A 72089-nucleotide genomic window follows, 5' to 3' on the forward strand; every position below is an offset into this window, starting at 1 on the left:
CCTTCTTCTTCTTTAGTTCCTTTCTTGTTGAATTCTGGAGGGGATCTGAGGTGTGGGTGCAGGTCTGCCAGTTTTATCCTTGCTCCTGGGTGAAAAGCAGGGGGGCCCTGGTTCTCCAATCAGGGACAGGGTCGTCCCCCTGTGATGACCACTTCCTGGGAAGTGTGTCAAAAATCCATCCCAGAAGGCAACACTCTCTAAAAATCCAACATGGATGAATCTGATTTTTGGAGGTTACATCTGGCTGAGCCCACCCACTGGTGTGGCTAAAAATCATAAACACACCCCTCTCCTGCCCTCTCCTAATCTAATCAAGGGGGCACCTAATTGTCTGGGGTTGCAGGATGTGGGGGTGTTGCTGGGTGCTCCAAATGTCCTTCTCTGCCTTTGAAGACCAGTTTGGCAGCCCTCCCCCTTCCTGCCTCACCATCTGCTGAGGGGAGATTCTCTCCCCCAAGCACATTCCTTTGTGTGAAGCCAGGCCACTTCACACCTAATCAAGGCAGCCTGGCAGTAGCTGCTGCAGGCTGGCCAATCAGAGCACAGCAGCAAAAACAATGCAGAGCTGAAATTGGCAACTTTTTAGGTAAAGTCTAAACTTTTTACCTGAACAAGTTATATTAAATCCCACAACTGGAAGTTGTGGGATTTATTACAACAATTAATTTGATACCAAATTCTTGGTATGTAACATTTAAGGAGATTTTAAAATTTAAAATAAAGTCTGCCCATTCTAGCCTATGAAGGCCATTTACTTCAATGAGAGAAAAACGAATTTGGCTGTTTTTACCTCACCAGGGCTTATAAATCTATTTTTATAAAGTCCCTGCTTATAGTTACATGGCACCCAGCCCTAGGGGCACATAGGGCACACCTTAGGGGTGACTTATATGTAAAAATAAGGTAGTTTAAGACTTTGGAAGTACTTTTAATTCCAAAGTCGAATTTGCTATAACTTTAATTTAAAAGCAGCCAGCAAGGCAGGCTTGCTTTTAAAATGACACTGGGCACCTCAGCAGTGCACCTAGGTGTGCACCACCTATGCTGTGGTCCCTAAACCTACATGCCCTACCATATACTAGGGACTTATAGGTAGGTTAACTTAGCCAATTATAATTAGCCTAATTTGCATATCCATTTTACACAGAGCACAGGCCCTGGGACTGGTTAGCAGTACCCAGGGCACCTTTAAAGTCAGGAAAACACCAGCAAAAAGTGGAAAATGGGGGCAAAAAGTTATGGGGCCTCTGCAATCAGCCCTGTTTTCTCACAGGTCTTTTATAGTTATTTTATTTAGCCCGCGAAAATCCAGGCAAGGATGAAGATCCTTCGTTTTCTTGTGTACAAAGAAGAGAGGAGCCCCAGCCGGAGAGGACGATGGTACAATAAGACCGCTATGTAAGTTTTCTTGCAGATATTCTTTTAGTACTTCTCTTTCAGGTTCAATGAGTGAATACATCCTCCCAAAGGGAACGATAGCTCCAGGTTCCAAGGGAATAGCACAATCATAATCTCGATGTGGGGGTAACACAGGTCTGGTTGGTTTTTGAAATTCCAGATAGTGATCAGGAACTCCTTGAACTGTATTGCTGGAACAACCAGTAATACTTTCAGTAGTCATCAACCTCTTTGGTGACCAATAAGTGTCTGAAGCAAAGCAGTTCTCATAACAAAACTGGGAGGACAAGGAAATAGTCCGGGTTTCCCAATTTACATAAGGGTTATGTCTTATGAACCACGGAATTCTCAAAATGATAGTATGACTGGGGGATGATATTAGATCAAAAGAGATGTGCTCTTGATGGTTTCCAAATTGTAAACTCAGTGTCATGGTGGTGGTATCAACTGGACCAGAGGATATTAAAGACCCATCCACTGTGTGAACTTTTTCTGGGGTTTCTTTGGGTTGTGTTGGTAATTGTTGAGTCGTGGCCCAAGTCTTATCCATATATATGCCACTGGCACCACAATCAAGTAAAGCCTGTGTTCTCTCTTGACAGCCGTCCGGTAAATGTAACGTGACAGGTAACATAAACCAAGTAGTGGTATTGTCCTTGAATGAACTTTTGGAAGGTATAGCTGATGATCCCGTCCCCTCCCTTCTTACAGAGGACGGGAAGTGGCGTTTTCCGATGGCCTTTGAGGATGAAGGTCCGGAGCATGTGGCCGATAGCACCACAATACAGGCATAATCACCTCCTACATCTGTCTTCCTGCTCGCTAACGGAAAGTGGTCCTCGAGTGGTATCCACCTGCATAGGTTTGCCTTCGGCATCTCTGGCGGGAGGACGAGGTTCCTCGGGACGATGCATAAAGACATGTGAAGTGCTTGGCTGAGATGATCCTCTACTCTTTCTCTTCTCCATACGTCGCTCTTGGAGATGGTATTCGATGGAAAGAGCCTGATCCATCAGACCACGAAGACATTCAACTCGGGTGGAGTGTACTAACTTGCCTTTGATTTCTTCTTTAAGTCCTCTACGGAATAAAGTCACCAGAGTTCGTTCCACTCAAGTGGCCTCAGCCGCTAGCTGTCGAAAGCGGGTAATATATTGGAGGACATCTTGTGAACCTTGTTGGAATGTCACATAAGGCTTCTTCTGCAGAGGCCTCCAATCCTGGACGACTGAACATCTGTTTAAACCGACTCACGAAGGCAGGATAGTCCGATAATACTGGGTCATTGGAGGATACCATCGGGGTTGCCCAGGCCAAGGCAGGACTGGATAAGGCACTGATTAGATATCCCACCTTTGTCTTTTCGTGGGAGAATTGGGTAGGTCGGAAGGCGAAATACACAGTTAATGCATCGAGGAACTCTTGCAGTTTAGTTGGTTCACCGGAGAAACAAGGAGTAGAGGTGGAGACGACTGGAACATCCGCACTGCGAAAGGACAAAGCTTGTCGTAAAGCAGCATTCTCGCTGCGTAATTGTTGCAGTTCCTGAGCCTGTTGCTGAATGGTTGCCAGAGGAGATTGATCAGGATCTGCAGCAGCCGCCACTGAAACATCCATGATGTTAGACGACGTCGGGAGTATTGGGCGCTGCAATCTGTCACGACTTACATGCTGCTTTACCCTGGAGGCCGCAGAGCGAGTGGCGTGGATCCTGTTCTTGAATGTTCGGCCTTGGCCCAAGTAGGGGCAACTTTTTCTGGTAGCCACAGTGCTGCAGGCAATAGGTACGCCAAGAGCAGGCCGTGTCCCTCAGAAGTAGCGCCAGAGAGAAAAAAAACCTGAAAGGGGATAAAACCTCCACAAAGAAATGTTCCTAAAACAGGAACAAAAAAGAAGAGATATCAGCAAGAGCAAATACAGGAAAAAGTAATCTGAACTGACAAGAACCAGCACAGGAATACAAGGCAGCAGGAGTGAAGACACCATCCAAACACTCCCATCCCCACCTCCAACACCATACACACAAACAGATGCAACAACATTACATATACACCCCGTAACCCTCAGGAATAAAGCAAGGACAAAAGGAATTGATTAAATTGAGTATAATAGTACAATATTAGATAAATACGTCCTTCAAGCAATAAACAGTATGTACAATATATACAATGGAGGGACAATGCCCACTCCAAAATGTCCGTGGCTCACGGGGCCATAACACATAGGCAAAGGCCACACTTGACTCCTGCCTCACTACGGAGAGAACACTCCCAGTATGCTTCATCCTGGCAAGGAGGGGGTGAGTGGATGCCTTCTTCCACCTGTTTTGGAAGGGGCTTTTTGCCAAGTGTGCGTCATCTTGGATGGTGCAAGGTCACAATCTCTCACCTGGGTGTCACACCTACAGGTGTTTCTGGGGCCAGGATGCACTGCAGCCCATGTAGTCATGACTACACACTGCTCGCTGGTGGTGACAGCTGCTCAAGGGATGGCAGTTGCAGTGCAGGTGGCTTTAAGCCACTTCTGTGTGCTGATTTGGGCAAATGCAGGTCTGACAGGTGTGCTTGAGATAGGCTGGGGTTGAGGTGATTGGGACTGGGTAGAGGAAGTTGGAGTGGGAAGGCTGGAGACAGGAACAATGGCTGCCATCAGTGAGTTGGCCAGTGCCTGGAATGATCTCTGTTGGGCCACCACACCAGAGTGAATGCCCTCCAGGTATGCATTTGTTTGTTGCAAATCTCCTGCTAGACCCTGGATGCATTCAGTATGGTTCACTGTCCAACAGGGAGGGATCTCAGGAGGTCAATAGTCTCCTCACTCTGAGGGCATCAAGGCTGACTGGGGCAGGGTCAGAGGTGCCTTGGACGAAGGCGAAGGAGGTGCCCACCCTCCTGGGTGAGTGGGCACGGGAAACACGCTGAGGGGCTGCTGGGAGGGTGTTGCTGGTACGAGGTGTGGCGGCTGTACCTGTATTTGGGGTGGCCACAGAGGTGTCCGTCACCACCAGGGAGCTTCCATCGGAGGAGGAGTCCCTCTCGGTTCTGTCCCCTCCTGTCTCCGTCGTGGTGCTCCCCTCGCCCTCCATCCCACTGGTGCCCTCACCATGAGTGGATTGGGCCTCCAGGCCCATGTGGGATGCACCTCCCTCCGTCGAGGGTTCCTCTGCTCCTCCGCCAGATGATGCTGATGCACACAAGGACAGGGTGACAAAACAGAAAAGGGGGGAGACAGAGGATACACTTGGTCAATGTCAGCAACAACACCACCGTTGGAGTACACAACTCACAGGGAACAGCCCTATGCACTAGGCCATGCACTACCAGTTACAATGCCAGTCACCAGGCCATGGGGTACTATGCCTAATGCCATTAGCTGCACACCTGAAACCCACAGGACCCTGCCCAGTAGTAGAGGCCTACTAACGCAATTGGGGTTGGAGTGCATCTGAGCTTGCCCATCATGGGACCTACCCTGCCATGTTTGCCCTAGCCTAGGGGCACCCACAGCCCACATCCCCCACCCAGGCAACACCTTAATGCACGCAAAGTCATGATTCTGAATTTGTACTCACCCCCTTGTGGCTGCTGTGAGGCCTTCAAGTGCCCATCCAACTCTGGATAGGCCACTGCCAGGATGCGGAACATCAGGGGGGTCAGGGTACGACAGGCACCCCTTCCTCATTAGGAGGCCAACCCCAGCTGGGCCTCCGCCGTTTTCCTTGCCCAGCGGCACAGGTCCTCCCACCGTTTGCAGCAGTGGGTGCTCCGCCTGTCAAAGACCCCCAGGGTCCGCACCTCCTTGGCGATGGCACGCCAAATACCCTTTTTCTGATGGGCACTGACCTGCAGAAAAAAATACAGCAGAAAAGGTATTATTCATACAGTTCGGACTGTCATACTCATGGCCCAACATATCCCTCCCATCCCCTTATGCACATACATTGACAACCATACATGCAGCACTCTGTCCAGGACCCCTCAGCCCCCCCAACACGGGGCTTACACACACAGCACTTCATACATTCATGCCCCACGCATCATGCTCACAGTGTACTCATCTGTTGGTCTGGAGGACCATAAAGTAAATGGTACTGGGGTAGGACCCCATCCATCCACCGGTCTCTCCAACTCCTCCGAAGTGAAGGCAGGGGCCCTTTCCCCATACACTCAGGCCATGGTTGCTTCCAGACACAGGTCACAGCAGCATTTGCAGTGTAGGTCCTCTCCTGTTTAAGATCAGGTAGCAAGTGAGTGAACAGATAGAAAATGGTGGTCACGTTCGTACCGTCACCGTCGGCGTACATCACCATTGGCTCCTAGAACCCATAGGCCCCAATGATAACCAATGCTGTGTTGCACGGCGGTCATCAACCGCTACCCGCATTGGTGCACAACGCCAACGGAATTACCCCTGGACCCCTGGCCTGCACCTGGAACCTGCACTCAGAAGGACTGCACCAGCTGCACACTTGGGCTTCACCACAAGAAGGACTTTGCCTGGCTTCAACTGGTTCAAGGAGGGACTCCCTGTTTGCTACAGGTGAAAAATTGCTAACCAGAGTCCCCTGCACCAACTCCTGAAGAAAGCGACCAGCTGACCACTGTCCAGTGGCCAAAAAGGAGTTTGCGCCAGGTGCATTCTGGGAGTTGAAGTCCGCACCCCCAAGGACCATCACAGAACTTCTGGACCCTTGGGGTGAGCTGTGGACCCCAAAAGAACCTTGAAAGAACATCTGGGTGAAGCCCCAGAAGTTTGGAAAAGATTGGAGAATTTTTGAAAAAAAGCTCCATAAAGTGACCGACCCGACGCGGAAATTCTAGCCGGCTTGCCTCAACCGCGACCCGGCCTGACTTCGTGGTTCGTCCCGGTAAAGAAAAACATCCAAAAAAGAGACTAAGTCCGAACGTAAAAAGTTGACCGGGACCTCCCAGCCATCGTATCCGAGAAGGGCTCCATGGACGTCGGATCAAGATCCAGGTTTACCCCGGTCGAAGGATTTTCATCTCGAAAAAACGACTAAGTCCGAAGGTAAAAATCACCACCGAGGAAACCGACTTCGCGTATCCGGACAAGGGCTCCAGGAGGTCGGATTAAACTGGCAGGTTCGTCCCGGTGAAGAAAAACTTCAAAATAAAGACTAAGTCAGAAGGTAACTTTTTAACCGAGGCCTCCCGCGACTTGTAGCCGAGCAGGGCTCCATCGCGGTCGGCCTGAAAGTTTGACTTTGCCCCGGTCCTGGTGCAACCAGATGACCCGATTGGCGCTTTTTGTTTCTAAGCGCTAGAAAATAATAATACTTTAAAAATTCATATCTCCGGTTCCCCTGAACCGATTTTAATCGTTTTTGTGTCATTTTAAAGATAAAAATATAAGCTATTTTTATAAATTGGTTTTGGATTTTTAAACTGTTTCCTGTGTTTTATTTAATTACTGTTTTGTGATATTTGAATGCTTTACACTTTGTCTCCTAAGTTAAGCCTTGACGCTCGATGCCAAGCTACCAAGGGTAGAGCTGGGATTAATTTACTGAGACCTAACTGTACTTTTGTGGAGGTTTGTGGCTTGTTGCTAGGTGTAGGTACCTACCTGCCCTACCAATAACCCATTTTCCAACATAATTGGAAGCAGCGACGGGATCCTGTACTTGTGTTCAATATCACATTAAAGTTTTAGGTAAAACAAATTAAAAATCCTTTAAATTGTCCTAGTGCAAAAAATTTTTTAATTTTTAATTTGGATTAATTTCAATTATTGAATTTTTGTAATTTTTCTAAATTCTTGTTTCCAATTTTTGCAAAAAGTTTTTGTTGACACAAAACTAGGGAACCATGGAGCTTGATCTGGCTAGCCTACCCACACTGACAGTAGTCCAGCTTAGGGGGTTGTGTATTGAAAGAGGGTTGCCTGCAACCACTGATCTCAGGAAGCAAATCCTGATCACATCCCTGACAGCATGGGCTGAGGCCCAAGAGGTAGAGTCAGAAGAAGCTCCAGAGGAGGGAGAAAGAAGGGAGGATGCAAGCTCTAACCACTCAGGGGAGGGAAGGCATCTGAGCCCAAGTGAGGACGAGGAAGAACGGTCCTCAGTAAATACAGTCACTAGGGGCAGATCCAAAGCTAGTGGTGGGAAGGGGGTCCTTTCAGGAGGAGAGAACCCATCCATCAGAGAAAGAGAGCTGGAGGCCCAGCTAGCATACATAGCTTTGGAAGCAGAGAAGCTGGCCCTAGAAAAGAAAAAGTGGGCATACAAAGAGAAAAGAGATGGAGGCAGCGATAAAGAAGCTGAGGTGTCCATGGGTGGGGGAGTTTGCCCCAGATTACCCAAGGGGGTGGTCCCTGCTTATGTAGAGGGGGATGACATAGATAAGTGGCTGGAGGCCTTTGAGAGGGCACTCCAAATGAGAAGGGTTAGGCCTCAATACTGGGGTTCCCTTTTGTGGGAGTTGGTCCCCAACTCAGGGAGGGATAGGCTTCTGACCTTAAGGGGGGAGGAGGCAGATTCATACCCTAGTATGAAGAGGTGCTTAGCCAAGAAGTTTGGTCTGACCCCAGAGCAATATAGAATGAAGTTCAGGGACACCCAGAAGGTCAGTACCCAGTCTTGGGTTGACTTTGTGGACACCTCACTAAAGGCACTAGAGGGCTGGATTATTGGCAACAAAGTAAATACTTATGAGGGGTTATACAATCTGATCATGAGAGAGCACATCTTGACCAATTGTATCCAAGAAAGGTTACGCCAGCATCTAGTGGACTCTAAGCTGACCAACCCTAGAGAGCTAGGGGAGGCAGCTGATGAGTGGTTGAGAACCAGGGTGGTTGTCAAGTCCCAGGGGGGAGACTCCAAGAAGGGGGGGACAGGTCCCCAAAAACCTAAGGAGGGAGGTGGTAAGCCCACCACAGAGACTCCCTCTGTACCCCAGAACCCTAAGAAGGAGGAGAGTAAATCCCACTCCCACTCTGACATGCAGAGACAGGGAGACCCAGGGTTAAAAAAGCTCTTGGACAGTAGGGCTTGCTTTGACTGTCAGCAGACAGGTCACTTCAGAGGAGATGCAGCCTGTCCAAAGAAGGTGGTTAGCACTGGGCTGTCCAGTGTAGCCATAGAGGAGGATTCCTCAGATGATGAAGTCCTCCTAGCATTGTGCTGGGAGACAGGACCAGATGGTAAGCTGGTGATCCCTGAGGGTGGGAGTAGGCACTTCCACCACATTCAAGTGAATGGGATCCCTACCACTGGCCTGAGAGACACCTGTGCCAGTCACACTGTAGTGAGTGACCGGTTAGTGACCCCAGACATGTATGTCCCAGGAAAGACAAAGAAAGTCAGGATAGCCACAGGGGAGGTCACCTCCAAACCTGTAGCCATAGTGCCCCTAGAGAGGGAGGGTATCCTTGACTGGATTAGGGTCGTAGTCAGTGCTGACCTTCCCCTAGATTGTATCCTGGGCAATGACCTCCCAGAGGTGAGTCTGATCACAGATGGGGTGGTCGCCCAGGGCGCCCCCCCAACCCAAAGTCCTGGGGAGTCAGTCCCTACAGTTAGGAGACAGGGGTCCCCAAGAAAAGGAAAGAAGAAAAGGAAGGGTAGGCCACTCTTAAAGAGAGTTCCAGGGAGCCAAAGGCCTTCTGCCCCAGTAAGGGGGGAGCCCAGAGTTGGCACTGGTGAGGCCTCACCTGACCCCAAGGAAGTCCTGAGTAGTCAGGCAGCTGTCCAGATGCAAGGTGTTGCCCCTGCACTGACAGAAGGGAGAGTGGAAGGAGGGTGTCTGCCACAGGAGGTGGTAGCCCCCCACTCTAGACAGCAAGAGGGGTGCCAGGACCCCAAAGATGCCCCTAAAGCAGCTCAACCACCTGTCAGTGGAGAGCTTAGGGTGTGGTTCTGGGTACTGACAGCTGTCAGTAGCCTCTGCTGGGTGCTAGCCTTCCTGGCAGCACTGTACTTGGCCTGGGAGGCAGACCCCAAGGCCAATAGCAAAGTAGGCCCCCTGACCCTGTTGGTCATGGTGGGGTTGCTCAAGTGTTGGGTGACCTCTTTGGGTAAGCTAGGTGTTGCCCTAGCAAAGTTAGGAGTAGGGGAGGTGGGCACCTCACTACCCAAGTTGGCAGAGAGAGAGGAGGAAGACCCCCCTAGAGGGAAGTTTCAGTTTGAAATGGGTCCTTTCATTGTTGGGGTGGGTTCACTACCCAGAGGGAGAGACCTTGACAGGAGGATGTAAGGAGAGTAGGCCCTGCAAAGGGACAGCCAGTTTTCTTCACTGTCTTCCTCGCCTAACAAGCCAGGAAGACTCTCCCAGGGTTGGGCTGAGTCTCCTGGGCGTGTGGGCTGGGGGGGGGTTGTGTGAGAAAATGGGGCTGATTGCAGAGGCCCCATAACTTTTTGCCCCCATTTTCCACTTTATGCTGGTGTTTTCCTGACTCTGATGGTGCCCTGGGTACTGCTAACCAGTCCCAGGGCCTGTGCTCTGTGTAAAATGGATATGCAAATTAGGCTAATTATAATTGGCTAAGTTAACCTACCTATAAGTCCCTAGTATATGGTAGGGCATGTAGGTTTAGGGACCACAGCATAGGTGGTGCACACCTAGGTGCATTGCTGAGGTGCCCAGTGTCATTTTAAAAGCAAGCCTGCCTTGCTGGCTGCTTTTAAATTAAAGTTATATGCAAATTCGACTTTGGAATTAAAGGTACTTCCAAAGTCTTAAACTACCTTATTTTTACATATAAGTCACCCCTAAGGTGTGCCCTATGTGCCCCTAGGGCTGGGTGCCATGTAACTATAAGCAGGGACTTTATACAAATAGATTTATAAGCCCTGGTGAGGTAAAAACAGCCAAATTCGTTTTTCCCTCATTGAAGTAAATGGCCTTCATAGGCTAGAATGGGCAGACTTTATTTTAAATTTTAAAGTCTCCTTAAATGTTACATACCAAGAATTTGGTATCAAATTGATTGTTATAATAAATCCCACAACTTCCAGTTGTTGGATTTAATATAACTAGTGCAGGTAAAAAGTTTAGACTTTACCTAAAAAGTTGCCAATTTCAGCTCTGCATTGTTTTTGCTGCTGTGCTCTGATTGGCCAGCCTGCAGCAGCTTCTGCCAGGCTACTTTAATGAGGTGTGAAGTGGCCTGACTTCACACAAAGGAATGTGCTTGGGGGAGAGAATCTCCCCTCAGCAGATGGTGAGGCAGGAAGGGGGAGGGCTGCCAAACTGGTCTTCAAAGGCAGAGAAGGACATCTGGAGCACCCAGCAACACCCCCACATCCTGCAACCCCAGACAGCTAGGTGCCCCCTTGATTAGATTAGGAGAGGGCAGGAGAGGGGTGTGTTTATGATTTTTAGCCACACCAGTGGGTGGGCTCAGCCAGATCTCTCCTCTAAAAATCAGATTCATCCATTTTGGATTTTTAGAGACTGTTGCCTTCTGGGATGGATTTTTGCCACACTTCCCAGGAAGTGGTCATCACAGGGGGACGACCCTGTCCCTGATTGGAGGACCAGGGCCCCCCTGCTTTTCACCCAGGAGCAAGGATAAAACTGGCAGACCTGCACCCACGCCTCAGATCCCCTCCAGAATTCAACAAGAAAGGAACTTAAGGAGAAGAAGGACTGTCCTGCTGGACCCCTGGCCTGCACCTGGAACCTGCACTCAGAAGGACTGCACCAGCTGCACACTTGGGCTTCACCACAAGAAGGACTTTGCCTGGCTTCAACTGGTTCAAGGAGGGACTCCCTGTTTGCTACAGGTGAAAAATTGCTAACCAGAGTCCCCTGCACCAACTCCTGAAGAAAGCGACCAGCTGACCACTGTCCAGTGGCCAAAAAGGAGTTTGCGCCAGGTGCATTCTGGGAGTTGAAGTCCGCACCCCCAAGGACCATCACAGAACTTCTGGACCCTTGGGGTGAGCTGTGGACCCCAAAAGAACCTTGAAAGAACATCTGGGTGAAGCCCCAGAAGTTTGGAAAAGATTGGAGAATTTTTGAAAAAAAGCTCCATAAAGTGACCGACCCGACGCGGAAATTCTAGCCGGCTTGCCTCAACCGCGACCCGGCCTGACTTCGTGGTTCGTCCCGGTAAAGAAAAACATCCAAAAAAGAGACTAAGTCCGAACGTAAAAAGTTGTCCGGGACCTCCCAGCCATCGTATCCGAGAAGGGCTCCATGGACGTCGGATCAAGATCCAGGTTTACCCCGGTCGAAGGATTTTCATCTCGAAAAAACGACTAAGTCCGAAGGTAAAAATCACCACTGAGGAAACCGACTTCGCGTATCCGGACAAGGGCTCCAGGAGGTCGGATTCAACTGGCAGGTTCGTCCCGGTGAAGAAAAACTTCAAAATAAAGACTAAGTCAGAAGGTAACTTTTTAACCGAGGCCTCCCGCGACTTGTAGCCGAGCAGGGCTCCATCGCGGTCGGCCTGAAAGTTTGACTTTGCCCCGGTCCTGGTGCAACCAGATGACCCGATTGGCGCTTTTTGTTTCTAAGCGCTAGAAAATAATAATACTTTAAAAATTCATATCTCCGGTTCCCCTGAACCGATTTTAATCGTTTTTGTGTCATTTTAAAGATAAAAATATAAGCTATTTTTATAAATTGGTTTTGGATTTTTAAACTGTTTCCTGTGTTTTATTTAATTACTGTTTTGTGATATTTGAATGCTTTACACTTTGTCTCCTAAGTTAAGCCTTGACGCTCGATGCCAAGCTACCAAGGGTAGAGCTGGGATTAATTTACTGAGACCTAACTGTACTTTTGTGGAGGTTTGTGGCTTGTTGCTAGGTGTAGGTACCTACCTGCCCTACCAATAACCCATTTTCCAACAAAGATCATACTCACTTGTGCCATATTACACAATATTTGTGTTAAAAGGAATATTCCCCTTCTTGACCTGGACCCAGACATGCCTGAGGATGACGAAGAGGAGGATGCTGGCCTGCAACAGGAGGGGGAACAACCTAACACGGCAGCAGGAGTGCGTAGGCGCCAACAGCTTGTCAATAATTTTTTTTCTTAATTTAATATAATAACTTGTATTCCACACTTGTAAATAAACACAGATAACCAACACCACATCATGCTTTGGCCTATGCATTTCTGACCACCTTTAGTTTGAAATTGCTGAAGAAGAATGTTCTTCTCATTGAGCAAGAATGCTATAACAGTCATCACACCAAAAATTAACATCACAAATGTATGCACAGAGGGTAGGATGTGACATGATACATTACCATACACAGAGCCCAACAGGAGTACAAATGTGGCAATTACACATGCCGGATCCAAACACCTGAAACAGTCTCTCATCCAGCCCAAAATTTGAGATCATTTGAAAGTCACATCACACGTGTTCAGAGACAGGGTGGGACCATCCATGTGTACGTGACCATGTCATCAATGGCTTCTCTCAAGTGTGTGATATGAGCAATACACAATTGGAACAACATGAGCTGCCACTAACTCAGGAGGAGACCTTGAAGTCACAGTGACAACATACACCCAGACAGGTGATAGTGGATCCACATTCCAACACACATGTACACATATGTCATACAATCAACCTAATATTTGAAAGTAGACCATCACAGTTGTGTCCCAGTTTGAACCTAGCAGGAAGAATGTAACATGCCACTAAACCAGTTTATGCAGAAAGGGACACAGACAACAACAAAATTATTCTCATTATCACATCGGGAACGCTGAGAGTCTTGCAAACATAGTCATTGGAAAATGGTATGCAAGTTTGCTCCAATTCATCATTACAGCAAACGTCAAATGGGCTAATGAGATGAATGAATGGTCAACAGTCATTCATACCATATGGCCTTACATTAGCCTGCTGCTGCAGGTTTGCCATGATATAATAAATATACTCCATGGACACAGTAGCTATTCTGGATGGTCAAATCCTAGGGTGCTGGGGGCGTAAGTCCACCTCTACCGCCCCCAAAACATACAAGAATCTTGTACTTGTGAACTAAACACATGCATAAGGCACATGTGTGGGCTACATGTCAAAAGTCCAACACAAATCTGAAACACAAAATCATAATGGGACATGGTTAGCCCCATAAAAACTGTAAGTGACTATTGCACTCCCTGTTAGGACTACAGATAAAAGCATCACCATCATAATTGTGGACACATTTTGGAGAAGGAATACATCATGGTATCCCATCCATCATTTCAAAATAGCCATCAGCAATTACCCCAAATATGTTGACAAATATGGTCAATACATTAGTTAACGTATCCAAAACATGACAGTGTGAATGACCATGACAAATCACCTTTCCAAAGTTAAAAACATGAAGACATAAGGAAAAATTTGCTCCAAATTCTAGCAATACAGCATGGGCGTCATAATTTGTTCACGTACATGAGTGCACAGAATGCAGAGTCAAATAGAAATGTATCCAAAAGTGTCACATATTTAGCCATCAAAGTATAATTTACATCACACATTTTTTTGACTCAGCATCATGTGCACTACTGTACGTGGAAAAAAATGACGCCCATGATGTATGCGTGGTAAAATTGACGCTACATGGACAATATGTTGGTCATCTCATGTACATTTAAAATTATTAATATTCATATCATATTTTTTGACTCAGCATCATGTGCACTACTGTACGTGGAAAAAAATGACGCCCATGATGTATGCGTGGTCAAATTGACGCTACATGGACAATATGTTGGTCATCTCATGTACATTAAAATTTATTAATATTCATATAATATTTTTGGACTCAGCATCATGTGCACTACTGTACGTGGAAAAAAATGACGCCCATGATGTATGCGTGGCAAAATTGACACTACATGGACAATATGTTGGTCATCTCATGTACATTTAAAATTATTAATATTCATATCATATTTTTTGACTCGGCATCATGTGCAATGTAATGCGTCAAAAAAAAATGACGCACAATTGTGTATGCGTGAAAATATGACGCATAACGGGAAAATAAAAACAGCGGCCATTTTATGCAGGAAGTGATGTAATAGGATATCCTGTTTACAAAATCTGTACTGGGAGTTAACTTTCACTTTGCAGTCTCAGATTTATCTAGACTGTGTGGTCGTGTGAAAGGTGTTGTCCTGTGTTTTACTGCTTTAGTGTCCTGTGTCCCTTGTATTTTGTCTTTTTGTCAATCTATTCTTGTTGTATAACATTGTCTCAGTCTGTTTAGTCTTGTTTTGTCTATTCCTGTGATTGTTTGTATTGTCTGTGGGAGTCTGTTGTGGGTAGCATAGTTTGGGGGGTTATTTGGGCTATTTTTCTCCTTTTTCATTTTCTTTCACACCTCTACCTTTCCCCATTTCCCACTTTTACTTTCTTATTTCATTTGTCCATTTTTCTAGCTGTCAATATGTCAGGTAGGCCTCGCCTGTCCAGGATGGGTGAAGATGAACTGGGGGGGGTTCATATGGCTAGTTAGCCATTTCCTCCCACTGATGCTGGAGGCTGGGGGCCGTGTGATACAGGGGTATCACACGGAGGCTAGGAAAATCCGGTGGGAGAAGGTGCGCCATCACCTGGTCCGGGTCTACGGGAGCATGCGAAATGTCCATCAATTGAAGCACCGCTGGGCAGATCTGATCACCAGGGAACAGGACCTGCTGGACCACCTGGGACTCAGGATTGGTGGCCATGTTGGTGAGTACAAATCAATTACATGGAAATAATAGAAATCTGTGTGGGAACATGTGATGATTGTTAGCCAATCTGCTAAATAAGTAGCTGACTGTGTGTAATGCTAGGGAAACCTAGGCCCATGTTTATACACATATATCCCCATTTTTGCAACACATTTTCACGCAATAACAGCAGCAAATTGCAACATCTATCTGTATTTTGCTAATTAGCCCCCTCTCTGCATCACAAAATGATGCAAATGATGCGCTACAAAGGTATCCATATGTGCCCTAATGTGTATTTGTTGCAGAATGTGTAGGAAGACCAATGCTACCAGTCCGATGGCTCATTTTTGCAACACATACCAGATGGCTATAGCTGTATGTAATGTAGTGTTGCATTTGTGTCAGACAAGCAACACGTGAACGGCTCTATTTGTACTCTAGTGGTCATAATGGCCAGTGAGTAAGTCATGTAGAAACAACATACCTACATATGTAGACGCCATAGCTAGACAGAAAATTAGAAACACATGATGATGCTATACATGTGTGTTGCCTTCACGTCACATGAAGTTAGTTATGTTGTCCACACATATGTCACATGTGTGTGTGGTTGCTGTGTGTTGAACATGTCCACCTAGCCTGTTTGATTGTGAGTGGTCATGCAGTCCTCATGGAACCAGTTTTGGAATGTCTCTCTGGGATGCACATGCTGAGATGTATGGATAACATTATTGTTGGGGCATACTAATGGAGGGTTAACTTGGACGACACATGACTGTCCTGGCCACTGCATGTGTGTAGTAGGGTGTGTCACTGTAGCAGGAGACTCATCCAATGATAATGTTGAATACAAAGTCATCCATGCAGTATGAGCATGTGGGAAAGTCTATCATTACCATGTCATATTCACACAGTGTCATTGTAACTGAAATTTTTTGTCAGTTCACCCAGTCTGAGTATATTCTTCCTTTCATGCTTTACAGGTGGACCAGCCCGTACACCGTGGGAGAGGTGGCACATTTTGACGACCCCGATACCTACAGTGAGTGTCGCCTGAGTGCTATTTTCATTGTTTGGTAATGAAGCATGATGGATTACTGTGTGTTCAAGAGAATTCATGATTTGATGCGCTCGCCGTTCATTGGCATTGTTGTTTTAGTGTGATATCAAATAGGACTTCTGTTTCTGTAAAGCAATACCTAGCCATCTCTCAGATTGAGGGGCTGTAGGTCATTCCAGTTGTGCGGCAATGGGGAATGGGATGACTCATTTGGAATACACTGGTCAATGTTAGACTTGGTCAGGGACTTGCCATGAACTGAATCTGCATATCAGACTGACAGTCTCCCAGATAGCTTAGGCACATGGCTCTGATGACAAGTGCTTCTTCCTAGTTGAGGATGGACTGTGTACACTGTAGGTCGGATCTTCCGGGGGCATGTACTTCCACAAGGTGAACTAGAAGTGTGTGTGACTTGAGTGCAATGGCCTAGGTGTTCTGTCGAATCATGAGAATGGGTGTTCTACCTCCTCTGTGTGTGTTGTAAAACATGCCTCACTGATAGTATGTCATGTTGGCCTAAGTCATATCATTTTGACATGTGTGGACCTGGGATGTGACAATGTTTGGCTGACTACAACGTGTTGCTAGCCCTTCATAGGTGTTGTGTGTGAAGGCACATACTTGTTGAACTTTCTATACACTCCTGGGTGTGCATTGAACATGGGATTGTTGGTTGTTCTTCCCACACCACCCACAAAGACTGGGATGTTACTGTGAAACAGGGTACCTAGGACTGTAGCAACCAGTATGTTACACGTACTTGACACCTTTTGTGACTTGAGTTAGTACCTAGGGCCAGATGTAGCAAACTGTGTACACGTTGCAAATGGCATAAATTTCTGTTTGTGAGTTGCAAACGTCTGTTTCCTATTCCGAAATGTATTTGGTGGTCATGAACATATTAGCTAAATGCTTTTCAAAATGTAAAATATAAAGGGGTTTTCCAGACCTACTTGCAACTCACAGTGGTAGGCAATCCCATTTGCAACCGAGTACGTGGTTGCAAAGTGAGTCGCAGTTATCATCCACTTGAAGTGGATGGTAACCCACTTGCTAACTGGAAGGGGTCCCCATTGTAACCCTTCACCTTTGTGAGTGGACCGAAATAATCCTGTACAAAACAGCCAGTGGTCTAAGGGACCACTAATTACCGTGAAATATTCCAAGATTGAAGTTGTTGTGATTTTTTACTCATTGCAGCTCTTTTTCCTTTCAGGTAAACGGCCTATACTTGGGGATAAATAACCTGCTTTATTTAAAAGCAGTCACGTCCATGGAGGTCTGCTGTTCCCAGCAGGCCTCCATCCCCGTGAGTGCCCATAGTCGCTAAGGTGGCGCAACTTGGAACCCACATCATTGATGTTAATGAGGTGGGTCTTAGCGACCGCATAGCGACTCGCAGACGGTGTCAGAGACACCGTTCTGTATTGCAAATTGCTAGTTGCATTTTCCAAATTCCTACATCTGGCCCCTAGTGCTGACATTTGATTCTGGCCCATGGGTTCAATCTTAGCACACAACTAATTCCAAATGTCATTGAGTGAGGAGTGTGATTGTTATCACATAGAATGACATATGTAGTGAAGTCAGTATGCAGAAGAGGTGCTGCCATGATGTCAAATGCCTTAGGTATGATTTGGATGAGTAGTTTAGGGTGATGCCATCCATCATGTAGAGACATGGATATGCTAGGTGTGATATGCCCTTATGTATGCATGTTTCACATGTACTTCCTCTGAGCCTTTCCGTGAACTATGTTGTGACAATTGCTGCAACCAATACATTTCTAGTAATGGACAAATGACCCATTGTGGTATTCCACCCAATGCAAATCCAAAGCTAAATATTTGCCTTTTCTCTTCACAGCTGCAAACCTGAGTGCCGCAGATCGCAACCATTTTGAGCGCCGTGCGATGAGATACAGGCACATCCTGCAGGTGCAGTGTGGGTATCGGAGGATGGCCCGCAAGTACCATTCAGATCGGGCCTCCGGGGCGTGGTGGGCCACACCACAGGCTCCCCCTACAGTGCCACCAACAACCACCGACACCACATCCACCAGGTCTGCCCAAGTGGACCCAGCAACGGACCAAGCATCTTCCTCCAGACCTGGACCCAGCCGTGTGGTGGTAGCAGGACTGTCCCGTGGCCACACAACTCCTGCCACATCATCCACCTCCGCCGGCACGCAAACCAGCACAGACCCTCCTGTCGACCCAGCTGCCTTCCTGGCATTGTCCCGAAAATTGGACAAGTTGGTTAAAAATGTGGACAACCTGAGGGAGGACATGAGTTATGTGAAAAAGAAGGTCCACTCCATCAGGCGCACACTACGGAGGGCAAATCTGTAGTACTTTTGCCCTCCTGAACTTTTACCCCTCCCCTCTCACCTCTTTCCTATTTTATACTGTTAGTTGGGTTTTGGGGGTTAGTTATAGGATAAGTATAGGTAATTAGCTTAGTTAGTGTTAGGGAAGAGGGTGGGGGGTCCTTATTCTTTCTATCTTATATTTTTGTGTGGGTGGGTGGGTGGGGGGCAATGTTTGGATTCCTGTTTTAAAAAACAAAAAAACAAACAAAAAAAAAAAAATGATTAACAAAATATTACCAAAAAAATATATGTTTGTTTAGGATAGTATGGTATGTGTGTAGGTTAGTAAGTGTTGTCCTGCATGTGTCTTGTCTCATAATGGTGGGTGGGGGGTTGATGTTTAGATCGTTTCGTTACATGTGTAGAGTAAGTTTAGCTTAGGTTAGTTAGGGACAGTTGAGGGTTAGTAGTAGTCAGGTTAGAGTAGTGTAGGTTTACCTTTCCCTTAGTTGCCTCTTTTATTACTTCATTGAAATATAAATTTAGTTAACCCTTTACATGATGCATTAGGTGCTACATTATCATGGCCTTGACATCAGTGTAGCAGAATGTTTTAGTATGACATTTGTGTCCTATGCTCGCTATCCCCAGGATATTAAGGTTTAACATGCCAGCTACCCGTGTGCTAACTTGGTAAGTATCCACCATGTGGGAGACCCACCATTGGTAGTGTGCATTGATCATCAAGGTTTTGGGTTGGCATGTATCCTACTTCACAAAGAGTGCTTCCAGACTTGTTATTGTGGGTAAATAGATAGGTCGGACAGCAGTGTGAAGTTCAGGGAGATCTTGTAGATGAGGAATTGTTCACACTCTTGTCTTGTTGCTGTCATTGCTGACCTACATCATGTGTGTACTGATTCAGCATGACTTTCCTTCATGGAAGTATACTCCGTAAGGGTGATTGATGCAGTGTAATTTGTTAATGATTCCTTACATTTTACAGCATTATTTCTTATTTAAGTATTGCATGCTGCCTACATTTCTCAGCCACCATTAGTTGTCTAGAATAGCTATAGATGGTGCATCATTCTGTCCAACACAGCATGATTGTGTGTGCTTAGTCCCTTCATCAGTTATTTTCCTCAGTATAGTAAGGCTATGATGCATTCCTGGCCACTGCACAGATGTTTCAGTATACATGAAATCAGGACAGTAGTATAGAGAATCGACATGGTTGCCACACAGCCACTTTGGAGTTATATACTGCACAGTTGGAGTGTGAAATAACACAGAGACACAATAGGTGTGCAAGTGATATTTATTTATAGGTGCTGTAGTGCAAAATGTCCATTCACAATGTTAGCTGAGTCCGTTCTGGTGCCTTCTTACATGGTGATCCTACAGACGGGGTGTGGATGATGCTCCTGACATGCTGGGGTGATGTCACAGACAGTGCAGAGGAACAGGAATTGCCAAATAGTAGGAGAGAGACATTCACTGGCAATGGGGACAAGTCATACAGTGGATTGCCAAACAGTCATTGAGTGTAGTTGTAGTGAGACTGGCATTTGTCAAAACATAGGACCTTGGTCAGAGTAGGCCATGGTGCAGGGACTAGGACTTCCGGGTACTCTTGCATGTGAATGTTATCTGTTCCATGTCTTCTTCTTCTGATGTGTGTGTTGCCTGGTGTGTCCTTGTTGTTGTTGGTTGGGAAGGGGCAACACACACCTCAGTGTTAGAAGACATGGAGGCAGACATCCCGGGGGCTGCTCCCTGTCGAGTTATGAAGGGCAGTACTGCAGCAAGGAGGGCCTGCTGGTTTTTCAGAATGGCAGCCACATCACGATGGTAGGCAGCCAGGTCGGCCCTGAGGGGTTCTATGTTGCATTCGTACACACGTTGACTGGCTTGCAGTTGGAGTTGTTGTGTCAACTGGATGACAGCTGTGTAGATTTCCTTCTGTGTTTTTAAAAGTTCCTCCAAGAGCGATGTTCGGGCTTGCATTGCAGCTGCCTGATCAGCAGTTGACAACATGCACGAACGCACCCCCTCAAGGCTGGCTGCCATAGTTTGCATCCCCACTCGCACCTCCTTGGCCAGCTCCCGCTGGACCCCAACGACAGTTCTTTCAAAGCTGGTGCCAGTGACGTCAGAGTCCTCAACTGTGTTGGAGCTGGCAGGTCTTACAATTGGGGTGGCGGGTGGTTCTCCTGTGGTGGCTGCTTCTTCTGTGCTCCTCCTTGTGACTGAAGGTGGGGTTTGGAGGCTTTCAAGGACCATTTGAATGGTCTCTTGTGGGAGGTTTATGGGCTCGTCATCCATGTCATCAGGGAACTCATGGACAGGCATATCGGCAGGAGATCCGTGTTCCTCTGCAATGAAACAGGGTACAATTAGTGTGTCTGTGTTGTGACAATTTTGCACTAAGATACAAGCCTTGGTATGCCTTAACTTTGTGCTCTGTGTTTGTCTTGGTATCTGCTGTCCGTCATAGGGCATTGTTGTAGGCCTATGGCCCACCTGTGTGTCACATGTATGATATGGAGCTATCAGACATGTCTGCCAGATCGCCTCTAGGTGTTGCTTTGTAATTATTTAGGAATAGGCGTCTTTTGGTCCTACTCCTCCCTCGGTGTTTAACTATTGTTATGGAGGGACATTTTGTTGGGTGGGCTCTCATTATCCTACATGTGATTACTGGCTTTCTAGGCAGCAGGATAGCTAATGGTGTGGGGGACTAAGTCTGACCCACTTGTAAATAACTCTGTCACCCTGATATTTCATTTTGCTCAGACTAACTAGCAGTGCCTCTGGTCTCCCACATCAAAGGAATGTTTAGACATCCGAGCGCATGACATCTTTGGAACTTCTCAGGCAAGTCGTGGTCACTCAGATCCTACACTATTATGTCTTTTCCGGTATGTTACCATACACAAATGACAAAGACAGTATTTGTTTAATATGAGGTTTCATTGTACAACTGACTTGTAGAAATTTAGGTGTGAGCCACAATAACCCAAACAATACACACTATTAGAATTGAAATAGTCCGCAGGAGAGTAATACATTAGTACACAGCTATCATGGTGCCTAACAGTTTCTACTCTCCCTCTGCTTGTTCTATGTATAGCACAGCATGTTAAGTTTGGAGCTTGCCTGTCTGAATCACAGGGGAGACATCATCCCTCATATCAGAGGAATGGGCTGTGATCTGGTTGTGCATCAGCAGCAAGGCAGGCAGCATCTAGTTGTGTTTCTCTGTTTGGAAACTCCCTCTTGCATATCTTGGGGTAAGGAAGTGATTTTATAAGTCATATGTCATTGTGATGACAAAGTTTCCCTACGCAGGAATGCCAAACCTTAAACCCTACCACATATATCAGCAACATACCAGACTGTATCCTTGACTGGGGCACAGAGTGAATATGTTCTGGCAAACTCCAGTGCAGAAGTAGGCAAAACAGTGTGATTTGACTAATTGACAACACCTTAGGACTGGCTTTTTGCTAAATTAACTGATAGGAAGGGCAATGAGAATCATTTAGTGCAAAGTGCTCTGAGGCTCTTAGATGTGAGCAAATGAGTATAAGTACATTCAGGGTAAGATGCACAAAGGCCTCCAGCCTGAGGCTAATGCGCAAAGTATACGTTACACTTGCCACAATACACTTTGACTGACTGTGGGTGTTGTGACTGCCCTGCCAGCACACTTGCCTCTCAGGCCCTGCCCCATACACTTTTTATTCACATTGCATGAAATGTACATGTTACGTGGCATTACCTATGCATGTCAATGTTAGGATGTGGTATGGATGTAAACATTGTTGATGTTTGAAGATGATGTTGGGTCATGTGTGTCTTACTGGATTGGCCTGTTTATTGTATGAATGTCCTATTTGTTTGTCAGACTTTGCAGGTGTGTTTCAGTGACCAGTTGCCTGTGTCCCCTCCTCAATGTTGTTGTCTGAGCAGTATGACATTAGTGATGTAGCCTTGTTAGCCAGGCACGCGAGGGACCGTGACGTATGCAGCATGTGTGTGTCGTTAGTGCTGTGTGGCTCCTATTGCTGTTTAGTAAGGCTTATGTATGTGTCAGGTATGGACATTCGGCATTTGAGTGTACTGGTGCCTTTGTCTTATTTCTATGAATAGTTGCGGATGTCATCCTCACCCCCAAATTTTGGTATGTATGTTCCATGGGGAGGTTCCTGCCATTTGGTACTATAGCTGCACAGAGATGAGAGGTGTTATTGTCAACTGTTGTGGCAGTTACATTGCAGTTGTTGTTTTGCCTACTGCATTACTGATAGGGACCTAGGTGATGTAGGATAGATTTTGCAATACAAGTGCCTGGATGTGGATTTGAGGTAGTGGCCTTCCCACCTGTCACTGCTTTCCCTTGGCTCTATTGTTGTCATTACAGGATGTCCCCATGGGACTGTTGTTGTTGCTGTATTTTGTCGTGCCCCAGCTTCGGTCTGTGCTGGGCATGCCACTTCATATATGTGCTGACTTACATGCATTGTGTAGTAGGTATCCCCCCCCTGCTTACAGTCCCCATTATTGCATTTGAATTCCCCATGCGACTTACCCTGCATGTGCGTTGTGTCGTGGTAGTCTGCGCTGTCCAGTCCTTGAATCCCTGTGACGATCTCCTCCGGGATGACGGCTGCGACCATCTCCTCCATGTGGTCCAGGGCCTCCTGTTGTGCTGGACTCCCCCCTCCAGTCTGCATTGCTGCCTTCCTGTTCCTGGCCATTTTCTCTTTTGTCCTACGTTTGCAGTCATGCCAGCGTTTCTTACACTCAGTGACTGTGCGGCGTTCTTCAGCCACACTGTTGATCTTGTCCACTATTTGTTTCCATATGGCCTCTCTCCTACTGAGTGGCAATTTAGAGGAGATGAAAAGTTGGTGCTGGTGTTCCGTCACCTCTTTCACCAGGATTTCCTGCTCCTCTTCACTGAAGCGACACTTTCTTTTTTTTTTTTTAAATGTCCTGGTTCCTGTATGGATCCTCCTGGCTGGTTCCTGGTCTGCTCTCATCCTCCTGGGGTCTGTTGTGGCATCTGGGATCCATTTTGGGTCTCCTCTGCTGACAGGGCAGTTTTCGCGCAAAAATGTAACGCAATAGCGTGAAGAAAACCAGCGCTTTCCGGATTGCGCTGTCGTAAATCGACCCACAGTGATGTGCGTCGCCTTTACGTTGGTTTCCTTTACGACAGACCGACGCTGTGTGCGTCACGAAATAATGACTCCCACCTGTTGGTTGCGCTGCCGTACGTCAAAGTATAAATTTGACGCCCGCACGGCGTTTCAAAATGGCGTTAGACGGCGCTAATTTTTTTGACGCAAAACTGCGTTGGCGCAGTTTTGCGTCAAAAAGTATAAATATGGCCCTTACTGACTCTTCATGAAGTTTCCAAAAAACAAGCTTATCCACCTCAGCTTCTTCCTGGAAAGGTTTGGAGTGATACATCAACTAGGGGATAAGAAAATGGGGGTCCCAAAATGTGTTTTCCCATGCAATTTTTCAAAGGGACATTGAAACTCAATACTGCTAAAAAAGCTGAACTAAATTACATTAATTTTGGCCTGGAAAGTACGTTTTAATGGTTTGGTGTAAATCTATTCCATGGTTTTGTGATAAAATAAAGGTAAAAATGTATATGTATATAAAAACACAGAGGGTCTGCAGATCCAACAGATTAAAATATATGACCTGATTGGCTCCCACTACAGCAAAAAAAATATGGTGGTGGTCCTTTTAGGACTTGGGGACTCAGTCCCCAGTCCTGTAAAAAGGACTTAGTCCCCTGTCCTGCAAAAAGTAAAAAAACAAGCAAACCAAAAATTGGTTGCAGGGCAGGGATACCCTACCTCTGTATGCCTGGTTGGCAGAGGGACCCTATGGGGCCACAAAAGGTATATTTTTTTACAGGATCTGTAGATCTGTCGTGCCATGGGAAAAAAAGGGTGGGCCCTGTCCCTTTAAAAAATAAACCACCCTGGTGTACCAGGGCCATGGGGTGGCAGTGAAATCATTTTTATGCTTCAGAGGGAGTATGCAGACCCACTCCTGAGCTTAGAGGAGACCCTAGGAACCCCATCCCCTGGGGCCGTTTGCAAATGTAGTGGAGGGGTCGTGCATCCCCACTACCCAAGTCATTAGTTTCGGGTACCCCATCTCCTGGAGCTGACATTGTAAATTTGGGGAGGGGCTTGATGCAGGCCTCTCTCCCCTAGTCTTGCGTGGCCCTCAGGAATCCCATCCCCTGTGACCCAAACAGAGCAGAGTTCCCTGTCTGCACTCTCCCAGGCAGGGAACACAGCAATGTGCCTACCTGGCATGAGCAGAGAAACAAATATAAAAATATTCTACCACAAGCTCTTGCAACATCCAGGATGGTTGCTGCTGACTGGAAGCCAGCAGAAGCCACAGAGACCTCAGAGCTCCTCCTGTAGCCCCCAATGATAGTCATGTTGTGGATGGCCTGGAGGGCACTGGGGTATCGACTGTAACATATTGGCCTGCGCCCACTGGCACTCAGTATGGGTCATGACTGGAGAGCTGACGGGGTCCCCAGGGGCCTTGAACTTTCCCCCATGGCCCCACTATATGACACAGATGTGGGTGCCACTATAAAAGACAAAAAGCCAGTTTCCACTTGCACTCACAATGGGTGCTAGCAGAGAAGTTGACAGAGACTACAGGGTCTTGGGGCTTCCTTTGTGGTCCCCAAGTTAACTTAAAGTGCAGGTGTCCCAGGTGGGGAAGGGCCGCCCACACAAAAAAAAAGAAAAAAGAGTGATAAATGAGGGACAGGGGCCATTCATTTATTGTTCATTGTTCCAAGCAATGCACCATAATGCCCTGCAAGACCGTTTTATTTATATGCACAGATCCAGGTGGAGCCCCTAGAAGGGTCAAGAGCACAACTAAGCATTTTTGTTAATGTTTTGGAGGGCTGCAAAGAGCACAGTTACTACTCAGCAACATTAATTTTTAAAAAAACAGTAAGTCATCTTGATCATTGAATCCATGACCCAAGGAGAGTGTATCCATATAATTTAAAGCACTTTGAGCTGAAGCTGTATGTTCTTCAGCTGAAGTGTGGATCATTCTATGGATGAACTTTAAAGTCTGAAAAATGTTTTAAAACGGTCATAGACAGGTTCATGATGCAACAGCTTTAATGGAAGTCACTTGTGACAATCATCATTATTAAATAAATGTGCACTTGAGTCTAGTTATTGGTTCCTTTTTTACAAAGCCAATAGATCTTCTATAAATATGCTGATGTGCTGAGCCCTTGATAAGGCCAATAGGCTTTCTGCTTTTTATATTTTAGGGTTCTGACCCATTGACAATGCCAGTAGGTCTGCCTTACTTAAACAGACATCCTTTCTATTGTCACATGACTTAACTGTGTATGGTGGTGGGCAGTTGAATGCTCACGGAGATTGGGTGCAGCACCTAGAAAATGGGCAAGCCCTGTGCCCTATCTCACATCAAATGCAGTGATGAACATCTTACTTTACTTTGGAACAAAACATAGAAATTTTCTGAAAAAATTGTTAAAGTGATGTTCTAGGTAGGAATTGCAATAATATGTCACTTTACATTAAAAAATACTTATAAGTTCACTGAACAAAAAAAACAAGGGTTATTGGAACATTATAGTTTGGTGAAAATGTCAGTTAAACGTAGCATTTTAAACTAACAACACTACTAAAATTCACTAGTTATAGTTATCTCAATTATGTAGAACTTATGCCCTGAAACAAGTATAACTTGCATCTCCTTCCAGTCCATGAAAATAGATTTATCCAAATTTCAATGTTCTACCCCAGATGTAATGCCAGTTCCTCATCCAAATTCATTTGGTGTTCAAATCAATAATAAGGTGAGATTTGGGCCCTCATTATGACTTTGGGGGTCTTTTTGTATGACTGCCAAAGCCAAATCCAGACCGCCATTGCTGGCAGTCTGCAGACCACCATATTACGACTGCTAGCAGCTTTCTGCCATTCTTTAGGTGGAAAGTCACCAGCAGTCGTACTGGCACTCAGCAGTGCAGAGGCAGTTTCACTGCCAGCCCCATTCCGCCAAAGGGACTCTGCCAGCCATATTATGACCTGTAATATGGTCTGCCGGTGTCCTGATGGTGGGGCATTATGGGCGGCGGGAGCGCTGGGTTCCCTCAGAGAGGAGCACCTCGTTGGACAAGGTAAGTGTCCTCCGCAAGGGGAGGGAGGTGGGGCGTGTCAATGGATGTGTGTGAGTGTGTGTCTGCGTGTCATGAATGGGGGAGGGAGGAGGAGTGTTTCTGCTTGCGTACATGCATGTGAGCATGTATGTCTGGGTGTAAATGTGGTGATGGTGATACGTGTGTGTGCGTGTGACTGTAAGAGTGCTGTGTGTGTGTCTGTGTGCATGACTGTGATTGTGAGTGAGTGTCTGTGGGTGAGTGAGTGTGGGTTCGTGCATGTATGTGGGAGTTGGGGGTTAGTACGGGGATCGGGGTGGAGGTTGTAACTGGGATCGGGAGATGGGGTTAGTAATGGGAGCAGTGTGTGGGGCGCTTACTTGGGGTGGGGTTTGGAACGTTGTAAGGGAAGGGGGTGGGGGCACTTGTGTAGATGGGGGAGTGGGTCAGTTGTCTACCAGCAACAGGAATGCAACTTCCTGTTGCCGGTAGCCTTTCTGCCTGGGATTTTGTGGTGGTGCTACCACCACGAAATACTTGGCGGGAAGGGGTCTCGTAATACCGCCAGAAGTCTTTGGTTGGCCGCCGGATCAGAGATGTTTCCTTCTTGGTGGTAGGAATAGGAAAGTAGTGGTTTGGCACAGGCCAAACCGCCACACTCGTAATCTGGTGGTCTTCACCACCAGCCCATTGGCGCTGGGACCACCACCGCGTGCCTGGCGGTCAGTAGACCCCGAGTCTTGTAATGAGGGCCTTGGTGATTAAGTTTGAAACAACAAGTGAAAAGCTTATTTTCCCCTCTTTCAATTCAGATTTGTGGGCTGAAGGCCAATTCTGCACACTCAAAGGTATCCTATTGACTGGCTGCAACTTGAAGAAAAATGCTGCAGCTGCCATTACACTGTAGAAGAGGTCTCTTCACTGCAGTCCAAAAAACTGAAATGAAGGAGCCATAAAAGGGCGGGGACAGCATCCTCTGGACCCTTTGGTCAACTCGGCGGACTAAAGGGAGCTCAATTGCTTATAAAATAAAAAAAAATGATTTTGCTGTGGGTTCTTTAAGGTAGAGTTTGTGGACCACAATACAGCCACCAAGATCCATATACTCTATCTTTAAGTCTGCATTGTTGTATGACCAGTTCTAATGTGAACTACAACCAGTTCCGCAAATCCTGCAGATGGCCCTTCCATTATGGACTCACAATGCTTTCTGAGGTTACAAACCTAAACCTGGTTTTAAACCCCCCCCCAAAAAAAAAAAAAAGACTTTGCTTGCTGCCAGTGTGCTGTGATGGGTATGGCAACAAGTTCAAGGCTTTGGCAAAGACCAGGCCCTGTGTCCACCACGTGCTGTGCATAGTGAAGAACAGCAGGTATTGCCCAGCCCTGAAGAACTGAGAGCAGGCCTGGCCAATGGCAAACACCTCAGTCTATCAGAGGTCACAATGTAACGTAGCTACTCCTTTTCTTGTGCCTCATAAGGATATGTCAATGGTTTGCCACTTTTCTTGTTGATGCTATGCATAGAATGGTTACAGACAGGCCTGTGACTATGCAACCATTTGCACACTTAAGGCTGTTTCTGAGGAACAGTTTTCACTGTGTGAGTGATAGGTGCAGTGATTGAAGTGAGGTGGCAATGGTTCTGCAGACCACTGCCACCCCTAGGGCGACCCTGGGTCCCTTTCTCAAAGTGTGGCCTCGTGAATCCTTATGAGGGAGGGTTTTTACCAATTTCTGAGGACAATGTTTTTGTTTTAGATTTAAAGAACAAGGACAGAACAAGCACTTGCCTAGATGTAGTTAAATTTGCGCAAACAGAGCACAACACTGAACATTGGCAAGTAATAACTCTGCATGCACCATCCTTACCATTATTATTGAATTAATGTAAAGTAATGTACTGCCTTGTTTATGTAGTTCAGAGAAACTTGTTGCAACGGTCTGCCTTTAGGCACGTTAAAAATGTCACTGCCCAGCTCTATCCCAGAATAATGAAGGGTGGCCCAACCCATTTGCATACATGTATCCCTTTACATTCCAACCTGTTTGGCTATATTCCTTTACATCTTCTCACTCATTTTGATTTCTGAATGAATTAAAGTTCAAATCCCTGGGCACAGCAGCAAGGGATCAAAATCTGCACCTAACTGCCCTATTCGAGTCGAGTCAAAAATATCATTTTAATATGTATTTAACTAGGATGTGCCCGTAAGAAAAGGGTCAGTTATATGGCTATCGCTCCAGAGTTTCCCCAAAAGAAGCATTATTACAAACATTGCTAGGCTACCTTCAATCTATTTGAGGTAACAGGCAACTCAAGTCAGCAAGGTCTAAGTTGGCTTCTTAAACAAAGTGTCCACGTCTGGTGAGACCAATTCCAGGTGGACGCAGTAAAGAACACATGTCGCAAATGTCAAGAATGGAAGTTCTTAAGCAAGCACAGCATTTCCTACCATCAAGTATCATTCTTTTTTTTGCCCCAAAAAGTTAATTCAATCATGTTAGCATAGTTTCGAGTTAAATAAGCAACCATCCATGAAAAACGATTAATCCATTCGCAAGAGGAGAAGAATGGCCAGGAGGGCGTTGTGTCATTCGCCACTTTATGTGAAACAGGAAGACAGAGTTGACATGATTAGTCTCTTCGGATTTCAGTAGTGCAGGCTAAATCCCTACTCAAAGCAAACAATAGCCCCTCCACTCACAGGTATCTAATTGATATGTCAGGTATCCAGGTCAGGAAGTACCAAGGCAATTAGAAGTTCCAGCTTCTAATCGTGCCAATCAGGTTCTTCCAATGCATCAATTAGCCTCCCTTATATGAGCTGTCATACTAAGCACAATTTAAAGGACTTGGCGCTCGAGATAACAAAGCAGAGCAAATCTAAATTATCTCACGGAGGTGGTGTGGGCTAGACACTCAGAACTTTGCCATGTACACCTTAACCCTCAATAAAATGTTATCAGTGATTTTTTTTAATAAAGGATGACGGCATTTATTATAAACACAAGTAAATCCTATGCACAAAATTACAATTCTTTACAACATTAAAGGCGAAATTACAGATGGGAACTCTTCCTCGCTGAATAACCAGAGTGCAAATCGCATTCAATAAAGACACAGCATTTTGGCAATAAGCCCCTTAACACTAGTCTGCACCCATTATCTTTGTTACTATTTGATAATTAGCTCTCCAGAAAGCTGTAGCCATAAATACAATAATACTTTTAATTATGCCTTTTGCTAAATATCTAAGTGTTTTCACTACTAAAAAGATATGCCTACTGGCTTTGTTAGAGGTACTCTCAATTAGAACATCAAGACTTCAGCAATACATGTTTTATTCATGAAATCCATGGTGGTAAGCACTATCAGTGCCAGGGAATTCCTTCCCTGGCACTGATAGGGGTCTCCCCCAGCCCGACTCCCTCTCCTACACACCCTACCACCGCTGCCACCCCCCAAGGGTGGCAAGACCCCCCTCCCCACCGACCCCCAACATTACCTTACACATACACACCCGACACGCACACAGGCACCACCAACACACATACACGCACACACACCGAAACACATGCCAACATCAACACACACAGTCAGACACGCACACCCACATTCACACATACATGCACACATCCATACAGACATACCTACAGACATACACGTACTCATTCCCAAAACACGCAACACCCCCGCAAGCATACACGCACTTACACACCCCCTCAACATCCACCCACGCACCCCCCCATGCACGCACACAACACCCCCCTTCCCCCCTCCCCTAACCGACGATCGACTTACCTGTTCCGTCGATCCTCCGGGAGGGGACGGGAGCCATGGGGGCAGCTTCGCCAACACCACACTGACAACAGAACACCGCCATGCAGAATCACAGGACGTGATTCGCTGGGCGGTGTTCTGTTGGCGTGGCAGTGGAGGTGGAGCAACCTCCACTTCCCCGCTGCCCGGCACTATGGCTGTTGGCGGCTCTCGGTCGGGAAAATGATGTAGAGCTGCCAAGAGTCATAATACGCCGAGCGGAAAACCGCCACCACAGGCGGTCTTGTAAAAAGACCGCGAGGTTGTAATGACCCCCAAAGTGACATAAATTCTTAGTAAATTACCCCCTTAATGTTTTTGTTTTGTTGTAGTTTTATATAGCAAAGACTTGACCCAAAAGTATTGGAGTGCTTAGTTATATTACACAAGAACACATTAATTTGGTTTTAGGCATGTGGAGATTAAGGGCCTTATTATGAGTTTGGTGAATGGAAAAGCCCGTCTGCCGAAGTCCCGACGGGTAGGTTGCCGCCAGTGTGGCAGCCTTCTCACTGGGCCCATTACGAGTTTTAGCGCCGACCCAGCAGCCGGAAACTCAGTTTCCATCTGCTGGGCCAGCGGGAAACGGCCTACAGCATTGTCTCCTGTTCATAATAGAGCCTGTGAGAATGCTGTAGTGCTTAGGGTGCACCATGCCAAGTTCATGGGCAGTGGTGGGCCCCCCCTGGGGCCTCCTGCACCCTATCGCCACCAGCCTTTTAATGGTGATGTTACCGCCATGAAATCGCTGGCGGAGAAGGGGGTCTTTCAATAAGTTATCCTGCAGAGTAGTTTTATCTGCCACCCAGAGTATCTAAGCTGATGCAGCAGAATCTACATTGCCTTTGAGGTATTTCTTTATGTCCATTTAGCTGTCCTTTTTTATTTAGGGGTCTGTATTGCGTTGCATTCAAATGCCATGAAGGTGGAGGGGAGTTTTATCAGATTAAAGTCCAGTGTCAAATAAACAGGGCAATGGTCTGTAACCTGACCCCCTGAATTGTCACATCCCTCTATGGCCAAAAGAACCAAGACTGAACCAGGAAACAATTGATCCCGGAGGATGTGCCATACGTAATCTAGAAAAAGGATATAGACTAGGACTGTGGGATGGGTCAAGTGCCACAATATTGTGGTCAGTCAGGAGAAACTGTTGAAGTGCTCTATCATCTCTGTTAGCCTTTTGTAGAGGGCCTTTCTTTTCAAGAAGAGGGTCGGGTGTCTAATGTGTCCCAATTTATGACATAGTTTGGAGATTTGGAACAAAAAGTTTTGACTGTTCTAATTGGGGACATAAATGGAGCCCACAATAAAGGTCTTACTTCAATAGATAGTCACAAAAACAGATCACCTGTCCACATCAGTGCAGGTTTCCAGTATTTTAATGGTCCAGAACATTGGCTGAGGATAGCCAGACTACACTTCTTTGCTCCAGATGGTGTGGAGGTCTTCATCCTCTGCAATGTTGTCTGTCCACTGCTACCCATGAATGAACCCATCTAGTTACATTTCAGTTTGGAGGACTCTACGTCAGAAACGTGTGTCTCTTCAATTAGGGCAATATCTGCACTTTTAATTTGCAGCTGGAGCAGGCTTTTGTTTTTGCTTTATGGAAAATGGGTTGGTGCAGTCTTTCAGTGATACTCAGGTGTACCAATCTGTGGTAGGTATCTAAACTCTCAATGATCCCATAGGAGTAAAAATGCCAGCACATGTTAACAAGCGATCGTTATAATGCCCAATAGTTTTGGAAACATACTCAAAATAACCACCTCTATTCAGGGAGAAAGAGGAGGAAGTAGTGATCCAGAAGAGACAGGCCAGAAGGTTCAGTGAAAATGTGAATCATGGGGCAGGAGAAAAAGAAGGGGGGCTATGGGGAGACGGTAGGATGAAAAGGAAACTAAATAGGACAATGATAGAGTAAAAGGTTGAAGGCAATGAAAGTCCTCATGGAGGGATTACTGGACCTCTGTAATAAATGAAGACTTGGAGCTATACTATAGCAAACAATGAAACCCACTTTTGCAGGCTCAGTAAATAACATAACAGAAGTTAAATATAAATGTATGTATGTTAAGAAAGTAAATGCTAAGTCAAACACTTATTAACTATCAGAGCTATGCACTTTATTTATAAGGAGTGCCATTCCTTATTTCAGGAGTAATTTCTTTGGCAAAAGAACAGTTTGGTCTGGACTCCAAACCTCTAACTTCAAATATCTTCTAAGTCTCTAAAATCATTCTGCATGAGAGAGTGCAACAGCTCTGATATGTTTCTTCTTCTTTTGCCTATGTCAGTGTGTATATGTAGCAGTAGCCGGGCGGAAGAGATTACGTCGTGCACATCTCCACTTAAATTTGGAAACTTATGATGCCAATGCATTGCAGCTTCTCATTTTGCATTTATAATTCTTACAAGAATGGTATATCTGTATAAACACTTGTTTATTATTTTCTTATCTAGATGTCAAAACTACCTTATAACATGAAATGGCATGATTAATCCCCTTTAACGATTCTTTCGATTGGAGCAGTAACATCACAATAGTTCTGCTTCTGCAAGCCAAACAAATATGTAATGGATGGAGCAGGGACTATAAGGCTCCACATGCTAATGTAATGATGTATCTGGAAACATGAAGTTCCCGCACCCCAGTGGCCTAAGAGGTGAGATCTTGGAGGCGAGGTGAAAAGGGTGTAGAACTATTAACTCAATTGGTTATCAACATTTTAACTATCATTTGGTTTGAGGGAAGTCAAAAATTAAATTGCTGGTGTAGTTTAAATTCTTTATTCATTCTTTTAGTAGTTGAGTTCTTTATTAGCTTCTCATAATATTTTCAAAGCAAATTACAGAACAAAACATTAAGGGAGTTCCATAAGTTTATCAATATTGTAGGCTAAAGAATGTGAAATAGAATATCAATAAAAATCCATAATTATTGCTAAGATTCGAGAGGTAGAGCAAAGAAGATGTAATAGAGCTTCCCATAAAAAGGAATTCAAGAAACTCAGTAGAGCATAATATTAAAGTATAAAATAGAAGTCTTTCTCAGAATGAATCAGAGTAATAATAGCAAAGAGTCTTAGTCAGAATGTATCTGAGTCATAGTGCTCTCAGGAAATTCTGCGAAAGGGAGTCTCAAGCACTCTAGGAGAAAAAGGCTCTCCCTAAATGCTCTTCTCTTCTTCCAAATGTCTAGTCTAGGAACACACATTAATACATTTTAAATAAGTAACATTTTGCAAGTCTCGTGGAGATAGCTTATGGTTCCAACCTATGCAATGATGATGACTTCATGGGAACAGGACAGTTTCTATCCATTGAGCAAGTTTAACAAAGACTGCCAAAACAAAAGCTACATTAAACTGCCATTTGCAACAAGGCAATCAAATTGGTTTCATGCTTTATGAGTTTCCTTCTATAAGACAAAACAAGGTTTTTCTCTACACAAGGAGTTGCTGGGGGAACAGGACTCTCTCCCCGGCCCGCCCACCAAACCTCAGCTGCATTTCTAGAGGCGCGCCCCTCGCCGGATGCGTTTCTCTACACAAGGAGTTGCCAGGGGGAACAGGACTCTCTCCCCGGCCCGCCCACCAAGCCTCAGCTGCATTAATAGAGGTGCACCCCTCATGGGATGCGTTTCTCTACACAAGGAGTTGCCAGGGGAAAAGGACTCTCTCTCCGGCCCACCCACCAAGCCTCAGCTGCATTATTAGAGGCGCGCCCCTCGCAGGACACGTTTCTCTACACAAGGAGTTGCCGGGGGAACAGGACTCTCTCCCCGGCCCAACCACCAAACCTCAGCTGCATTACTAGAGGCACGCCCCTCAAGGGATGCGGGACGCGCGCAGGACATGCCCGGGTGAAGACCAGGCCAAGACGGGCCCGTCTACGCCCGTCTTCGTCAGACTAAGGCCAGCCCAGGCCCCATTCCTTTATTGCTGCATTCTGGAAACAAGTAAGATTTAAACACTTTTTTATTGGGTTGCTAGCACCCTTATCGGCTCCATGGCAAAGAGGAAAGCTGTTGATTTGTTGGAACCCAGGATTGACTGTAAAAAACAGAAAAAGCGCACGTGAAGCCACTTAACAAGCCCAAAGGTAGTGGCTCTAAACCATTTGAGGAAATAGACCAGTTATTTGAGGAGGTAGAGGCTATTTTAAACTGCACAGTGGGTACTAATGGAATTATGCCCCCTAAGAAGGCCTCATTACAACCAAGGAGGATTCAAGAGTTTTTCAGTCACAAGAAGAACAGGGTCCAAGATCTAGACCCTGACACTCTGTCCAATGGAGGAGGGAATTTATCTAATGCAACTAATATTACCCCCCCACCCCATGGATTAATGGTCGCTGCTACAGATTATTTACCTAATCAAGGGCTATCTCATGCAGAAGACGAAGGAAGTATACTCATTCCACCTATCCCACTAAGTCCCGTGATAAAATTGATCCCAAATATACCTTGGAAAAATCGGTTTGAGCCCTTAGCTGAGGAGGTAGTTCCACTTAGGATTTATGAACATTCTACAGTAGAGCCAGATATCGAGGCCACCATTCTTCCTCCTATTTCTATTTCCTCACCCGCCTTGGTGCAACCCCCTTCCGAGATCAATGTGTCCCTTATTCTGCAGAGCGTAGATGAAGTCAAGATCATGGTACAGCAATTGACCAAACTCTTGCAGGAAAGACCAGTAAATCCGTGTGGATGTAAATGTCTCTTAAGAGAGGAAGGGGGAAAGGGTGGACCCATATTAACAGACTTGACCTTATATCCAAAGATGGCACACAAGCTAATAACCACTTAAGGAGAAAGGTATATAGAGACGACCCAGATGCGAAGTCAATACGTCCTGTAGGCAATTCTACATATGAGCAGCCGGGTAACAAATATATTTTTTCTGAGGGGGCCACTATGACAAACTGCGTTGCCCCTATTGATTGACATCCCCTCCACCCAAACCCTCTGAAACCTAGAAGGTGCAACGAGTCTGATAACCTTACATGTATAGGGGGTCGTTCTTTTCTGAATACCAGCAGGCTACCAGTACTCCTTTCCACTTCTGAACCCATTTGTATTTCTTCCCCTTAGAGAGTCCCTAGTGGTCCAACTATGCTGACAAAAAATCAAGGTAGGAAGCATGGGTCCAATACTCTTTTTCTAAACAATGTCCCAAAGTTGTCGCCAGGGCTCAACGAGGATTATGAGTCCAGGGTTAACAAGGTTATTCATTGGCTTCGGTACCAACGGGGCTGTTTATCGGTTATACGATATTTCTAAAGTTAAACGGTGGAGCCCCCGGAGATGAATAATTATATAATTTCCATCGAGTTTTATGACAAGATCTTGGTCGAGCATCTTATTGCTTTTGATGTACGCACTCGCTTTCTCAGGGACCAAAAAAAAAAGGGAGGTATTACCATAGAGTCGGAAATAGACAATGTACACCAGGTTTCAGCCAACGGTTATTTGGCCCCTAATACTACTACAAATCAATGTGGGTGCGCTGAGCCCATCCAGACCAAGTCTGTATGACTGCCCATAGCTCAGGAAGTTTTCTGCGGGGGTAGCCTAGAGGAGCCACCTACGATTAGCCCCAACAGTTCTACTATCAACGAGTTAATTTTAGAGGATGCCCCACAGACACACAGTGCATTGCCTGTTATTAATGGGTTATCAATAATGTCATGGAACCTAGCTGGCATTGGGAGGAAACTCGACGATTTGGATTGGTGCTCATATGTAAATACCCAAGACATATGCCTCTTTCAAGAAACCTGGATTGAGGACAGAAACATTATAGATGGGTTTCTTTCTTTCAATATACCTGCTCAACCATCTGAAAAGGCGACAGGTCGTGCAAAAGAGGGGCTGCTAATTCTACTGAACAAGAGATTACAATGTGAATGTAAGATCTTACAATTTGACTGTGCTGATTTGATGGGGTTGCAAATTTCATTTCAACAGTCCTTTAATATAACCCTTATCATTGTTTATGCTAGATCTGTTTCACGCGGTGCAGAATCTCAGACCTTAATCCAGCTCCTCAACTTTTTAGACACCATACAATTAACATCCTATTTGATTATAGCAGGGGATGTAAACTGTACTTTTGAACCATCGGTGTTACTTAGTGGTCTAACGGAAGAGGAGAATCAAATATGGGGGATTGCACAGTGGAATTCCGATCGTCTTTGCCCTCGCTCCCGCGTAGTGGCCCAGCTGGCTTCCCTCTGTCTGAAGCATGGCCTTAGGGCCTGCGATGGTCGTATGCCCTCCGACCCGGATATTGCACCTACATTTAAGCGAGGCAAAATTACAAGTGTAATTGATTATTTCTTAGTTGATGTAAGATTGTGTCCCCAGCTGAGAGATATGAAGGTGGATCTTAGATATGAGAGTGATGATTATCCGCTGGTACTGTCCATCTCTGGGGACGTATTCTGTAGGACTACTAATAATCAATCTACTATGGTCCCTACTCCCACTGTGAAGAATTTATCCATGAAGGTCAGGTGGTCGAAGGTGGCGTCGAACCCCTATTTGTTACATGAGATTTACTCATCCTTCTTAGACAATCTGGCACCTTACCAAGATTATGATCTTAAGGATATCCCTTTTCTTCACATACATGAAACCATGGTTGTCAAACTCCAAAATATCTTTTATAGGAAGGTTGGGGCAATACTACATGGAGGGATCACGGCAAACAATATCTGGTTTCATGAATCATGCTCCAGGGCTAAGTCAGGGCTAAAAAAACACTATTATGAAAGGGACCACAGGGGAAATTCAGCAAGCTAGACGTACATATAAGGAGTCCATTTCAAGAGCAAAAAAATCCTGGAGGACTCAATTTGGCAGGAGCTGTTAGATGCGACAGAATCCAACAATAATACGTTGTTCTGGGAATTGCTGTCTAAGAGAGAGGAAGGGGGTAGGACCAGTTTAAGGAACCATATACAACCCGAAAGATGGGTGGAACATTTTTTATGCCTCTATGACAAAATTTATACTCCTGTGGCCCTTGTTAATCATGATGTGGGGCAAGATCCTGGCTCCCTGCAAGACATGAAACTTTCTTCTGCTTTTCTAGGAGGGGGTCTATTAGATACCGAGGTCCAGATCACTTTCTCTATAGAAGAAACAGCTGAGGCAATTTGTTCGTTAAAATCTGGCAAAGAACCAGGACCCGACAGGATCCCAGGGGATCTTTACAGATCCAAGCCATCAATATGGACCTGGTACATTAACACACTTTCCAACAAAATTGCTGAAGGGGGGCAGATTCCTATGATTTGGAAGGGTGCCGAAATCATTCCTATTTACAAAAAGGGTAATGCAAATCTTCCAGTAAATTACAGGCCGATTAGTCTTATAGACAATCTGCAAAACATTTTTGCGAAGCAACTTTTAGGTAGACTAATGAGATGGGCTAAGGAACACAAGATTCTCTCGCCCCTTCAGGCAGGGTTTCGACCCAGAATCAGTACAGTGGATCAGGTCTTTAGGCTGGCCGTGCTGTATTGGAAATACACTGCTCTTTAAAACAGCCCTTATACGTTGCTTTCGTTGATTTGAGATCAGCCTTTGACCTGGTTCCAAGAGAGAAGCTGTGGGCAGTTTTACATAGAATAGGGCTCCCAACCAATTTAATCCTATTATTAAAGCACCTGCACGAAGACACATATTCACAAGTAAGATGGGGTAATCAAGGCGAATTGACAGACAATATCCCCATAAACAGGGGTGTTCAACAGGGATGTGTGCTGGCACCGCTTTTGTTTTCCATTTTTATCAATGAGGTGGTACAGGTTATGGTGGCAAGTCGGACGACGCCCCCACCCTAGGTGCCCAAAAAATTCCAATTCTTCTTTTCGCAGATGACTCGCTTCTTATCTCCAAGACCCCTATGGGCTTACAAATACTTATTGACAGATTCAATGTATTTTGTTGGGATTCTGGTTTAGAGCTAAATTCCAAGAAAACGAAGCTGATGGCTCTGCGTTCCAAGACGCGGAAGAAGTGTACTATTAATTTAGATGGCGATCCCTTGGAAAAGGTCAGCTCTATTGATTATTTAGGTGTAAGGCTCACTGATGACCTCCACTGGGAAGAACAAGTCAATGAAAGTACTGGACTTTTACAGCACAGTGCAGCATCCATTCTGCGCTTCTATAGGGGCACGATGGTTAAAACAGTCTCCCCAGCTATTAAGATCTATGTTGCCAAGGCAGAGGGAGCTGCTGTCTATGGTGCGGAGGTATGGGGCTTTTCTGACAGTAATAGGTTAACCATCGGAGAGAACAGCTTTGCGAGGGCCCTCATAGCACCCCACTGATTCCACTGTTTCTTGATCTGGGACTAAAATAGATAGCCAACCTAATCATTTTAAGACCTCTCTTATATTGGGTAAGGCTATGGACCGTCCCTGAATTAGATGTTTATAAGGCCGCAATTCTAGACCTGTTAAAATGCCCAAATTCAGCCTTTACTCCATGGGTCAAGCATGTTTCTAGTTGGTTCAAGAATTTGGGGTTGGGAGATTATTGGGCGAACCCCCATAAACTTGAGAAAGTCCATTTAAAAGTGTTGAAGCGTGTCTATTGGTCTCACGTGAGGAATGATACCATTAATTGTAAATCCTGTGGTCTCTTAACCAATCTTTTTATTGACATCAAGTGGTACCCACAGTTTGAATTATATCTAGATATTATACCCGATACCTTAGGTAAAAGCCTATACACTAGATTCCGCTTTGGGACTTTGCCATTGAAGACATTGATGTGCAGATGGGATGCAAACATAACAAATGATATATGTCCTGTGTGTGGTACCACCTCTGAAACAGTTTGAAAATTTTATGTTTTTTTGTCCCGCGTATTCATTCATTAGGTCCAAGTGGATCCGCAATTTGTGTTGGGAAATGGGAATAAGGAAATGTGCATTCGCCTTGAGGATTTTAAAAAGTCATTGTTCCAATGTTTTAATATATGCTGTTAGCAAATATTTATTGTCAGCATAGCGCATAAGCAATTTTTATATTAGCAATGGATTTTAAGAATGACTGGATGAGTTTTTTTAGATGAGCCAGTGGAGGTGGCCCTCTTATTTGTTATTATGATTTCAAAATGAAATTGTATTTTATATTTTTATGATGATATTTATTGTGTATTGCTTCGATGATCTGTTGATCAAATAAAGCTTGTGTTTGACTGACTAACTGGCTGACAAAACAAGTCAAGGTGAGGACAACACAAAGCACCCTGAAATCACCTCCTTTCCCATTCATGTTTATTAACAAGCTATATCATAATGAAATAACTTTATAAGATTGAACTATTGTCTTAATATATCATAAATGTTTTTGCACGTCAAAAAGAAATGCAAGCTGAGTGTCCATCATGGTCCCAATTCATGTTGTAACTCAAGGAATGTATTTGTTTCATGAAAAGTTATACACTTAAGACCTTGACTCAGATCGGATCAAAACAAGACTGGAAAGAAAGAACGAAAGAAAGAAAGAAAGAAAAAGAATTCCATCAGCCAGTGTTTTAAACTAAATACACATCATCATGAGAGCTCTGTGCACAAAGCAACTTTAAAAGGAAATAAAATAATTTTCACATCACATCTCATACAGCTTAATTGTGCCAGTCTTTAATTAGTAATATAATGCTTTCACAACCTCCTGCATCTGATGGTTTGTAACCATCACAAACTTTCATTTACAGATAAATTCAGAGTTTGCTCTCACCCTCAGTTGACTCTTTTATGTTCTTTTCAAGTGCTCTCTTCCATTTAGTCTATTATATTCTTTATTAATACGATCGCTTAATTAGAAATCTTTCTTCATCCTTTTTTGCATGTCTCCGTTTTTCTTTTTCAGCAACAAAACCTTTATAGTTTTATAGACTGATAGTGTAGATAAGAAACAGAACACTACCATTAAGGATTTTAGGTTTCCTCCTCCTTTCTGTTTTAATCCAGTTGCTATTGCAGAAACTCATTTAGTGAAGCTTTAACCTATACTAGTGGATTCTAAAGGTTCTAGGTCAAGTTTAGATCTGAAATATTTTTAACATATTCAAATTTAAGTACAATTTTCAATCTCCAGCACCTTGCTGACACCACCCTTTTCTATGAGTAAAATGTCTAACACATATATGTCTTGCAGAAGCATTGATCTGTGTTTTTAACTAGCAAAGCTCCAGATGCTAGCTTGTCCACTACTGTTGAAAATGTTCTAATATTTTCGTCATTGAGCATCACTACTATGCTGCTATGTCTTCCACCAATTGTATTCCCTCATGTTCATTGCGTGAGTCTCTGTGTGCAGGTGTTAGTTGCAGTACATCTAAGCTTTGTTTGTGATACATTTTTGGAAAAAGAAAGCCTAAATAGCAAGTTCCCTTCATATCAGCGGGCAATCTGAAATAAGCACTCTTTCAACAAATAAAGTAAACTCCAGGTATAGTGGGATCATCTTCTTGCTCCCCCTGACAATTCAAACACTTGCCCACAATTGCAATTTCCTACAGGTCTTTTCCGGCCTTGAATTTGTCTTTTAAACATGCACACTTCATCCATTGTCTCTTTTTTCTAACATTAACCTGTGAGCAGACATTTTCTTTCTATACTCTATTTCTTCTTTTCACCATAAACTCTTCAAAACATCTTGATTTTTGTTAGCAGTCCATGGAAAAGGTGTTCTTTGCTCCTCTAGCATCATGATAAATATTTTCTCTAATGGATTCATTAAGTAAGTCAAGTTATTTTCATAAGCCTTAACAGTGTTTATGGGAGGAAAAGGTCTAAAACAATGCCAAGCTGTTTCATGTTCTTTCACTTGTGGATATACAGTACATTCATGGTTTCCATTAATGGTACTTTAGAAAGAATCACAACAATGTTAGAATAATAGTATTTAAAATGTGTCTCGCTAGATAAATGTCAGGCAATGGGTGTACTATATACTAGGATTGGGGTCTTGTCGTACAGTACACTTGCATTTGTGTTCTTGGGTCCAGTCAGAGTTGTTTACTGATCGGTGGCACAGAGTAGCAAGGCCTAGCAAAAGAAAAATGTCTAAAGCATTTAAAAGCACCAAACAATGAAATAAGAAAGTCACCAAACAAGAGAGAGACACAAAACCAATATATAAGAAATAGAGCATATTTTTATGAATTTTTAGAGTCCTTGGTGACTAAAATCCACTACACTTTCCGGGGCGGATTTAACGCGAACAAAAACACAGCAGAAGCAGGACTTGGAAGGGGAAACACTCACCTCTACACAACCCACGAGAAACCAGGACACCATGGAGCCAGAACTCCAAACACTGCCTGCGATAGTATTCCTGCACCTCTACCAGGAGCACGAAAGACGGCGGCGACGACCACGGTGAGTACTGCACCTACAACACAGGGGAGGGGGGAGAGAAAAGAGAGTGACACACACAAGCAACACACAACACGCCCACCCCCACCCTCACCCACAACAACGCACACACTAATACATGCTGCAACATTACATTTACACCCCCAAGCCCCCCTGGAAGAACGCAATGACAAAAGGAAATAATTGTAACGATTGTAATAATGAAAAATCCATTAGTCAAAACTCCAAATACAGTATAAACAATTATGTACACCAACTATGCAAGTCTGGGTAGTGCACCATTCATAGTCCGTGGACCACTGGGCCCAAAATGCATGGGCGAGGCCCACACTAGATACCAGACTCGAAACGGAGAGAACACTGCTGGGGCATCAGATCCAAATGAAACAGGCACATCAGGGGGAAAGGAAGGTGGGGCACCTCAGCCGGATGAGTGCACAACGCCATCTTCACGAGGGGCCTCCATGCCCATTGATGTATCCTGGGGAGTGCAAAGCCACAGTCTCTCAAGTCTCTCCAGTGGGTGGTTTGCCCACTGCTTTATCCTGGGGAGTGCAAAGCCACAGTCTCTCAAGTATCTCCAGTGGGTGGGTTGCCCACTGCTTTATCCTGGGGAGTGCCAAGTCACAGTCTCTCAAGTGGATGCCTTTCTCCACTGGTTCTGGAGGGGGCTTTGTGCCCAGAGTGCTTCATCCTGCCAAGGACTGAGGTAGTGGATGTCTTTCTTTTCTGGTTCTGGAGGGGGCTTTGTGCCCAGAGTGCTTCATCCTGCCAAGGACAGAGGTAGTGGATGTCTTTCTCCACTGGTTCTGGAGGGGGCTTTGTGCCCAGAGTGCTTCATCCTGCCAAGGACAGAGGTAGTGGATGTATTTCTCCACTGGTTCTGGAGGGGGCACGGTGCCCAGAGTGCTTCATCTTGCAAAGGACAGAGGTAGTGGATGTCTTTCTTCACTGGTTCTGAAGGGGGCTTTGTGCCCAGAGTGCTTCATCCTGCTAAGGACAGAGGAAGTGGATGTATCTCTCCACTGGTTCTGGAGGGGGCTTTGTGCCCAGAGTGCTTCATCCTGCCAAGGACAGAGGTAGTGGATGTCTTTCTCCACTGGTTCTGGAGGGGGCTTTGTGCCCAGAGTGCTTCATCCTGCCAAGGACAGAGGTAGTGGATGTGATACTCCACTGGTTCTGGAGGGGGCTTTGTGCCCAGAATGCTTCATCCTGCCAAGGACAGAGGTTGTGGATGTCTTTCCCCACTGCTTCTGGAGGGGGCTTTGTGCAAAGAGTGCTTCATCCTGCCAAGGACTGAGGTAGTGGATGTGACACTCCACTGACGGTGGTGCAACATGAAAGCTGCCCATGCTCCTGCAACTGACCACCAGCCTCGTGCGACTGACCACTGGGGATGGCAGCCATATATGCGGTGGTGCCACTGGCACAGGATGTTGCGGGGCCGCTGACGGTGCTGGCGGTGGTGTCAGTATCGGCGGTGCTGGTGGCGGGCTCACTGACTGCTGTGCTGGCGGTGGTATCAGTAGCGACAGTGCTGGTGGCGGGCTCACTGACGGCAGTGCTGGTGAAGGGCTCAGTGTCTGGGGTGCTTCCGGCAGTGTCTGTGGCGGCGGTGCAGGTGGTGGTGCCGGTCTTTTCCGCCATGCAGGTTGGCATCGACGTGGATCTGCCTTTGATTTTCAGGCCCTTCCCCACCTTGGATGGTGGCGCAGCTGTCTTGCCACTTTTAATTTTTGTCTTGACTGAGCCCTTGGTGGCAGGTGTTTTGTCCTTCTCCGTCTGGGATGTGGGCAACTTTTTCTGTTTTTGAGGTGGCGGAATGTTCTTTGCCCTTGCTCCTTGGGACTCTGGCAGCCCTTTTGCTTGACGCACTCCAAAATCCTGTTATTGCTGGCACCACTGTGCCCAGTGATGTGGTGGCTGAGGTGCTGGGTTGGGACCTGGAAAAGCAGGCCCTAGGGGACAGACGGGGGGTGTAGGGAAGAGGTCAACATTTGATAGGAAAAGCTTTTTAGACACACTGGGATGGGTAGATGGAGGGGGGTATGGGAGGGGAGGAAGAGATAGTGGTTGTAGGAGGTGTTCGTTTGGTGACTTTGGGTGAAGGTGCATAGGCTGTAGGCTGTTGTGAGGTGGATGACTGTTGGGTGAGTGTGTGACTGCGTTTGTGTACTTTGGGAGGAGGGCTCACAGACATACTGGGAGAGGACACAGGGGATGTGTGAATGGTAGTAGGGGTGGTGAGTGCACTTGAGCGGTGTGTGGGGATGGGAGTGCTGGTGATGGAGGTAGTGGCTGAGGATGTAGTGCATGCAGGTGTGAGTGGAGACGAGACTAGGAGGGAGGAGGGAGACGTGGAGGAGGGGGACACAGTGGAGGCAGTGGATGTTTGTATGTGTGCATAGGTATGATGCTTGTGTGAGTGCCTGTGGGATCGGTGGGGCTTATGTTTGCCTGAGCCACCCTTGTGTGTTGAGGTGTGTGCATGCTGGTCTGATGGTGTGCTTGGGATAGGCTGAGGTACAGGGGATTGGGTCTGGTTGGAGGAAGTTGGAGGGGGGAGGCTGGACACAGGGACAATGGCTGCCATCTGTGCTGAGGCCAGAGCCTCAAATGCTGTCTGTTGGGCTGGTTGGCCAGAATGAATGCCCTCCAGGAATGCATTTGTTTGCTGCAACTGCCTCTCTACACCCTGGATGGCATTCACAATGGTAGACTGCCCAACAGTGAGGGATCTCAGGAGGTCAATGGTCTCCTCACTGAGGGCAGCAGGGCTGACTGGGGCAGGGCCTGAGGTGCCTGGGGCGAAGGAGATTCCAACCCTCCTTGGTGAGCGGCAACGGGACACACGCTGAGGGGCTGCTGGGAGGGCGGTGCTGGCAGGGGGTGTGGCGGCTGTACCTGTTGATGCGGTGGGCACAGAGGGGCCCGCCACCGCAAGGGAGCTTCCATCAGAGGAGGAGTCGGTGTCGCTGGTCTCTGCTCCTGTCCCCGCCGTGGAGCTCCCCTCACCCTCCGTCCCACTGGTGACTTCAGACTCCATTGTCTCGCCCTCCAGGGCCATGTGGGATGCAGCTCCCTCCTGCTACAGTGGCACTGCTCCTCCACCTGATGATGCTAAAGCACACAAGAACTGGGAGACCACAAAAAGGGGGGGGAGAAGAAAGGCATGTTCAGTGCATGCAATACCCCTACCGTTGGCGGACACTACAGACACAGCAGCCATCTGCACTACGCCATGCACTTAGAGTTCCCTAATTAATCACTGGGACTTGGGGTACAAGGCCTATGCCCGATTGCTGCACACATGGAAGTCACAGGAGCCCGACTAGGTGTAGTTGGCTCTGAACATAGGTGGGGAGGGGTGCCACAGTGCCTGCCTTAAGAAGGGACCTTGCCTACAAAGCTCACCCTGGCCTAGGGGAACCCACTGCTTACCTCCCCCAACCAGACACCTCCTAATGCACGCAGAGTCAGCTGAATGAGAGTGTACTCTCTTCTTTGTGGCTGCTGTGATGCCCTCAAGCGCCCATCCAACTCCGGATACGCCACCGCCAGAATCCGGAACATCAGGGGGTCATGGTGCGACGGGCACCACTCCCACGTTGCAAGACCATCCCCACCTGGGCCTCTGCCGTCTTCTTGCTCCAGCGGCGAATGTCCTCCCATTTTTTCCAGCAGTGGGTGCTCCGTCTGTGGTGGAAGCATAGGGTCCGGACATCCTTGGCGATGGCACGCCAAATACACTTCTTCTGGTGGGACGCTGACCTAGAGGAATAGTACAGTGGAAAAGGAAAAACTTTAACCGTCCGGACCGTCACAGTCATTGGCCCACCTTCCCACCCTTGCCCTGACGAACATACACTCACCCTCCGCTCATGCAGGCCTCAGTCCCCCCCATATCTTCCATCCAAACCACTCCAAACAGGCATTGCCCATACAGCATGATCACAGTGTACTCACCTGTTTGTCTGGAGGACCGTAGAGTAGAGTGTACTCGGGGAGGCCCGCATCAACTAAATTGTCCAACTTCTCCGAAGTGAAGGCAGGGGCCCTTTCCCCAGACACATGAGCCATCGTCGCTTCCAGACTGAGGTCGCAGCAGCACTTGCAGTTTAGGTCCTCTCCTGTCGAAGGTCAGGTAGCAAGTGAGTGAACAGAGAGAAAATGACGGTCACGTCTGTGGCGGTGCATACCGTCACCGCCGGCGTACATCGTCATTGGCTCCTGGGACTCATAGGGCCCAATGTTAACCAATACAGGACTGCGCTGCAGTCTTCGACCGCCTACTGTGACAGTGTACAACAACAGCGCAGTTACCTCATATCCCCTTGTCCCACATTACAGGTCAGGCAGCCGCCATTTCAGGGAGCCACATGGCATTATTTTTTAATGCGTCACACATATCCAGGCCTTGCATACACACAGAGACAGGCACATAGCGGATTGCCAAATGTGTGCAATAAATTATTTTTTTACTACCTCAGTGTTGGCTGACTCTGTGCTCATCCATAGGGCACGTCTGCTGGGGCAGGTGAGGAGATGGCGGCATCCTCCGGTGTACAGACCGCTGGAGGACCTGTCGACAATGGAAGAGAGACATGTAATAGTCACCTACAGACTTGATCGTGCAACAATCCATGAACTGTGTGCCCAATTGGAACCAGACCTGATTTCAGCTATCCACCATCCCAAAGGTATCCCCCCCTCTAGTGCAGGTCCTGTCAGTACTCCATTTCCTGGCCAGTGGGTCCTTTCAAACAACAGTGACTATTGCATCAGGGATGTCCCAGCCTATGATCTCAAACGTGTTGTCCAGAGTGTTGTCTGCCCAGCTGAAACACATGCGCAGCTACATAGTTTTCCCTCAGGTGGAGGATTTGCCAACAGTGAAAGGTGACTTCTATGCCCTGGGACATATTCACAACATCATAGGTGCCATTGATGGGACATATGTGGTCTTGGTACCCCCATGCAGGAGTGAACAGGTATACAGAAACAGGAAGAGCTATCATTCAATGAATGTGCAGATGGTGTGTTTGGCCAACCAGTACATCTCCCATGTGAACGCCAAGTTTCCTGGCTCAGTGCATGACGCTTACATTTTCAGGAATAGCAGCATCCCTTATGTGATGGGGCAACTCCAGAAGAACCATGTGTGGCTAATAGGTGAAGACAAGGACCCTATACCCTGTGAACAGTTGTCTGAGTCTGGGGTTGTCCCTAAGGGTTAGTGTGTGTCTAACAGCTGTCCCTCAATATTTTCAGGTGACTCTGGGTACCCCAACCTGTCATGGCTACTGACCCCAGTGAGAAATCCCAGGACAAGGGCAGAGGAACGCTACAATGAGGCACATGGGCGAACTAGGAGGATTATAGAAAGAACCTTTGGCCTCCTGAAGGCCAGATTCCGTTGCCTCCATATGACAGGTGGTTCTCTGTACTACTCACCAATGAAGGTGTGCCAGATCATCGTGGCCTGCTGTATGCTGCACAACTTGGCTTTGCAACGCCAAATGCCTTTTTTGCAGGAGGATGGTCCAGAAGGAGGTCTTGTGGCAGCTGTGAAGCCTATGGGCAGTGAAGAAGAGGAGGCAGAAGAAGAGGATATCGACAACAGAAACAACATGATCCAGCAATACTTCCAGTGAGACACAGGTAAGAAGACATCACTGCCTCCTACATCTCAAACAATTGTTAGACCTATCAAATGTCTGTCACTTTAACCAAGTGTATGGACCCTGACCTGTCACTTTGCCTTTCCCTTTCACAGATGTGGGTCCCACTGTGTGACCTCTGCTATGTTACCTCATGGACTAGAGCTGTGTGACATAGGTATGTTGGCAATACAATGGACATTGCTATTTTCCTTAGTTATTGCAAATACACATTTGTGAAAGCACAGACTGACTCCAGATTGTTTTGTGATTCAAGGGTGTTTATTTAAGTGCAAATTTGTGGAGGGGGGTGTAAAATGGTCAGGGGTGATGGTGGAGGAAGTCCAGTCTATTTGTTTCGCATGTGCATTGTCCAAAGGGGCATAGGAAGTGGAGCTAGGGCAGTTTAATGATGGACAGGGGGATGAAGTGGGACAGAAGGATGATATTCAGGGTGGTCAGATTTCCTGGCGGGGTCTTGGCATTGTTCTCTGTCTTTGTCCTGGATCTCAGGGACCGTTTGCGGGGTGGTTCTCCATCTGCAGGGGCTGGGGTGCTGGTGTCGTGGTCCTGTGGCAGTGCCTCCTGTCCACTAGTGCCGGCGGAGGTGCTGGGCAGTTCATCATTGAGGCTAGTGTCAGGGGCCCCTTGTTGTGCCACAGTGTCCCTCCTGATGTTCTCAAGGACTTGAGTTACTCCCTGATCCCCAAATACTGTTCCTCCTGCAGCCGCTGGGTCTCCTGAAACTTGGCCAGTACTGTTGCCATTGTCTCCTGGGAATGATGATACGCTCCCAAGATGTTGGAGAGGGCCTTGTGGAGAGTGGGTTCCCTGGGCCTGTCCTCCCCCTGTTGCACAGCAGCCCTCCCAGTTCCCCTGTGTTCCTGTGCCTCTCTCCCCTGAACCGTGTGCCCACTACCACTGCCCCCAGGTCCCTGCTGTTCTTGGGGTGGTGGGTTAGCCTGGATTCCTTGTAGTGGTGGACACACTGCTGCTTGACGTGTCCTGGGGAGAGAGGTATGGGCCTGCTGGGTGGGTGCTGTGCTGGTGTTTCCAGAGGGGGGAGGCTCTGTTGTGGCTTGTGCCAGTGTAAGGGGAACCGACTGTCCCGAGGTCCCAGATGGGCCGGGCTGGTCATCTAGATCCAGTTGGACAGAGCTGCTGTCATCACTGTGGGCCTCTTCTGTGGGGGGAGTGGACACATCTGGAACCTCCTGTCCGGTGATGTTGGCTAGGGGTCTTGCAGTGGTGTAAAGGCATGATTATTGCATCTGTGTGTGACATTGTGTGCAATGGGTGGGTGACCCTGTACCCCAGTGCTTACATTCTTGTCTAGGACCTTGTGTGATATTTGGTTTGGGGATGTGTGTGGGTATCTGTAGTGGACATGCTTTGGTGATGAGTATCCATGCTTTGGTGTTGCTTGCAGGGCTTGGTGTTGGGATGGGTGGTTTGTGATGGCGGGACATTTGTGAGGTGTTGGAGTGTTGGGGGTGAGGGTGAGGGTGAAGGTGGGGGTATGTGATAGCATGCAGGTAGGGTGGGGGATGTAATAGTTAAGATTTGACTTACCAGAGTCCATTCCTCCTGCTACTCCTGTGAGGCCCTCAGGATGCAGTATGGCTAAGACCTGCTCCTCCCATGTTGTTAGTTGTGGGTGGAGGAGGTGGGTGTCTGCCGCCAGTCCCCTGAACTGCAATCTGGTGTCTTGAGACCACAGAACGTACCTTCCCCCGTATGTCGTTCCACCTCTTCCTGATGTCATCCCGTGTTCTTGGATGCTGTCCCACTGTGTTGACCCTGTCTACGATTCTGCGCCATATCTCCATCTTCCTAGCTATGGAGGTGTGCTGCACCTGTGATCTGAATAGCTGTGGCTCTACTCGGACGATTTCCTCCTCCATGACCCTGAGCTCCTTCTCAGAGAACCTGGGGTATCTTTGTGGTGCCATGGTGTGGTGTGAGTGATGTGTGAGGTGGTGTGTGTTGTGATGTGTGAGGGGATGTGTTTGTGTGTGTTGTGTGAGGTGCGTGGATGTTGTGTGAGTGATGGTGTTGTGTGCCAGTGGATGCTAGTTTGTTGATGGTGGTATCTCTCTCTGTGCTTCATTCTCATTTTTTGGAAGTAAGGGTTTGTGGGTGATATGGGTGTGTGTTTTATATTGGATTGGGTGTATGGGAGTGGTGTGTGTATCAGGTGTGTGTATTTTGAATTGTCCATTGTGGTTGTGTTTTGTAAATGTGTGTGTATTTTGAGCGCGGCAGTGTGTACCGCCAATGGAATACCGCGGTTGAAAGGCCGCCGCATGGATTAGTGGGTCGTGATAGTGTGGGCATATTCCTGTTGGCGTGACGGTGGAGGTTAAGTTATCGCCAGTTTATCACTGACCTTTCGTGTGGCAGACTTGTGTGGGTGTCTAGATTTTGGCAGATTCCGAGCTGTAGGTCGTAATAGCTGTAGCGGAATTCTGCCGCCGCAGAGGTGTGTTGGCAGTCTTCGGCACAGCGGTAAGCGGGATTTACCGCCAATGTTGTAATAAGGGCCTTAGGCCATTATTTATATTTTTTGACGCAAAACTGCGCCGGCGCAGCGCAAACAACAGGTGGGAGTCATTATTTTTGTCGCACACTGGGGCGTCAAGTCGTAAAGGAAAACAACGTTAACGCGGCGGAAATGACTGTGGGTTGATTTACGACACCGCAAACCGGATATGCGCCGTTTTTTTTTTACGCAATAGCGTCAAAAAACACAGCGAACACAGCCATTTCACCAGAGGAGAGCCAAAATGGATCCCAGATGCCACTACAGACCCCAGGAAGATGACAGCAGACCAGGAACCAGCCAGGAGGACCCACACAAGAACCAGGACACTTTTAAGAAGAAAAGAAAGTGTCGCTTCAGTGCAGAGGAGCAGGAAATTCTGGTTAAAGAGGTGACGGAACACCAGCACCAACTGTTTGTCTCATCAAAGTTGCCAATCAGTAGGAGAGAGGCTATATGGCAACAAATTGTTGACAAGATAAACAGTGTGGCAGAAGTACGCAGAACAGTCATCGAGTGCAAGAAACGCTGGCATGACTGCAAACGCAGGACCAAGGAAAAGATGGCCAGGAACAGGAAGGCAGCACTGCAGACTGGAGGGGGGATTCCAGCACACCAGGAGGCCCTGGACCACATGGAGGAGATGGTCGCAGCCGTCATCCCTGAGGAGATCGTCACAGGGATTCAAGGACAGGACAACGCAGACTACCAGGACACAACGCACATGCAGGGTAAGTCGCATGGGGAATTATAATGCAATAATGTCAACTGTGAGCATGGGGGGGGATACCGACCACTAAATGCATGGAAGTCATCTAATACATGGAGTGGCATGGGAAAAGGGGCACGGCATGGGAGTATGGCCCGTTCTGAGAAGACCTTGAGCACACCATTACACAACACCAACAAAAGTCCCATGGGGGCATGCTGTCATGCCAACGATGGAGCAAAGGGAAAGCCACGACAGGAGGGAAGGCCACTACGTCAAACTGACATCCTGGCACTCGTCATCCAACGTACCTCCTACATTAACTAGGGCCCTATTAGCAATCCTCTAGCCAAACCGACAACTGCAATGTAACTGCGACAACAGTTGCCACTACCACCTCTGATCTGTGTGCAGCTCAAGTAGCCAATGGCAGTAACCTCCCCATGGAACATAAACACCTAAATTAGGGGGTGAGGATGACATCTGCAACAATCCCCTGAAACAAGACAAAGGCCCCAGTACACTCAAATGTCAATGCCCATAGTTGTCACAAGCATCAGCCAAAGTAAACAACAATAGGAGCGACACAGCACTAAGGACACACCCATGCTGCATATGTCAGGGTCCATCCTGTGCTTGGGTAACAAGGCAACATCACAAATGTCATACTGCTCAGACAACAGCATTGAGGAGGGGACACATGTAACTGGTCACTGAAATACACCTGCATAGTCAGAGGACGAAATAGGACACTGATACGACTATCAGGGCAATCCAATGTAACACACATTACAAACATTAGCAGGACCCATTAACAATGTCAACATCCATATCAGATCATAACATTGCCATGCATAGGATATGCAACATGTCAATTACACTTAAGTCGATGTGAACGATCAGAGATTGGGGCAGGTCCTGATAGTTAAGTGTGCTGCCAGGGCCATCAGAACACCCACAGCCAGTGAAAGGTCTCACCATGAGAATGGATATACACGGAGGGTCGAGTAGGACAAGAAGGTGGCAATTCTCTATTTGGCAGAAACCAACACCTAGAGGTGATGATGCTGACAAGTCTGATAACTCAATAACATACATGTGACAAACAGGTGGGCCATAGGCCTGAAACAATGCCCATCTGAAGGACTGCAGATATTAATACAAAACAAGATCACAAAGTGAATTCATCAAAAGGCAGGCACGTCACGTCAAAATTGTCACAACACAGACACTAATTGTACCCTGTTTCATTGCAGAGGAAGATGGATCTCCTGCTGATATGCCTGTCCTAGATTTCCCTGATGACATGGATGACGAGCCGATAAATATTCCCCAGGAGACTATCCAAAAGGTCCTTGAAACCCTCCAGACCCCACCTTCAGTCACAAGGAGGAGCACAGAACAAGCAGCCATCGCAGAGGAACCACCCACCACCCCAATTGTAAGACCTGCCAGCTCCAATACAGCTGAGGACTCAGACGACACTGGCACCAGCTTTGAGAGAACTGTAGTTGGAGTACAGCGGGAGCTGGCCAAGGAGGTGCGGGTGGGGATGCAAACAATGGCAGCCAGCCTTGAGGGGGTGCGTTCGTGCATGATGTCATCTGCAGATCAGGCAGCAGCTATGCAAGCCCTAGCATCTATCTTGCAAGAACTGCAGAAAACCCAGAAGGAAATCAGCACAGCTGTAATACAGTTGACCCAACACCTACAACAGCAATCCTGTCAACGCGTGCACGAATGCAACATTGAACCCTTCATGGCCGACCTGGCTGCCTACCATCATGATGTGGCTGCTATTCTCAAGAACCAGCAGGCCCTCCTTGCAGCAGTACTGCCCTTAAGACCTTCACAGGGAGCAGCCACTGGGATGTTTGACTCCACGTCTTCTAACACTGAGGTGTGTGTTGGACCTTCACAACCAACAACAACAAGGACAAAGCAGGCAACACACACATTAGAAGAAGAAGACATGGAAAAGATCACATTCACAAGGAAAATGACCTGGAAGCACTAGTCCCTGCCACATGGCCAACTATTACCAAAGTCCTGCGTTTTGAAACATGACAGTCTTACAACAACTGTACTCAAGCACTGTTCTGCTAACCACTGTATAACTTGTCACCCAGCCCAGTGATTGTCTCTCTCCTACTCATTGGCTAAGTCTGTCCCTCTGCACTGTCTGAAAAAGCAACCCCAGCATGACAAAAGCATTTTGGTAAACCCTTGTGTTGGATCACACTGGAAGATATCACTATAATGGACTCACAATCATGGACAATGTACATATAGCACTACAGCACTTTTCAATAAATAGCACTTACACAACAAATCTGTCTCTGGGTAATGTGACATATCAACTGCGCCGTAGATAATTGAAATGTGCCTACTGTCAAATAACGTAGCTTGTCAATACAACTGTCCAGATATTATGTAGTTAGAGAAATCTGCACAGTGACCATGATTACATCATACTCTGCCCATCCTGAGGGAATAATCTGATGAAGTGAGAAACCATACACCACCATGCTGTGTTGGACAGAAGAATGCTTCCTCAGAGGATAACTAAGTCATCAAATGTTGTCAACATACAAAAATAACACAATAAACATGCCACACTAATCTAAGTAAATACAACAACAAAAAATGAACAAATGAAGGTGTCTGAGTTAACATACAAATAAGTAATCATGCCGAACTGTGTCACAAATGATGTATGAGGGTCATGAAGACAAGAATACAAGATTGTCAATGAGAACTCATCTTATAAGGGTGTGCATGATCATCACACTGCAGTCAGACCTAAAACTGTTTCCCCAATATCAAGTCTGGAAGCACTGCTAGGGACTTTGAAAACACACTTATCAACAGAAACACATTGTCATCCATATTAACTGTGATTGGTGGTTGCAACAAAGGGTAGACACTTTGCAAGGTAGCTCTCGGTTAGCTGCCAATCGTACAGCTCAGATGGGATTTGTTTGTAGCATTGGACACAGATGTTATAGTACAAAAGAGATGTACACGGAATCCAAACCCACGATCAAGTACCATTCAACACATACTATTAAGGGGTAACCAAATATTCATTAAAAGCTAACCATAGATGAGGAAACTGAAGGAAAAATCTTACCTACCCTAATCTACCCTGACTACTCATTACCCACAACTGTCCCTAACTAACCTAAGCTACACTTACTTATCACATGTAACAAAACGTTCTAAACATCTACCCCCCTTATGAGACGGGACACATTGAGGACAACACATACTAACCTTAACACATACTATACTATCCTAAACAAATGTATATATATTTTGTTAAAAAAAATTTTGTTGCTTTTTTTGGTATTTTTTTTTTTTACACACAAGCACCCCAACATAGCCTCCCACCCACCCACCCACACATGTAATAAGTCAAAAAAGAAACAAGCAGGACCCCCTACCACCCACCCACTAACACTGACTAAACTAACAGCCTCTACTAACCTAACACTAAGCCCCCTAAGCCCACTAATATAAGAACTAGGAAAGAGGAGGGAGGGTATCATGTCCATCTATTCAACTGTCTAGAGGTTGGTCCTCCGGAGGATCCTCTTGATATCCTTGACCCGCCATTTAATGTGCCGCACGTCCCGGCTCAGGTGGCTCACCTTGCGCAGCACTTTGTCCATCTTGTGTTCAAGTCTATTGAAGGCTGCAGGGTCAACAGCTGGAGCAGTGGCAGTCTAGGTACCGGTGGAGGAGGTCTGTGTGGGCTGTCCTGCACCGGTGGCAATGTTGGGGCCAGGAACTCCAGCAGATGTAGATTCAACAGAGGCAGCTGTGGGTGGGGCCACCAGGCTCTGATTGGTGGTTGTTTCTGTGGTGGCTGGTGGTGGGCACTGTAGGCTCACCCTGTGGGAAGGCTCGCCATGCCCCGGGGACACGTTCATGGCGATATCGCCGGGCCATCCTCCGGAACCCCGACTCCACCAGCAGCATGTGCTGGTATAGCATGGCCCGACGCTGAAATTCACGGACCTGGTCTGGAGTCATGTTAGCTGCTGTGAAGACAAATGCAGATATGCCACATTAGTAACTGCATTGTGTGAAACGGCACAGCAAGTTAATCATACATTACATCTACTGTACTTCTAACAGCTCATATCACGATACAGAGCATCAAATGTCCCTGAGGAAGTACATCTCAGGCCAGACAACAAGGGTCACATCACACAAAGCACATTCATAACCCACAAGATGGGTAACAACTGGCCTTGACTTGCAATCTGAGTTCTGACAGTTAACATCTAAGAATCATGCTGCATATCCTCCACCAAGAGCTGGGCTACAAATGTCAGTGTACGGAAAGCAAAACTAAAGCCACATGGTCTGCAAGTTGTAACTGGACTTTCCAGTATGGTAGCAAGTGCCAAACCTGAGTGTGTATACTACTATGCAACCAAACCGTCACTTATTCACAGGTATGTGTAACATACTGGTAGCATCAATACTAGGTACCCCATTCACAAACCCATGGCCGTGTTCAAGGGGGGGCGGTGGATACACAACTATAATTTGCCAACAACATGTACACCGAGGAGTGTATAGGCTAATCCACACATGTTTTTCTCTACAGACACACCACAGGTAAGGTATATCTACAATTTGGAGTCAGCAAACCCTAGAGCACTCATAGGGTCAGACATGTCAGGAAAATCAGAACTTAGTACACAACATATACTTCCAGTGAGGCCTGACTTACATCAGACACAGAGTTGCTAGAACACCCATGATCATGAATTGCATGCACCCCTAGGCCATTACACTCAAGTTCCACAGACTTGATGCACTACATGTGGAAGTACATGCTGCTAGGAGGTTCTACCTACTGTTTCAAAAATACGAAGGTAAATAGTGAAGCAGATGCCTATTGGGAAGCTATTAGCTCCACCAATCTTAGAGAATGTGGGTCTGACACGCTGACTAAATAGGGGCTGACTTCCATTGCGACTCTTGGTGATACAAGTGTCAGAGACATGACTAACCCCTGTACTCACAGTGGGGACTACAGGGATGTCCTACAGTCCCTACATGATACCATTGGATACGCATTGGCTAACTCAAAACATGTGAGAACTGCATTTCCACTCATGGAACAAGTGAAAAACTTGCCCAGAGCATCACACCTTGCTATGCGTCCAACTCACACGAGTCCATAACCAGCAAACACAACACATAACAGACATATCAACACTTACTGTAATGGTCGTGGTCCTCAAATGTCACCACCTCTCCCACAGTGTAGGGCGCTGGTCCACCTGTAAGGTATGGAAGGAAGAAATGTGCTCAAAATCTGTGCACAGTGCAACATTTTCAGTATCATTTACAATGTGTAGGCTGAATAAGTAAATGGCAGCTATTCAGACATGATGGTACTGCATCTGATATTTCACTGCCAACTTGTACATAGCATGGGTCTCCTGTGACAGTTACACACATATCTGCACACATACATTGGCCCTAACTATCATGTGGTTGCAAACTTGCCCCATAATTGGTGAGCACTAAAAAATATGGAGTGTAATCGTCTCATCATGTGCATCCAAGAGAAACATCCAACGCCTGGTTACTTGAGGACTGCATTACCAGTCAAACATGCCTTGTGGCCATGACACATTTAGTGCACATAGGCCCAATGTACAGAGGGAGGGGCAGGGACTCCTGTAAGCCATCCTGTATTTACAGTATAGTCAATTGATGTGGCCCAGCTATGGTGATTTTCACCAACCATGGAGATGTAAAGCCATGTGCATACACTTGGACTGCCATCCATATTTGGATTGTGGCTCAACCAATTCCAACAAACATCTTAAGATGTTAGCTGAGGGCACCTTACACCTTTTCACAATGTTTTCAAATCATGAACTGACATATATCCAAAAAGATCAAGAAACACAATAATCCCACACATTCATAGTACTTCTGTGAACGCTTTCCTTCCACACTCACCAGACTAACATGAGACCAATGTTTGAGCCACTTTGCTTTTATCAATTGACGTGAAGGCAGCACTCATTTTCTGCATCATGTAGTGATTCTAAAGTCAGTCTAGCAATTGCGTCAAAGTAGTTGGCCTAAATGTTGGTACATCTGTACTTCTCTGTCAATAATACCCTATATAGACATGATTGGCTCCTATTTTGTTAGCTGTGCTGACAAAAAGGCCGCTCCAATTTCCTTCATGGTAAAGTTACCTGTAAGTTTGCTGAGCACGTGCTACCTGACAGCTAGCAATTGTGATCCTTGCCATAGTGCATCAATGATCCCCTTATATTTCCCCAAAATTACACACAGTCATCAAGTTAGCTGGCAGACATTGCACTAATCCACTGATGTCACTACAGAGCATTTAATTGTGCACAATAACAATAGTCGTTCTCACCAACAGTGCCACCAATCATGATTCCCAGGTGGTCCAAGAGATCCTGCTCCCTGGTGATGAGGTCAGCCCACTGGTGCTTCAGCTGGTGGTCACTCCTCTGGCTGGCATACACACGCTGCAGGTGATGCAGCACCTTTCCCCACCGGATTCTGTCGGGTACCCCTGTATGACCCTGCCCCCTGCCTGGATCATGAGCGGCAAGAAATGTGTCACCAGCCAGATGGAGCCCCCCAACTCCTCTTCCCCCATCCTGCCAAGACGTGGCCTACCAGACATACTTATAATTGAAGAGAAGGAATAGGGGTAAAAGAAATAGAAAGGGGAAATGGGTGAAAGTAGGGGTAAAAAGACAGAAAAAAAGTAAACCTAAACACTAAAAGAGCCCAACTATCCCCAAACTAACACTACCCACAACAGACTCCCACAAACAAGAAATACACAAGATAAATGGACAAATGTAGACAAAACACAGTACTACAGTATAGACAAACAAAATGTATTTCACAAAAGGACTTTACAGATAGCACACAGAACAAATACAGCACAAAATCTCTGGACAACACTCTCTACACAGCCACACAGTCTAGAAGGATCATAGACTGCAAAGTGAAAGTGAAAGTACACCCACTGTACATGATCTGTAAACAGGATATCCTATTACATCACTTCCTGTATGAAAAGTCCCGCCTTTTTCGCGTTATGCATCATTTTTTGTTGCACAAAACTGTATTTGCTTCATTGTTTTGGACACACAGACATTAATATTAACCTGCATCCATGGACTGTACAAATATCTGGATGCAGGCTAAATTTCACACCTGTGCGTCAAAACAAAATGACGCAAATACAGATTTGGTAAACAAAAAATTATGCACACCGCTAGGGACGTCAAAATTACAGTGCATTAACTGGTTTGGGGCATTTTTACTTCTTTTTTGGTTATTTTACATTTGGAACACATCAGAGATTGGCTAATTGAAGACAGTATGGTGTTGATGTTGTATGTTCACATGTGTGACATCATACTGCAGCGGAACATCATCCACTACACCCTTCACAGTATGTTTACAGTTGGCTGACGTCATAGATGGTCATAAGTGTGCCCTACATATATGTGTGGCACAAATTGTGCATGTTTGCCATAAGGAGAGGATAGCAATGTGACGCACATATGTAAAATACCTAATTCCCTTTGGCTCAAAGTGTGTGCTTCGACAACTAATTTGTTGGTTGACCAGGTGTGTGTGTACATCACATGAAGCATTATTGTACATTTGGTTGTATGAATGTGACGTCCATGTGTCCAACCCTAAGATGCAAGTAAAAATTGGAATGAGCAAGGGCATGTGTTAGTCATACATGTAACAACACCCGCAAAGTATACTTCCAGGTTTTAGGGTCACGTAGACACCAGATGTGACATAGCATGCACCAGATGGATGGCAGACGCATTTTCATGTCAAAGGTCCACAATTTCTACATCCTAAGTCCTAGAGTATTGGTAAGAGCTTCCTAGGCACTAGTTGATGAATCCCACAGTGAGTCATACACATGCATTGAGGAAGTGGGTACCATGTTGTTTGCACAGACAGACAAGGGTCAATCTCATATGTATGATGACACCACAGTTGAGGCCATAGAAGTAAGGCCCAACTATCAAGTGGCTGTGGTGGACCAGCATACAAGACAGCACGTGTCCACATATTTCCAGTGATCAATTGCACATAGGTGTCTTGTTCATGTGTGTGGTCCAATGATGATCCTGTAGATTTTTTGGGGTGTAATTTGTCACAGTTCGGACCAGGACTCATCATGAGTCAGTGACAGCTATTCCTGTAACTACTGAGTATCCTTTGTTGATCAATGTGAGTAAAGTAGATGTGGACATGTGAACCAACATGTGGGTGGTCCCACCCTGTCACTAAAGACGTGTAATGAGACAGTCAACAGGGCAACCTTGGTGTGCTGAGTGAGATAATGTCTCAGTTGTCATGTTCCGGTAGGTGTCATTACAACATTTGTACACAGGTTGGCCTCTGCACTTCCCACTGCATCTGGGAACATCATAGCCTCTGTGCTGTTTATTCTCGCAGATATTCACCACACACGGCCCATCACTATGTTGTGCGCACTGTGATGCTGTGTGTGAACTGTCATGGTTCTGACATTTGTGCATTAGTCATGTACATTATCAGAAGTTGCTGGTTGTGCTGAAAGCCCCGTACCCAATCCCTGCCTATGACCCTGGGACACTGTCACACTTTGTCATTCATTCATAAATGCAACCCAAACAAGGGATGGGCCATGAATTTTGCATTTCCAAGAGGATTTAACTAAAATGGTACAGTTAAAAGGCAGATTATGCTATATAATGTATTCGTGTATGCATGGTAGAAGCCCATGCCCAATGCCCCCTGATGAATGGCAGGTTTGCTAACGCAAGTGTGGCACATATGTAGACACAGGGATACTTTAGTGTGACGCACAGACAGTTGCCAGTCAGGCTGACAGAATGCAAGATGATTCAGGAGCCAGCTACTGGACAAGTTACATAATCAGTGGTCTGACTGAGACTGTTTGGAGGACAAACTAGACAGTTGACATGCCAATCTGTGTACGTCCTGTGTTTTTGAAGGTGACAAATGAACCCAAGGGCTGTGCTACACGGCTTAATTACTATCAATGGTTAACGGTGTATTTGACATAATGGCGACTCCTATGCTGTTCCAGGCATCATCAGGGGCAGTGCTTTTTGTAATGGGTGGTGTGCATGGAGGTGATCACAGGTGTGGGCTGCATCTGTTTCTCACCAGTCCTGTAGGTGAGACTTGCATTCTAAGGGCCAACAGACATTTTCACAAGGGGAAGCAATCTACATGTGCTAACAGGGCTTTGAAACTAGAAGACAGTGTATAAATTGACCTGACGTCCATGCAGTCAGATGTTCTATGACAATGGCATACCTTAGGAAAGGGTGTAGCACACTGGTTTGCTAATGTTGGTCTGTGTTTGTAGAGGAGGTATTATCAGGGTACACATCTTAGTATTCCAGAGACCTCTTCCGACAGGTGGGTTGTGACCAGGTGCATGGGTGTGTCAGGAGTTAGGAAATGGGCTGACATGTGCATGGAATGTCATGTGCGCACTGCATGTCAAATGTGTGGCACTTGTGCTGTCTATGTTCTGCTTCTATGGAACTCTAGGCACAGATATTCCTTGCAAATAATGGATGCAGTTGGACTAACTGCTGTCAAGGGTTTTGTCAGACATTCATGTTAGTGATGCCAAAGCACATTGACTGCCTCATGTATGAGGCTTGTTTTCCCCTTATTGAGTGATGGTGTCATAGTTGTGTGCCATATGCTGCGTTGGACCTTGCTTTCAACATGTATGTGTGAAATAGTTGTGGTCCTCTGCGATAGGCCTTCAAAGGAGATATGTACATGATATATGTCATTAAGAGTGTGTGTGTATGTGACCATTGTATGTTAGGCATCACATAAACTCTGGGATGTTCCGTGTCCTACTCAGTATCTCAGCAATGCTCCATGAGGCAACACTCTTATTCTGATAAGTAGAGATGAAGGTGTGTAAAAAGGAATAGCCAGACCATGATATGATGATTATAATAGGTGTTTATTTAAATTAGTTAACTAAAGTGGTGAAGATGATAATATTCAGAAGAAATTATTTACAATCTGTTGCCGCCTGCGTATACAAGCAGCTGTGTTCTGTAGTTCCCCCTCCTGTTGCAGGCCAGCATCCTCCTCTTCCTCCTCTTCAGGCATGTGTGGCTCTGGTTCCAGGAGGGGAATGTTTCTTCTGATGCAAATGTTGTGCAATATTGCACATGTGAGGATGATCCTACAGACCATCTCGGGGGAATATAGGAGGCTACCACCAGTGATGTCGAGGCAGCGGAACCTTGAATTGAGGATGCGGAAGGTCCGCTCGACAATGCTGCGTGTCCTCCTATGGGCCTCGTTGTATGCACGCTCTGCAGCAGTACGTGGGTTGCCAAATGGTGTCATAATCCATGGCTGAATGCCATACCCCTGATCAGCTGCAAGAGCAAATGATTGGGATCATGTTGATGTAGATGGCACTATTGAAAAGACCTTTAATGGCAGTAGTTGTCTTGTGTTGTCTGTGACTCTTTTGTGTACTAATTTGACATCCTATGCTTGTAGGCTATACCATCTGCATTGTGTTGTTTCCTTGGCTGAACAAGTGTTTGTCTGCTAACCGTTTGTCAGCAGTATGTTTTGGGATTTGCAGTACAGTGTGCCCCCCCTAGCATTGTGACTTGTGATACAGGTGTCCGTGTGTCTTCACTGGGGGTGAGATGATAGTTCCATGCACAGTTAAAATTGAAAGTGTAGTTAACACGTTCATATCAAAGTACCCTGGACATCCCATACCTTTAGACTTAGGCAATGTATTAATGTAAAGGTCATTGGGACTCTTACAATTTGCAAGGTGACATTTAGGCAACCACACTCATTGACATCTTCACATTAGGCTGTACAGTAAATTTTGATGTGTGACAGGTTCAATGGTGTCTTAAGAAACATGGCTAGCGATGTCACGACCTCAGTGAGTTCCTGTCGACATGTTGCTGTTGTGGTGTATGTGTTGTGTGTCCTAGAGGGTTGCTGTGCAGTGTATATATATATGTAGGTTTTTGTACTTACCAACAAGTAGTCCATTGCCATACCGTCCATCCTGGAAGTGTTGGTTGATGGTACAGTGACGGAAGATGAATGAGTCATGTACACTCCCAGGATATTTAGCCACGATGTTGGTGATCAATCCCTGGTGATCGACTATGGCCTGCACGTTGATGGAATGTGTGTGCTTCCTGTTGCGGTAGAGGTGTTCAGTTGCAGCAGGTGGAACAAGGCGTACATGTGTGCAGTTGATTGCACCAAGGACGTTTGGGAAGCCACTGATTGCGTAGAACCCCTGTTTAGTTTCCTGCTGCTTCTGCAGTGTGTTAGGGAAGCAGATGTGGCGGAGTGTCAGTCGAATGATGGCGTCCAGTACTTTGGGCAAAAAGGCGGAGAATGATGGTTGTGATATTCCACCAACCAGGGCACCAGTTGTTTGAAAAGAGCCACTTGCCAGCATATGAAGTACGGCAAGCAGCTTTGTTTCTGTTTGGATGGTGCAGGATGTCACCAAAGTGGGGGCCAACTGCTGTTCAATGTTTCTCAGCAGATGCTGAATGGCCTGCCAGTTCAACCGGTACCTCTGTAAGATGTCGTGTTCCCTGAGGCCCTGAAGGGTTGTTCTGGGGCAGAATACCATGTCCTGCCTTCTGCGCTGCCTTTGGGGTCCCTGCTGGTGTTGTTGTTGCTGCTGTTGTTGTTGCTGGGCTCTGCATCTGCATCTGCGTGCACGCTGGATTAGAATCACCTCCATGGCTCCCTGTTGCTGCTCTGCTGCTCTGCTGTTTGTTCTGTGTGTTCTGATTAAATACAGGTGTGTTTAGCCCATTTTAACGCCTGCCCTGACCCATCCAAAAAATGCCGCACACAGCAGAATGTTGTTGTCCGCAGGCTCGGTGTCAAAGTTTAAATGCGGGGTAACGTTTGTGCTGATTGTGCGTCAAAATTTTTGACGCACAATCGGCGCAGAGGGAGAATAAATATGCCCCTTAGTCTCTGAAAACTTTGATGGGTACTGCAGACTTAGGTGCAGACTTTGGCTATCTTTGATTCTTTTGTTGGTGTACCTGTCAACTGGTAGCCCCCAAAACTTCAGCGAGGGCTGCTACATTGATATCTTGGACTCTTTCCACTCTTGTGTCCCTTGAGCAGGTTCCAGGGGATCAGCTACCTGATCCTTGGGACTTTTGTATTGGATTAGGGCTTGGAATACATTTTTCTCATGGCCAGGCCCACAGACCGGAGTCCAAACTCCACTCGCTCAAAGTACAGCAGGTGCAACTGCTCTGGTGCCACAGTTTCTCTTCTTGTTCTTCAAAAGGTTGCAGAGTGGTCTTCTTCTTGTCCTTAGTCCAAATCCAGTGAGTACTAAATTCACAGGTGCCTGGAGTACTCATTATGTCTCTGTAAAGTGCCCTCAGGGGACAGCATGGTCACTAACCAATGGGCTAGTAGGTCCCCTACAACCTGGTTACACAGTTTGGTAAAAAGTGGCATCTGGCTATTCTAAAGTGCACTTTTCATGCCACAACCACCATGGCTGAGGTCTTTGTCAATTGTGAAGACCTTGGTAGCCCACTCCTGGGGGTATGGCTACCAAAGGCAGCACGTTCATTGAAAACAGTTTTTAAAACTGGTTCACCATCCTTTGGCCCTGGCTCTACCCTGTCTAGGATAAACAAAGGGCTTCCCGCAAGGAAATGTTATCACAGCAGCTCTCCAAAAGCGACATCACCCTTTGATGCCTCCCTTTCGGGGGAACACCCTTTGCAGCCCATCCTATAGGTGAGGGTCTCACTTCCAGTGAGGTAACAGCCTTTGTTCTCAGCCTGGGAGTCATTCACCTGTTTCCCCAGGTGGGCACAAACCTGTCTCAGTCCCTGTGCCTCCTTGAAGCCACTGGACTACTCAGTCAAATTATGGCAGCTTTTGTAAAAGTGTCTGGCATTAAAGTGGACATAAATATTGCACCATTGAGTCGCATTAGAAGTCTCCTTTAATTTCATACCTTACATGATGGAGTTAGATAGCCTCTGTCAGAAGTTAGATGCACCAACACTTTTGGGCTTTGCTGTATTGATATATCGAAAATATATGTCTATCGTAAACAATGTACAGCTCCTTGCCATAGGGCTACATTGGCCTGCCTTAGAGAAGACTTACACATTTAAGTAAAGGACTTAAGGGGACATTGACATTAGTGGTAATGACAAAGTCAGCTGAACCGTGCATGCACAGCCTCTTCAGTCTGCATGGCAGCTAAAAATTATATTTTCACTTTGTCTCACACAGCGTGGCACAACCAGTAATGCAACTCTTGGGTGGACGGCTAGTCTTACGTGCCCTTGGTACCTGGGTACCATATACTAGGGACTTATAAGTAAGTCAGCACATGCCGATTGGGGGGTTCCAATGTAATATATACTTTAGACAAAGAGAAGAACACTGCCACTGAGTTCTGAACAGCAGGCTTCAGTTCACTCTCAGAGTTGAACACCAGCAGTTAATAGTCCACCATGGGTCAAAAAAGCTGGTGTAAACCTGCAAAAAACCTGTTTTCTTGCTCTAAGGTAAGCAAAATACTGCATGATGTAGCATAAGAGAGAGAAATATGTTGGTATGCCACCTCTTTATCCGCTGATGGAGGTAAGAGTGCACCACATAGCAGTCCTGCACTTCAATAGCTTGCGTATATTCTTGAACTAGTCTAGAATGAACATTAGTTGAAGATTATTCAACTAACAAGCCTTTTCACTCATCCTCATTTATCTTAGGTTTTGATGTTAAAGAATGTAGGTATAGATTTCTCTGTTTCTTCAGTAAAGTGTATCAGTAATGATATAGCTACAGCTAATAAAACTATTAGTACAGTTATGACACCTAAAATAATGATTTATCTATTTCCAGTTAAGAGTGCTAGTGGGTTATACATACACATATATGTTATAGTTTAGGAAAGACTGATGACAGACTACTACCACCATGACACCTCAAAGAATACCTCATATCAAACACTAGCAATAGCAACATATTCTGAGCAATGGCAAGCATGTTTATCTAGTGTCAGTTTATCTTGAGTCAGATTTATCAAAAGCAATGAGTACAACAGCAAAGTTAATATATTTTATTTCAATATAAATAATTCTTGCTTATCATCTTTTTATGATAGTTTGTTGTAACTGTATTTATAACAATTGTCATATTGTTTTTCTTGACCCTACTCTTTGTTCTTCGAAAATGTTATCTGTACTCTTCTTCTACTGCCTGGGGCCCAGGTACTCTTCTGAGTAAATCACCAAATTTTATTTTTTAAAGTTCATTTAATGATTTTGTCCCAACTGAATTTTTGCTTTTAGTAGTTTCAAGGAGGTTCAGAAAAATCTTTATTCCAGTTGAGCAGATCCAATATTGGTTTGGTGATCACTTGGCTCACACAATAAGTTCATTAAGGTGTTGAATATCTTCAACAAGGTGCTCTAGTTCTTTTGGATCTTCTGAGAGCTTGTTGATATTCTTCTGTATCACTGGTACCACTTGATTCTGTCTCCTCTGCATTCGGCATTGGTATTGAATCAATTGACACAGTTGATTTTAATTTCTTTTGACTGTAACATTTTGGCCATTCAGCATTACATTATGAATACCTCTTTTGTCCCTGATTCAGTGCTTGTTCCTTCTCCTCGTTCTTTATGTTTGCTCTGAACATGTTTCAACTGTCTCTTCAGGTTGGGTTCTTGCATCTCCACTTTCTAAGCCAAGAGCAACAATGCCATGCTGTAAGATTTCAAACAATTGGGTTACTTCACCTGTCAGCAGATTTTCACCCCATTTTCTTGCAGTTTTGCATCACAAACATGTGTAACTTGTACAATTTGTGGTGGTACACTCACCATTGTTCTTTGTTCTGGCTCATAGAACACTATGATGTCGATTATGACTCTGATGGACGGAAAATTCCTGACACACAGGGTGCCACTAGTGCGGCCTCCTTCCTGTGGACCCCATTACGGGTTTCCTCAAGGTGGCCCAGCGGGAAATGGCCTACAGCATTGTCGCTGGCTCATAATAGAACCAGCGGCAATGCTGCAGTACATAGGGCATGGGCAGTTCAGGGTCCCCTCTGGGCTCCCTGTGCCCCGTCTCAGCCAGCCTGCCAGAGCTGCCCTGGCAGATTAGGACCGCCAGCACCGCCAGTCCATTCTGTGGCAGAAGAGTGGTGGTGCCGGTGGTCTGCATTGATAATGTGGCTGTCAGACCGCCACATTGGCGGCGGTCAGACCGCCACTGCAACCTTTAAGACCGCCAGTGTCATAATGAGGGCCTATATCTTCATGAGGACCTCTGCTTCTCTGGGTATGTGAAGCACTCCAGCACAATAAACAGCAGTGTTTGTGATCAAAATCACCTGGTAAGGGCCATGCGCTGTGGCTCCAGAGAGGACTTTCTCACATGCTTTTTGATAGGTCATGGCACTGCTCGTGGCACTGCTCAGGGTGCGGACTTGCAATGAGAGCTTCGACCTGTTGAGATACAAAATGCACCAAATCAGCTACTCCTTTACAGTAATCAAGCACCATGTAATCTGTTATGTTCACAAGCGAATTTGCAGGTACAGCAGGGAGTCTCTTTGCTCTTCGCATAGGGATGTCACAATGGGATAACCCAGTATTTCCATCAGAAGTATTTTGAAGACACACTAACACCAAAGGCAAAGCATCAGGCCATTTCAGAGGTGTAGATGCACAGACTTTTGCCAATCGATATTTAATTGTTCCATTGATCTGCCCTACAATGCCCGAACTGTCAGTTCTATAACTTCAATGTACCTTATACTCTACTTGCAGTGCTGCACACAACATCTTGATGACCTCACTGTTAAAATGTGTTCCTCGATCTGACTTCAAACAAATCAGTACGCCATACCTGAGTACTAGTTCCATTAACAGCAATATAGGTACAGTGAGACTGTCATTTTTCCTTGTTGGGTAGGCTTCCGCCCTTTGGGAGGAAATGTACAATATAATAAGGACATATCTCAGCTTATTACAAACAGACAACTCAACAAAATCCATCTGCATTCTGTTAAAGGTACCACCTGATTGCCCTACATGACTCAGTGTAACTGGTATTCACTTCCATATATTTATCTGTTCACATGTCATACAAGGTGTTAAACCAGTGCTGCCTACAGAACCTGATCATTGCAATCCTGACTAACTGTGTCATCGGTGAAACAGGATGTCTGGTAATACTGGTCTTCTGTCTGCGGAAACACAAACATCAATTGAACTCTTCTAACAACCTGCTCTGATCCAACCCTGTTCTTCTTCTCTAACATTTTCTTGTATTTTTTTAAGTCTTCCCACGTGTCTGCTATACACATCACCATTGAAAAGGCAGAGTCTTCCTGAGACTCATCTGACAATATTCCTTTAAATGTACAGGCCACAATTGCACAATAGTTTGCCACCTCATCTGCTTATCTGTTGCCAACTGGGACATAACTACTGTCGCTCCTGTATGTTGCATATTTTACAAAAGCAGTTCCAATAGGGAGTTGCAAAGCATCTAAGAGTTTCCTGTATGTTCACCATTGCCTATGGGTGAACCAGAAGATGCCATTAAACTTTGTGACCGTAACTGACCAAAGTCAGGGACCATGCCAAAGCGATATTGACTATTTGTGAAGAGCAATTCATTTACCAATTTCTGCTGAGCAAACTACTTGAAACAAAAAAAGTTTCTACAATCTCTTGTACTGTGAAAATAGCATAAGCTGCTCTGAGTGAACCATCATTTGTTCTCAAGCATGAGTCATCTACAAAAAGGACATAATCAAGGCTTATCAAAGGCAGATGCTTTCTATCAGGTCTTGGCTTGGTGCATAAATCTGTGACATCAAGAAACTCATGTTCAAATTTGTCTTATATTTTATTTCCAGGTAGTGTCCACAAAGTACTTGGATTCAAAACTCTCTTAAGCATCACGTTTTCTGACATCAAATTATTTTGTTTATATTTTGTGAGCTTTGAACTAGTCATATATTAGGTTTTGATTCTGGTGAGCAGAACATCCACCACATGAGAAACCACAACAGTTAAACGATGTCCCTTCCCTATGTTTTCGCATCTCTCTAGGCTGGCTCTGACTAAGTCCGAGCAGAGTTCACAGAGTTGCGCTACACGTAACTCTGCAGAGTAAGAAAACCCTCCATGAACTTTGCCTAACTTTCAGTGAGTGGGTGGGGCAGCCCTTTCACACTGATTGGTGGAAAATGTGCGCTCATTGTTGCAAGCATAACAGGCCTTCTTAATAGGCCACAGCTGATTCAGAATTCTGCCACCAGAGCAGTTCTTAATCTTTCACGTTGGACCTCTGCTAGAAGTAGTCTCAGACAACTGCACTGGCTTCCGGTGGCTCAGCGGATTATTTTTAAATCCCTTTGCTTGTCTTTCAAAGCCGTGCATGGCCAAGGTTCTAAATATCTGTCCGCTAAGTTAGGCTGATATAAACCTAAGAGGCATCTTAGATCATTGTCAGCTTACTACATTCATGTTCCCCGCACTTATAGAGTGAAGTGGGGTGATAAAGCCTTCACTGTGGCTGCAGCTAAGTGCTGGAATTCCCTCCCTCTAAATATTAGGGCAGAAACATGTTATTTACGGTTTCGGAAGTTGATTAAAACTTGGCTCTTTCCTAACTAATCCTTTCTTTTCGTCCTTCTGTGGGTTGAGGCTTCCTTATGAATGTAGTGACTTTTTTACCTATGTTAGCGCTTCGATGCTCTTTGTGAGCCGGAATGCGCTTTATAAATATACTTACATACATACATACATACCACATTGTCTCCTGCACACAGCGCCATTTTGTTTTTCCTATTCTAAATTCATACCTTATCTTTTCAATCCTTACATTATCCCACTTATCCTTCCCTATTTTCCATTTTTTTTTTGTGTGTGTATTTTACATTTTTGCCTCGTTTTTTATTTCTTTGCATTTTTTGTCCCTTTATTAGTTTTCCTCTAATATCTTCTTCTAAGTTAATTTTCCCTCTCTGTTATTTCTTTTCCCCAGTCGTTTTTTTATCCCACCCCCAGTGCCATGGCAGAATGTGGGGACATGCTGGTGCAGCAAACCGCACACTCTGCAAATACAGGCACCACCAAGGGGTTCAGTCTCATGCCATCTTTAGTGAGAAAGAGGTATCCACACTAGTTTTGTTTGTGCAGCACCACCTATCCCCATGCTGGCAGCAGGTGTCAGGCCCAGCAATGGGTATAGCCTGTAGGAGTGTAGGCAGCTGTGGGAAAGGGTGTGCCATTGTGTCCGTTGCTGCACTGGGGTTTGGTGCACCCAGCAGCAGCTGATGCACTATTGGCCTGACAATATTGACCAAGAGAGAGACCTGCTCGACCTGCTGTGGGTCCAGATTGTGGGGCTTAATGAGTACTAGCAATTCATTTTACCTTAATTTTTTTGTCCTGTCCTATAATGCATTTTTTTCAAATAGCATGCTGCTTACACTCTGAGGTAATTAACTGCAAGTAACTCAACACTACGAATATTATGTGATGTAATTTGATTGCGCCAGGTACTCTGTGCTATCTAGTTCTGCTTGTTGCTGTAGGCTCTTGCTTGGGCTGATTATGCTGGTTATGCTGACTCCTCTGTCCTCCTGCCACAAGATAGTGTTACTGTTGCAGTGGTGGTAGTAGAAGTAAGTAATATATCAGTGAGTTAGCAATCTGTGTCTTTCTTTTTATGTATCACTTACAGCCCCAAGCATTCTTCCAGTGATGTATGCAAGCACCTATGCCTTGAAAAAAGGGAAACCGATGAATCCAAGTTGTGAAACAAAGATCATTTGTTGCAATGCAATAGTATTTCCAAATGTAGTTTATGAAAATTTGAAATAGGGCTTATGTAACATGTCAGAAATAGGTAAATTTGATGATATAGGTATTAGGCAATCTGATACAGAAAAGTAGTAAAGTATAATGTCAATATGTTACTGTGTTTGCCTTTGCCTGTCAATATATTTTCTAGGAGATTAACTGTACTGCTAATCTATCTTTGTTATTGTCTCCATTTCTTACATCAGCACTCAAGAGCAAGAAGAGGACTTTGGAGGGTCAGGCCGAGGAGGTTGTCACCACCAGTTCCATAGCAGGTGGAAGTTCTAACCCCCCTATCAGTGCTGCAGCCGTGGCAGATGGCTCTGCTGGACCCAGAAAGTTCTTGTTGATATTTATTTCTCTATCTGTTAACTCTCACAATTACAATATTTTGTTCTCCTTTCTCTTATGCTGTGGTTCTTTTTTTTAATGCTTTTCACTCTATTCAATGTTTAGTCATGTTATCCCACCCTTCATTATCCTTATTTCTATATCTGTTTCTGTAGCTGTATTCCTCCTGTTTCTGTAATCTGTAGCTTAAGATTTTTCTCTGCTTAGTTATGCTGTCCCTCTCCCCAACCTTTATTATACCCTGTGGACTGGTAGTGTAAGACTCAGGGCTAGATTTATTAAAGCTTTTTGCATTCGCAAACGGTGCGAATAGCAAAATTCGACCATTTGCAAATGCAAAAATGCCTTTCAAGATTAATGAAAGGCATTCGCAGTGCAATTTCCATGAATCGCTAATATAGTGATTCCCTGAAATTGCGACTCTACTTAGAGAATTCCAAATTGCGATTCTCTAAATAGGAAATTGCAAAAAGGGAATTCCTATTTGCGATTTCCAAAGCACATGTATCATGCATTTCCTAAATGTGAATTGGGCATTTAGAAAATGCAATTACCACCAAATCCAATTTGGTGGTAACCATGTGCAATTTAAAAAATGCATTAAAAATGCATTTTTACAAATGACATTTAGTGCACACATGCCCCTATGGTATGTGTGCGCTTCTCATGTCCACTGATATTTTTGTGGGGTGCACCAAAGGGTCCCTCAGTCCCCCGCACCATGGGATTTGCATTACCTAATTTGCGAATTCGTTACAGGAATTTGCAAATTTCGGAAATGCAAAACCATTCGCACCTATGGGCCAACAGGCCCAAAGGGATAAATGGAGTCCCATTCCCTAATTGCGATTCAGTAATAGCGATTGCGACTTTTAAGAAATCGCTATTACCGAACTGCAATTTTCATACATCACAGTTTTCATTTCTTAAATAGCAATTTATAAAAAATCTAGCCCCTAAATCACTAGATTAGGTAGTCTAAGGTGAAGACTGCAGAGGTTGCAGACCCAAGCAAGCTTTTCTAGGCTTGTTTGTTGAGAACACTTTCTATTTCTTGCTCATGCTCAAATGATGAGAGTGTCCAAGGCTTTGGTGTAACTCCCCCCTCATGTTGTGTTGTATTATCCCTGCAGTTTCAATGGCAGTGCAGCATGGCAGTAAAGTAGTATGAGGACGGTACCATTTCATTTGCCAAAATGGGCAAAAAAAAAAAAACATATGTACTTCATTAACTAATTTATTCTACCCGTTCATTGTGCTTGAAATGTCTCAGAGTCATCATCCTGTCACTGCCCCTCCATTGCAGTTGGCTTAATTACTGGCTGTAGCTTTTTTCTAACATTGTCAACCAGCAAAATAACCAAATTGAGATGGGTGAGGAGCAACTGCGAACTCAAATGTATTCATGTGCTGTGGTTGCATTTTGTTAAAAGAGGGAGGTGTATGTGGCACCTAAAATGTATAGTGTTTTTGTAGCTGCACAGACCACCAGTGCTGGGGTCAGCACAAGTGTGCCAGATAAAGCACCAGGACCTGAAGAAGAAGTCTCTGCTGCAGCAGGGTTGGGTGGTGGGAAGTCACATTGCTTAGTTATTGACAATTACTGGTATACCCAGCCAGGCAGATCCCAGCTATCCATCATCATCCATGACTTCCCTGACCGTGGCACTTCGCGAGTCACAAGTCTGACCCATGAGCCATGATGTTATGCTGATGATGACCCCACCCAAATGGAGCATGGTTCGATCCTGCACTGCAGTGTTGGCTGTGCAATGTGTGTCTGTTTCTTTTAATCTAGCATTTACAAAGCTTTCAATGGATTGCAAATCAAAACAGAAAGAAGGTGTCCTTCTCTTTCCTCCCAGTGCCCACTCAGTGACCTCCCCAAGTACCAGTCATATGTATTCCTAACTTCTGTTCACATTGAGAAAAGAAATTGCCAACTGTTACGCCCTGGACAAGTGGT

Source organism: Pleurodeles waltl, chromosome 4_2 (genome assembly GCF_031143425.1).
Source record: "Pleurodeles waltl isolate 20211129_DDA chromosome 4_2, aPleWal1.hap1.20221129, whole genome shotgun sequence".
Taxonomy (NCBI): Eukaryota; Metazoa; Chordata; class Amphibia; order Caudata; family Salamandridae; genus Pleurodeles; species Pleurodeles waltl.